The following is a 72,089-nucleotide window of genomic DNA, read 5'->3' as shown; positions in this document are numbered from 1 at the left end:
GGTTGAAAGTTAAGCATTTGCAAAAGATGAATGAGTATCAGTAACTCTTGATTTAATTGAGATATTTTTGTTCAATATTAGTTGACATTGTCTTAAAACAGATGAAAAGACTGATATAAGGAAAATGTAACCACATATTGTCCATTACAAAAAAGAATAGAAATGACTACAGCAATGTCAATTCATATTGCATAAAAATTAAGGTAGTTGAAACGCTCAAGTGGGTTATTGAGTGAGGTTATATAATTTTCTTCCCTTGAGATTTTATTATACAAGAAAAATAGCCATCTGGAGATTATGGAGTACAGAAGATTATGTTAAGAAACTTCTGAGTTTTTTTGCATTTTAATTTTATGAGACAAGTTGAAAGAGTGAAATGCCATAAAGAAAGCCACCACTGAAGAGAGAAAAAGAAGTTTTTGAAGTGATTTTTAGAAAATCACTCCAATCCAAGGGTATTTGTGAAGAGTTCGGTGTCACAGCTTGTTTACAGGTGCTCTTACCCCAGGAAACACGAGTCAGAGAAGTTTCCCTTTGGTGCCTCTTGTTCCAAGTACTATGATTCATTCAGTCTGGAGAAACAGACTAAAAAGACTCAACTCTTGCTTCCAAGGACTCACTGATCTAATGGAGAGAAGATATATGCAAATAAATAAAACACAAACAGCATGGTGACTATAGCATGGGAGCTAGCAAAAGGTCCATAACTAGTGTACAAGAGTGGGTTATTTTTTGGCTAAGAAAGGGGTCTAGAAAGGAAAACAAATAAACCTGCATTTGGTCAAACGACTAAGAATTTGGCAGGTGGAAGGAAGAATATTCAGAGCTAAGTGGCGAACAGAGAAGAAAACCACATGTATCAGATTAAGTGTGAGTCGTACCCTATTACTGAAGCACAGCTGCAGGTGGGCAACTTGGAGTGGCAGGAAGTAAACAGGAGCAGAAATACAGAAAGGAGGCTGGGAGAGTGAGGTACGTGGCTTGGTTTGTTCCCAGAAGGAAAAGGGGAGTCACTAAAGCATGGGACAGAACTAATCTCTAAAATTAATTTGGTGAGAGTATGGGACAAATGATTCATGGAGGCAAGGCTAGGTCCAGGGAGATGAGGTTGAAGGTTTTAAAAGAATACAGGCCAGGGCTTCCCTGGTGGCGCAGTGGTTAAGAATCTGCCTGCCAATGCAGGGGACATGGGTTAGAGGCCCTGGTCTGGGAAGATCCCACATGCCGCGGACACCTAAGCCCGTGCGCCACAACTACTGAGCCTGCGCTCTAGAGCCCGTGAGCCACAACTACTTAGCCCATGTGCCATAACTACTGAAGCCTGCGTGCCTAGAGCCCGTGCTCCGCAGCAAGAGAAGCCACCACAATGAGAAGTTCCCGCTCGTCACAACTAGAGAAAGCTGCACACGGCGAGGAAGAACCAAAGCAGCCGAAAATAAATAAATTTATTTTTTAAAAAAAAGAGAGAATCCAGGCCAGGCATACTGAGTTAAAGTAAGTTAATGGATGATCAGGAAAGTAGATTCAAGAGACCCATCAGACTGACTCAATTCGGCTGGGTATGGAGAAAAACTTTTTTAAATAAAGAACCTGGGAGGTACTCTGGCGGGATGTGGACTATAACAGGCTTAAACAGAGGAGAAAGAAGATGAATTTAATTATGAACCTGTTGACTGTGCCTGGGGGTCATTTATCTGTCCATATGGTGATCTCCAGGGTCTGTAGCTTAATGGCGAGGTTTGGGCTCGATATGCAGAAGACAGGGGAATTTTCCCAAGTGCAAGTCCCACTGGTGATACTCGACATGGCTTTACTTGTTCTAAGTCATGGCATTAAATAACACTGTGTCACATAGAGAGGAATCAATTCCCTTTTCAATTTTCTTTCCCTTTGGATTAACCCTTTGAGAGAGTTTCAGTTTAGTGAAAATTTGTTGTTAACTTTTGCTATCTCCCTTATATGCCTCAGGCTCAAGGCTCTTAGCTGGCAATAAATATCTGATTAAAATTTAATAACACATTTTTTGCTATACTCCTTTTTAATATCATTGTCTCTTACATGTAGTAGTAATATTGATTTTTCCACTAAAAACAGTGATAAGAATTTTATTTTTATTTATTTGTTTTAAAATGTGATTCAGGGCATCCCTGGTGGCACAGTGGTTGAGAATCCGCCTGCCGATGCAGGGGACACGGGTTCGTGCCCCGGTCCGGGAAGATCCCACATGCCGCGGAGCGGCTGGGCCCGTGAGCCATGGCCGCTGAGCCTGCGCGTCCGGAGCCTGTGCTCCGCAACGGGAGAGGCCACAGCAGTGAGAGGCCCACGTACCCCCCAAAAATAAATAAATAAATAATAAAATGTGATTCAATTTAAAGAGAAATTATTTAAAGAAGAAATAACGTGATGTGAAGGTATAGAAAAAATCATGAAGGTAGTATGTATTGTTAGGACTTGGATACAGCAAAAGAGGACTGTTAATGGGCAACACTAGAACTGAGATTCATCTTCACATTTGGGAAAACTAGGAACCATCATATCATTTGGAGGTAACTGAAACCATAGTAGCTAAGGAAATTATTTTATAAGAAGGTCCAGGAAGGATTCCTTATTCCCATGGATGGGCTTCAGTGAGTCTCTTAATTGACAAAAATTATCTGCAAACATTTGTACTTATGTTTTTTTTTTCTAGAAGCTGGCTGAGTAAAGCAGGAGTGAATAGGAGACTAGATGTAGGGGGTGCTCAGGAGCATGAGAGGACTTTCTGTTTGCTTGTTTTAAGTATGGGAATGATATGATCCCAATAATATACTCGAATGACGAAGTCATTAAAGAAGAGGTTAAAGTTGCAAGTGATATAAAGAATGGTTTATGAAGCCAGGTTCAGATTGGAGTGGGACAGTTGTGGGATCCAGAACAGAGAGGGAGGTCAGCTGGACTACAGAATTGGAAGGAAGGGGAGCAAGTGAGCAGATACATGCACAGGAGTTCGAAGTGGTGAGGGAGCTTCATTCCTGGGAGTCTCTGTATTCCCAGGAAAGAATTATCCTAAGAGTGAAGGGGGCAGAGACAGAGTTAATTTTGAGAAGGGTGGCAAGCTGTGCTCCAGCTGCTGGAGAGAACTACAGAGGATGCCCACCCCCCAAAAAAGGTTAAAAAAAAGATATGATGAGAGGTTGAGTGTCCAAATGACATTAGAACTAAGACTACATCAGTATCAATTAGAATAGTTTATATCAATGTCCCAGGCAGCGCTTTAGGAATGTAGAAGGCTGAACAGAGGACTGATCCACATCTGGGGGTCTGTGGGAAAAGGTCCTTTTCCCGGTCATGTTAGTACCATCGTTGACTAGTTTCTGGAATTCCATCTTTACCAGTTATTAAGGAGTTTTGCTCCCATAGTTGTCCTCTTTTTTAAAAACCAATGTTTTCTTCTGTCTAGTTCATTCTCATTTGTCTAATTCCAACATTAAAGCTTCCATATTAAGAACAAATCTCCATGTCCTGCTCCAGCTACTTTTAATCCTCTTCTTGAAGGACTTATTTTATACAGAGCATTCACTTCCTCACTTCCCATTACTTCTTTTATCATTATTATTTTAAATTATAAATATTCTTTTCAGATTTATGTATAGATTTTATTTAATATTTTAAATAGCTAATCTATGTGTGCATAACAAAGTATTAAAGTCTATATAAGACTTAGTCTATATAAGACAATCTCCCTCCCAATATTGTACCCTACCATTCACTTTCCCTCCCTGTAGGTAACCACTGTAATCCATTTTTATGGTATATACTTTCATAAATAGGCTCATTTTTTTGTTCCTTAATAAATGATAACTCATGCACACTGCATTGCAATTTTTTCTCCTTAATATACTTTGAAGATCTTTTCATATTAGTATACAGAATGCTGCCTTAATAATTTTAGCAGCTAGATAATATTCCATTGAATGGATGTACATGGTTTATTTTACTTGTTTTCTATTTACAAGCATTTATTGTTTTCAATTGTTTACTAATATAAAAAGCTTCAGGGAATAGGTGTGAACATATATTATTTTTCCAATGTAAAAATATATCTGTAAGATAAATTCCTAGGATTGGAATCACTAGGTCACCAATCTTTAGTCAGTCCTTATTGATCAATCTTTTGTCACCACCATTTCAACTGAAATAACTCTTATCAAGGTCAGATAAAATTCCAAGGTAATTCTTTGTCCTCACATAATTTAACTCTTCCATAGCATTGGATGTAGCTAATCATCGCTTCCTCCTTCTTAAATACTTTCTTCTCGCGGCTTCCATAATCTTATAACCTTCTGGATTTCCCCCTATTTCACTGATTGCTACTTCTGAGTTTCCTCTTCTGGCTCCTGTTCTCTTCAGTGTCCATATTTTGAGCTGTCTGATCCTTCTCAGTCTGATTCTTTAAATACATTCTCTCCTTAAATCATTTTGTAAAGTCCTATTGTTTTAAATACCACTTATGCACTAGTGCCTGCACCTGAATATCTAATAGGCTGCTCAAAACTTAACTGCTTCTCCTTAGTCTTCCCGTATCAGTTGGTGACAACTGCTTTCTTCCAGTTACTCTGGTCATAAATCTAGACATGAGCCTTGATTTCTTTCCTTCTGTCAGCAACCACATCTAATCCATCACCAAGTCTTGGCACCTTTACCTCTAAATATATCCAGAATCCTGCCACTTCTCATCATTTCCACGGCTATTACTCTGGTTAAAGACTAGGCTAAGAAATTCTAGTAGCCTCTTAACAGCCTCCTTGTTTCCCCCCTTGTCTTTCAGGAGTTGATCTTGACACAATAGCAAGAGGATTCTGGTAAAACAGTTTCCCACCAGAAATTCTTTAATGGCTTCCCATTGTACAGAGAAGAAAACAGATACTCCACACCATGGGCTAACAGGCCACATATTACTTCTGAGAGAAGGAAACACCACCGGGGAACTGAAGAAATTATCAGGTCAGTACAGTCATTCCTCTTTAATACTGATGTGTACTCATTAATATGATCTTTGCCTATTTATGTTCATTCCTAGGCTCTAAAACATTTCTCTTTATACTTTTTCAAGTGGAAGTAGTAATTTCTGTAACAGATGCCAAATCCAAGTTTCCCTACTGCACTTCATGGGTCTTCACTTTTAGCACAGAAATTAGTATTTCTCGCCTGTCTAATTTAAGGCGAGGGAGTGGAAAGCAAGGTTTCCCACTGTGGGGTACAGGACTGTGACTCTATATCAGATCACTACAGAAGCCTCCCTAGGGGTCTCAGGACTCCATCACCTAAGGATTATTAGTGTTTTCTGTTCATAGCAATCAGGAAGTAACATGCCACATCTTGTTTACATTGCCTCAAACAGCATCCTTCCCACCTCTTAAACTAATATTGAAAAAACAGAACCCTGCCATGGCCTTTCAAATCTTACCATGTCCATGTTGTTTTATATTAGCCATTTATTACTAATATACCAGAAAGTACTCTTCAAAAAATCTTTGAAATAATTTCAATATTAGTTAATCAAATTCAAAAGGACCACATTTACTAGATTAGAAAATTCAAACTATCACTCCTCTCATTTGGAATTAAGAATTAAGTTATAATTGTGCAAGCCTTTGAAAAGAGACATGCACCCAATTTTAAATTTAAAATTTCTTAAGAAATATGGGTATGTTGTATTATTTTTATTAGCATCTTTATGTAAGTCTTCATAAGAACAATATGCCTAAAAACTTTATAAAAGTAGCTCAGTCATATATTTATGTATTTGAAACAATGAAAAAGCTTCCTTTACAAATGTGCTACAATTGCTCAATCCCAGCCATCTATAAAACTTGCCTAACGAGGTAAAGTGGCAAAAACTGCATTATTCTTTAAATCTTCATTCCAACAGAGAACTTTATATATTGTTAAGCGAGAACAACCCCTTGATACACCTGAAGCTCATCAGCTTTGTAATAAACCTCAGTGGGTGAAGCTTGACAAATGATTCACACTGACTAAAGGAGGTGTGGGGAAATGTACTAAAATTTCTTGGACAAAATAAGTAAAATAAGTTATTTTTCATATCTGGGAACTCCTAAGCTAATACATGTAAGTAAAATATTTGTTCTACAAACATCTGAATTTAATGAACAATCTATCCAAAGCATAGAAAACCACTTTTCACAGATTAGAATGGGGTGGAGAGGCGCAAGAACTACACTTTCCTGGGAGGAGACACAAAGTGATAATACTTGAACCTGTTTATGAGTCTGAAGACGGAGAAAGGGAAAGAGAAGGAAGAGCATCTGTGAGCCCAGAGAGATGGCACAGTCTTCCTTAGGTTTGCTTTGGCTGTTAACACTCCCACTCCCTCAGTCTAGGCCACCTCCCTCAACTAACACATAGACATTGGGGCAACTCAGACTTAAAGGTCATTAGCTTGTTGATCAACAAATCAAATTTCAAAGACTTGTATGTAAATGGAACCAGGAGAAACCCATTTTGAATGTGTTCCATTTTACTGGCTTTTGGTACAGCACACCCCCTAAAATTTAATCAAACTGCAATGATAACAAAGGTATTCTAGAAAAATTGAGGGGAGGGGCGGGTGATGCTCCCTGCTATGTCATCTTAAATGTTCACTTAACAATCAGCTTCACTATATTACAGTCGTCAAGGTGCCTGGGAAGTACTTTACATGTAGAAAAAGAAGTCTTCTCAAGGTTTCTTCCAAAGGTCGTGGCAGCGCATCTTCTGTTTCCACCCAGTGCCTTATGAGGGGCTACCTCTTTCATACAAATGGAAATAACCCAAAACCCAAATCCAGCATTTGAGGCACCCAAAATGCTAATCTCCATATGTATTCTTCTTTCTCATCTCCTCAATTTTATTCTTTAATTTTCTGGGCACACAGATGCAGCTCTCCCAGCTCCCTGAGGAACAGGAACCTTGAGGATGAACCCTCACTCCAATCCCCTTTCCTTCTTTGCTCAACCACGCCTCTAAATAACAGGGCGCCTTTCCTTCGACGGTCAGGACCCACAGCAGCCCAGGCACTTTGCCAACGCGAGGTGGAAGCTCTCTCCTGCCCTTTTACCTCAGGGGTTCGTACCCTTGGGAAATCAAGTTAGAAAACTGCTCTTTTTTTCCCCGATCTACGCCTCTGCCTGGCTCCTCACATTTCTCTAATCCCTTTCCCCAGAGTCCTCCCCAGATCCCACCGAGGGTTGGAGTCAAGACTCTCCTGTGCTTCCAGGGCTGGATTCTGTCCTGAGCCCCTTCTCTCTCCACCACAGTAGCTCCTCAAGGCGTGAGCGCCGGGAGCCTACCCCCGAAGTAGGGTGTCTCCGGCTCGGACCGCCACCCCTCGCCCTAGAGACGGAGCCGGACCCCTGCCTCCCAGCCTGGACCACCTGCTCCGCCTTGGGCCACGCCTGCTTCCCGCAACTTCAGCCCTGGGGAGCAGAGGTTACGGACGAAGTGCGAAAGGGCGACTCTGGAATTCCAGAGCTGCACGTTCGCCGCCAAATAAGTGAAGGAAAGGAATTCGGCCCCAGCCCCGCAAGGCTTCCCGGCCCTCCTGCCCACTGCAGGCGCTGCCCGGGGCTCCCCCGCGCCCCTTCCCCACCTGTGCGCCTGCTGCGGGCACCGCGCGCTCTCCCTTGCCAGGCGCGGAGCCCCACACTCACCGCGAGCACTCCCCGCAGCAGTCCGCAGCAGGAAAGGTGGCTCCCCGGCCCGGGGGCGAACGGGAGGGCGGGCAGGCGCTGCGGTGCTGGGCGCCGGCCGCCGCCGGGCGGAGAGCAGCGCGTCCTGGCTGCTCTCGGGGCCGCGGAATTGGCTGCGCGCTGCGAGACGCGGGCGTCGCTCCCGGGCGGGTCCGGAGCGCAGGTGGGCAGACGCCCCGAGCTCCCTACCACTCCGACCACTCCTCTCTTCTTGCCCTCATCTCTTCCTTCAACACCCCTTTCTCATCTTGCTTCTCTCACTTTTCCCCCTCTTCCCTCTTCTCTCTCCCTTCTCCCTCCCCTTCCACTGATGCGTGGAGAAGGGAGTGGGAGGGAAAAAGTCCTGTGTCTTTAACTTGAGTGATACCTTGATGATCTGTTCATGGAATCTGGAAATGACGTGAACAACCTTTCTAAAAGCATCTAAAATGTTATAAAAACGACTTTAGTCTCCTTTTCCTTTTCTTCTTTACGTCTTCTTCCCAGTGGTTGCCTGGCTAGAGGTCAGATACGGAAAGGGAAGAGGGAGTAATAGGGAACGGTCCTCGGAAGTGGGACTGAAACCCATTTACTGAGAGGGCCCAGAGATCTCTTTATCCACAACTTCGCGAAGCAGGCATTTCCTGAAGAATAAATGAGGTTAGGGGCGAGAGGAGAAGGGAGATAGGCAGGGTAATGGGGCCAGGGTTTAGTTAAGGCTTTATTCCAAGCTATCTGTAGTGGTTTACTCCCTAGATGCATTAGAATACATCTCTAGTGTGTGTTTTTTTTCTTTTTCTTTTTTTCAATAAATTTATTTATTTATTTTTGGCTGCGTTGCGTCCTCGCTGCTGCGCGCGGGCTGTCTCTAGATGCGGCGAGTTGGGGCTACCTCTTCATTGCGGTTCGTGGGCTTCTCATTGTGGTGGCCTCTCTTGTTGCAGAGCACGGGCTCTTCATTGCGGTGCGCCAGCTTCAATAGTTGTGGCACGCGGGCTCTAGAGCGCAGGCTCAGTAGTTGTGGCACGCGGGCTTTGTTGCTCCGCGGCACCTGGGATCTTCCCGGACCAGGGATCGAACCCGTGTCGCCTGCATTGGCAGGCGGATTCTTAACCATTGCACCACCAGGGTAGCATCTCTAGTGTTTTGACCCGGATTTGACCTTGGGAAAATACTTGACCTTCCTGTTCCTGGCCTTAAATCTCTTTTTTATTTTTTTATTTTTTATTTTTTGTGGTACACGGGCCTCTCACTGTTGTGGCCTCTCCCGCTGCGGAGCACAGGCTCCGGATGCTCAGGCTCAGTGGCCATGGCTCACGGGCCCAGCCACCCAGCAGCATGTGGGATCTCCCAGGACCGGGGCATGAACCGGTGTCCCCTGCATCGGCAGGCGGACTCTCAACCACTGTGCCACCAGGGAAGCCCTTAAATCTCTTTTTTAAACCAATGTTTTTATAGCTCAGTAGACTGACCCCCTTCAGCTGCAGCCTACCAGAACTCCAAAGACCTGCTTTGACTGACCCTAGACACTTGAGTGCTTCTTGGTAGTGAACAGAGCAGGACACTATGGGGCCTTCCTGGGACAGACTCTCCTATGTCCTCCACCTGCCTCTTGTCTGTAGAAAAACTTTAGCCCCCTAGGCCTTCCTTGAGTTCCAAAGGCTAAATTTAATTGGAGAAGTGAGAAAATGCAGAAAGAAAGGAAAACAGTCAAGCAAAGCAAAGTAATAATAATTTAGCCATTAAACAAAGTTTCGGACCTTTAGTTCCTCCTCAAGGCTATAGACAATATTCTAAGCCATATCCTTTGAGCTGTCTGGCAGATACTGAAACCCTCACCAGGTAGAAGTAGTTAATTATATGCTGCACACAAGCAGGTAGACCCCAGACGAACTGGAACCAGAAGGTTGGTGATGTTGACTCCTGATTACCTCACCACCAACCAATCAGAAGAAAGTCCATGAGCTGATCACAGCACCCCACAACCCCTGCCTTCACCCTGTCTTTATGGAAAATCATCCTGATTTCCCTGGTGATCTAGTGGTTAGGACTTGGTGCTTTCACTGCTGTGGCCCCAGGTTCAATCCCTGGTCAGGGAACTAAGATCCTGCAAGCTGCAAGCTATGGCAAAGAAAAAAAAAGAAAAATAAGTAAAAAACCTTCCCCTGAAAGCCATCTAGGTGTTTGGGTCTCTTGAGCATTAGCGGGACTCCCTACTTGGTAACCTGCAATAAATGCTGCACTTTCCCTCACCACAACGCAGTGTAGTAGATTGGCTTCACTGCATGTGTGTGCATGGATCCACATTTGGTTCTAACAGAAGGTGGCAGTTTTCCAGCACTGGAACAGGTCTCCAATGCTGGGATGGTGGGACAGATATTTTGTACAGAGCACACATGGACTCACCCAGAACTGAGTTTACCCTGAGTCTGACTGTCCTAGGTCCTTTTCCCAGAAAGGAACTCCTGTCATTGAAAGCTCCTTTCTGCTCTATCACCACACAAAACTTTCTGCCATCGAAAGATGATCTTCTATAAATCTTTCTTTATAGGCTCAACTTGTATTTTCCAGCCCATTTTTCTTCTGTTGGTGAGCTCATCCTTGTTCTCTGGCATCATATATTTAAATGAGATCTTGTATATAAAATACTAAACATAATGCTTGGCATTTAGTACTCAAGAACTGTTAGCTGAACTATTATGGGTAATGACTTCAGATTATCATTAGCATTTACTTCATGTTTTTATTCTCCCACATAATTCTTACACCTCGATTCCCTGTGCCATGATTTGCATGGTTCCAGCCCTTATCTCTTATAAATATCTGACTATGTGGTTATGGCTACACATTTAGGAAAGTATAGGGAAAATAATCCCAGAGGAAGTCAAGATTTATAACTTTCTTAATAGAACACAGTAATTTCCCTAGAAGATATGACATTGACCACCAGGATTTTACCCTTGTTCCCAGAGTAATTTGTAACAAATCTTGTAGATGACAGCCACGGAGAGAGTCCAAGTTTATACCACCTCAAACAACAGATTAGGAACGTATCTACCCTCTACACAGAGGGATGTTTCCAGATGCCATGTTTGGACTTGTGCAATTGGAGCTAATAATTCTATAGTACATCTGGGAGAGTAGAATATATTAAGTGAAGATGTGTGAAAGATCTCACTTATGATGTGAAGGGGTTGTAAGTTTTCAGATGCTTCTGCTATTGCTACTGCAGCAAACAAATTTGCTTAGGTATCAGTGCTGAAAATGCACCTTGCATGATGCAACACGACATTGTGCCCTAGAGATACTCCATTTGCTATTCAGTACACAGATACTTAACCCAGAAGTTACGACAGAGTCACAGCATTCAGCCAGGGCTACTCTGAGTAAGCAGAGGATGAGTAACTAGGCTGCTTCTTTTGAAATCTTACTACATTTTGAAAGCCTGATTCTCAGAGAGAAAGAGGCCAGATTCTCAGTCAGTTTTTAAGTTCACAGATTTTAAGTTGTTTTGAATGAATTAAGCCATCACAGACAAGTTCTTTCAAAAGCTTAGATGAAAGATCCAGAAAGTGTCAGTGCTTAAAGGTTTAGTTTATTTTTAATCTTAAATATGCAGGGATATTTATATGTATTAATAGACAAGACACTAATAGTCTATTTCTTGATCTTTTGCCAGAAAGGCATTTTCATTAAACTGAAATATTTTGATAATAATATTGATCTTAGTGAAGACGAAGTTGAAGTTCTCTTGTTTCTTTCAATTAAACTGACTGCACTAAGATCATTGTAAAAGTCAGGTGCAAAATTAACAAAAAAGCTGGGAAGTTGTAAAAGAATGTAAGTAATGTAGAAGTACACAAGTAGGGCAGACCTAAATAATGTAACCTTTCCTTAATGGCTATGTTTTCCTTGAGTTATTTGGCTAACTACAGAAGATTAACCTGACCTCATAAACCTCACAGGTAAGATCCACTGACTCATTCCATGACATTAAAATGTCACTTTTTAAGAGCATTATTTTAAGTACCTTTTTTTTTTACTTTGGAAAAAATACTTCAGAGTAAAAACTCCTAATGCCAATTAAATCAATAAAATAAGTCACCTCTCCCTAAGTTTATGGGGAAGCACTTTTCTTTTTTGTAATCATTCGGATTGACTTTATTCATTCATTAAATTCATCAGATGATTGCTCAGTTCTTTTGGAAGAAAGTCAAATAGAAAGGTACGAAGAGGTTGAATAAATATCATTTAATAATTCCATAATATGTGGGGGAAGACTGGATTGGGAAATAATCCCTGTTATAAAGTAGCAATTATTTCCTTGTAGGTAGAAGATATGCCTAGGCTAGTCTCTAGAGAATACTATCATAACTAAAATACCAACGGAAAAATTGGTTCCCTAATTTAGATACGTTCTTCTATGTAAATCATTAAAATTCCCATTCTAGCCAGCAAAATCCATGAGTTATTTCCAAACATGTGCAAAATGATGGAGTGGATAGACCACTTAACTACAATGTTCTAGGTCTGTCACTATGGGATTGTGAATTGGGACACAGTTCATCTCTAAAATTGGACTGAAGAGTAGTGAACAAAATACACGCAAACACTTAAATGATTTTCTTATCTGTTGCCATATTGTTCTTTGTTCCCACAACTGAAAGAATGGCAGCATGGTGTTTTGCACACTATAATGTGTAATATAGCTGAGCAAAAATGTTGAAGAATATGTGATGTGTAAAACTGGTAGTTACTAAGTTTACTATGATGGTATGAAAGGAAAATATCAGTTGATCGGATTCAGTTAAAGAGATATTAACAACATTAAACTACTATATAATCAAACTCTAGCTAAAAACTTGAGTTATCTCAAGAGATAATACCGATAAGTTCATGTTTCTTAATAATTTAGATGCTATTTTGTTCATGTTTTACCTACAGCCGTTGTTTATATTACTCTTAATATTTTCAATACAATTTCACAATTTCTCATTTTTTCTGTATTTGTTAAGGCAACAGGAAAATTGCAGTTATCTTTTTGCATTCATGAGAAAACTAGGCATAAAGATCAGGAAGGAGCTTTGCATTAGAATTCAACTAACAACTCTTAATTTCATCTAGCCATCAACCAGTTTGGTGACCTAAAAGAAGGCATCTAATTTCTTCAAATTTCATCCTCCTAAAATTTCATATGGGAATAATGCCAAATCTTTCTCCAGCAGTTACCCTGAGTATATTGGGGTATATATTATATGAACTTCCATAGAGAGGGTAAACAAATACACAATATAAGATCAAATTTATATGAAGAAAGTTAGAAAGGAAATCAGAACAAAACCATTAGATTTTGACACAATAATGTATCATCAAGTTTGCTAACCATTTGATCAGAATCTTGTCAACACATACAAACTAAATTTTAAAGTAAAGATATTTCATAGAAATGTAATTTGCAACTAAACAACTTCAGAACATCCAGATAGGGTGCATTGCATGCCTTTGTACCAGTGAGTACTCAAGCAATTGTAGTATCAAATGGGAACATAAAAAAAGTCAGTATGTACTTAAGATAAACAGGTCTTTGTTTTTTGCCCTATGTCATGTGGTTATTTCTACATAGATGTAGTTATAGAGATAATGTCAATGAAAAGAAGGATGCTTTTGAAAAATCAGCTTAAGACCCTATACCTGGATCATTGCCAGTTCTTAATAATATACATAAAACAGGCTGTAGTTAATGGAAATTTACTAGGATAAAATAGTAGACTCCAAGTGTTACAATGGAACAAAATTATCCCAAAACATTAATATTTAAAAGATTGATTAATTTGTGTCCTTGACGGAGAACAAATTGTGATTATTTATAAAATGATATGTTTATTATATCTTTATACATATGTTTCTTCTTATGAATGTAAAATGAGACTAACAGCTTAGTAAAGCTTTTGATAAATTATTATTGCTTAAGTGCAATTCCCACAGGAATTTTTTTTAAAATAAATTTATTTATTTAACTTATTTTTGAATGTGTTGGGTCTTTGTTACTGCACGGGGGCTTTCCCTAGTTGCGGCGAGGGGGGGCTACTCTTCCTCGCAGTGTGCGGGCTTCTCATTGTGGTGGCTTCTCTTGTTGCGGAGCATGGGCTCTAGGCACGCGGGCTTCAGTAGTTGTGGCATGCAGGTTTAGTAGTTGTGGCTCACTGGCTCTAGAGTGCAGGCTCAGTAGTGGTGGCGCACGGGCTTAGTTGCTCCACAGCATGTGGGATCTTCCCGGACCAGGGCTCGAACCTGTGTCCCCTGCATTGGCAGTCGGATTCTTAACCACTGCACCACCAGGGAAGTCCCTCCCACAGGATTTTAATACAATTTGTCCAAAGCTCCATGCCAATTCTGTAACCATTTAAAGTGCCGTCATAGTCAGAGTCCAGAGTTGAAAATAGAGAGCACAGTGCAGTGCTTGATTAATTTGAGTAGGCCCACTATTGTAAGTGGAGTCCTACTGAGCACATTGGATGAAGTTGACAGTTTCTTTGAAATATGGTTCACCCATAAAGTTTTCAGTTTTTAAAGAGAAAACAGTTTCTCAACATTTTTTAATTATAAATTTTTCCTTATATTACGTAAGCACATATTTACACATGTAATAGGATTGGTGGGTTTGTTTTAAAGTATAACTTAATGATACTTCCAGAAGCATACTCTCCCAAACATTTAATTATTGTTCCTATATGATACCTCACACTGTATTCATCCTATTATTTTATCATTTATCACATTTTGTTGTAATTATTTCATGTCTGTGTATTTCTCTTCTCTTTTCTTCTTTGAGCTACTTCAAGAAGAAACTGTTTTATTCATCTTTTCTTATCCTTGGTAATTTGCTTCATGCCTAGAAATTGGAAGATGCTCAGTAATTTTTTAAACATATGCATGAAAAATATATTAGGTACATATCTTTAACTTCTATATTAAATAAAACCTATTAACTTCTGTCTTTCAAAAATGGTATTTATTGGGCTTTCCTGGTGGCGCAGTGGTTGAGAATCTGCCTGTTAATGCAGGGGACACGGGTTCAAGCCCTGGTCTGGGAAGATCCCACATGCCGTGGAGCAACTAGGCCTGTGAGCCACAACTACTGAGCCTGCACGTCTGGAGCCTGTGCTACGCAACAAGAGAGGCTGCGATAGTGAGAGGCCCACGCACCGCGATGAAGAGTGGCCCCCGCTTGCCACAACTAGAGACAGTCCTCGCACAGAAACGAAGACCCCACACAGAAAAAATAAATTAATTAATAAACTCCTACCCCCAACATCATCTTAAAAAAAAAGGTATTTATTAAATTATTCCATGTCTTTTACAGAGTCATCTGATGATGCTGTATAAAATACACCTCCTTTCTCTTTCCTCACTGTTACTCTCTGCTTTTCATGTTGGAGGTACCTTCAAATGTCTGGTGTTCTTTGGATGTTCATTAACATTTAAAAGTGGAGTACAGAAGCTGTGTGTGCCAAGTTGTACCTACCTAAGAGTGGGCTGCATTAAAATTGATGGGTCAGTGAACTGCAGATTCCTTGGAATGTATCTATTATCTGGGACTGTTCAATTACTACAGAGAAGAATCTTCCAGTCTCTTTTATGGAGGCATTCTGGGAGTAGTACGGGATAAGGTAACAGAGGATTCCACTCTTTATTATGCAAAATTTCACTTAATCTTTCTGTGCTGTGCCTCTGTGCCTGGTGTTTTCTGTGCAGAAAATCTCTGGTGCAATTTTCCTAGAGAATAAATTTCCAGTCTTTTTCATGGGGTGAGGATAGAGAAATTACTGCCTGGCTACGATGCATAGTCACAGGACCTAGGCATAGTTTTCCATTATACACACAAGACTTCTAACCCATACACCTGTTTTCAGCATTGTGTTACACTCAGCACTTAAGATGCCTTGTGCCAGTTCTGAGCCTCTCATGGGTGTAGTGGGGCCAGCTACCACTCACCTATCTGCTTTCAGTTTTCCCATCTCCTAGTAAAATATGGAAATCTCATGTCTGCTCTCCTGTTGTTTCATTCCTTGTGGCTTAATGCCATTGTATTTTTAAACTACCATTTTAGCAGGGGTGTTATGGATAAATGCACAAATACATGTTTACCTAATCTTTCAAAGTTAAAGGAGGATCTCTGTAGAATAGATAAATGTTTGGCCCTAATTATTATACATTATTATATACTATGCTATGTTACAATATGATATTACAACATACAAAATTTATAGGTCATTTTTCCTTTTCTATGTTGTTGTCAAAACTGTTGTCATTTTTCCTTTTCTATGTTGTTGTCAAAACTGAAACTGTCCATTTAAGTTGATAGAATAATAATAATAAAGAATTATTTGCCCTCAGTTGCATATGTATACTTTTCTTGCTCTTTCCCTTCTTTTTGAGACTCCAATTTCTATTAGTCTCCTATTTTCTATACATATAGCTCTGTTTTCCTTTTACTTTAATTTTCTTTTCTAAGTGGTGATACCACAGTGAGAGGGTTATGTTATTGTGTAATAACATACTGTTGGGCTTCAGGTCAGCTATTTATGCTTATCGTTTTTTCTTATGTTTTCTTCTATATAATGAAAAATATTTACTATTCTATAGCTGTTTGCTATAAATGAAATAGAAAGATTTTTTTTAGCTACCTGTTGTAGAATCTAGAGCCAAAACTTTATTAAGTAACAAAATTTGGATTATTCTGTTGGCAAAACTTTCAGTAGAATATGGCAAATTGGTAGTAATCATCACTGAATGATAATGATTTTTACTATTACTTCTACTAACAGCTACCATGTTTTGAGTCCAACACCATGTCGGGCACAAGCACCTCACATGTATTGTGAGACTAAGAGAAATATATCAGCGTCCCTATTTCACAAATAGAGAAAGCCTCAGAGCTTAGGGAAGCTAAATAACTTTTATAGGGTTAACCAGCTAGTAAGTGGCATATATTGGATTGAATTCATGTTATGACCAATTCCAAAGTATGCTTTTCCTCCCAAAACACCATTAATAAAAAACAGTTGTGTATATTGATTTTAATTTTAAAATCAAATGTATTATTAATAGTAGTTGTGTGGTCCTGTATAGTATGTATTTTAAAGTTTGAGTTTGTGTTTTTATAAAATCTCTAGGATAAGCCTACCAACTCCAATTCTAGCCTGTACCTTGTTATTCAGCCCTGTCCCTAGGCCTCTTCTCTCCTTTCTACCCTTTCCCTGCTTCTTTGCTCTTTCACTAACAATCTTATACCCTAGTTATAGGCTTTTTTGTTTAACAGCTTCCTTGAGATGCAATTCATATACCATAAAATTCACCCATTTAAAGTTTACAATATTCAGTTTTTAGTATATTTAGAGTTGTGCAACAGCCATCATAATCAATCTTAGAACGTATTTTATCATCCCCCCAAAGAAACCCCATGCCCATTAGCACTCACTCCCATTTCCCCCCACCCCATCCCCTTGTCCTAGGTAAGCACTAACCTACTTCCTAGCTCAATAGATTTGCCTATTCTAGACATTTAATGTAAATGGAACATAATGTAGTCTTTTGTGGCTGGCTTCTTTCACTTAGCATGTTTTCAAGGTTCATCCAGGTTACAGCATATATCAATACTTCATTCCTTTTCACTGCAGAATTAAATATACCACATTTTATCTATTCATCAGGTGAAGGACATTTGGGTTGTTTCCAGTTTTTGACTTTTATGAATAATGATGCCATGCACTAATGTATAAGTTTTTGCATAGTCATGTGTTTACTTCATTTCTCTGTACCTAGGAGTAGAATTGCTGGTCATATGATAATTCTGTATTTAACTTTTTCAGGAACTGGCAGGTTGTTTTTCTAAGTGTCTGCAGCATTTACATTCAATACAATGGTTCCAATTTCTTCATATCCTTGTCAACCCTTGTGATTATCTGTCTTTTTGATTATAGCCATTCTACTGGGTGTGACATGGGACCTCACTGGTGTTTTGATTTGCGTTTTCCTAGCAACTAATGGTGCTGAGCATATTTTCATGTGCTTATTGGCCATTTGTATATTTTTGGATAAGTATCCATTTGTATCCTTTGCCCATTTTTAATTGCATTATTTGTTCTTTTATAATTGAGTTGTAAGAGTTTTTATATATTTTAGATACAAGTCCCTTATTTGATATATTATCTCCAATATTTTTCTCCCGTTCTATTTTTTTTTTAACTTTCTTGCTTAGTGTTCTGGGAAGTTTTTAATTTTGATAAAATTTAAATTATCTATTTTTTATTTTGTCTCTTGTGCTGTTGGTGTCATATCTAAGAAGACCTTATTTAATCCATGATCATTAAGACTTACTTTTTTATCTTCTTCTAAGAGTTTTAGCTCTTAAAAAATGCCATAGTCACGTTTCAGTTAAAGTATCTTATGATTTTCATAGGGGAGAGATTTCTTGGATTTGAAACTTGCCACCACAACTTATTACCTACCTATATTTGGGGTATTTATTCAATTTCTTCATTTCTTGGTGTTTGCCTCTATACAGTGGAGACAGAATTTCCTCCCACTGTACAGATTTAATGTAATTAATTATTACATTAATTATTATATAAGGGAGAAATTAGTTAAGTCATATAAACACCCAACAACTGCGCCACCAGGGAAGCCCTATGTACCAATTTTAACTCAATTAAAAATGCATAGGGGGCTTCCCTGGTGGCGCAGTGGTTAAGAGTCCGCCTGCCAATGAAGGGGACACAGGTTCGTGCCCCGATCCGGGAAGATCCCACGTGCCGCGGAGTGGCTGGGCCCGTGAGCCATGGCCTCTGGGCCTGCGCGTCCGGAGCCTGTGCTCCGCGGCGGGAGAGGCCACGACAGTGAGAGGCCCGCGTACCGCAAAAAAAAAAAAAAAAAAAAAATGCATAGGAATCATTTGGGGATCTTGTTAAAATGTAGATTTTGATTCAGTCAGTTTTGCATAGGGTTTGAGACCATGAATTTCTACTAAGCAGTAAGCATGGCAAAGTTGCTGTTGGTCGCAGGACCACATTTTGTGTAACAAGGTGGTCCTTTTCCTCAGTGATTAACACTCACTCTTGCACTTTCTTATTCATCCATAAAATATTTATTGAGGACCAGCTCTTTGCCAGTCATTGCACAAGTGACTGGAATGCAATGGTAAATAGAGTCTGAGGAATCGGAAATTAGTCCAGTAATTTAAAAATATGAGTAAAATTACAACAGAAACAGTGTGTCTCTTCTAGGACAGTTTTGTTTTTCAACATTTTTAATATTATTTTATTTTTATTTTTTAATTGAAGTATAGTAAACCTATATTACTATATTAGTTTCGGGTATATAATATAGTGATTTGACATTTGTATCATTACAAATTGATCACTACAATAATGTAGTAACTATCTGTCACCATGCAAGTCATTATAATACTACTGACTATATTTCTTATGCTGTACATTACATCACCATGACTTATTTACTTGGTAATGGGAAGATTCAACCTTTAATCCCTTTCCCTATTTTGCTCAAACCCCATCCCCCTCCTCTGTGGCAACCACGAGTTTGTTCTCTGTATCTATGAGTCTGTTTCTGTTTTGTTTGTTCATTTGTTTTGCTTTCTGGATTCCACATATAAGTGAAATCATACAATATTTGTATTCCTCTGACTTATTTCACTTAGCATAATGCCCTACAGGTCCACCCATGTTGTTGAAAATGGCAAGATTTCATTTTTTATGGCTCAGTAATGTTCCACTGTATATACATTCCACATCTTCTTATCCATTTACTCATCAATGGACACTTAGTTTGCTTCCATATTTTGGCTACTGTAAATAATGCTGTAATGAACATTTGTGGACATGGTGTTTCAATTTTCTTTGGATAAATATCCAGAAGTGGAATTGCTGGATTGTATGGTAGTTCTATTTAAAAATTTTTGGGGAACCTCAATATATTTTCATAGTGGCTGCACCAATTTACATTCCCACCAACAATGTAGGAAGGTTCCCTTTTTCTCCACATCCTCGAAAACACTTGTTATTTGTTGTCTTTTTGGTAATATCCATCCTAACAGGTGTGAGGTGATATCTCATTGTGGTTTTGATTTGCATTTCCCTGCAAATATCTTCTCCATTCAGTAGGGTGCCTTTTCTTTTTGTTGATGGTTCTTTTTGCTGTGCAAAAGCTTTTTGATTGATGTAGTCTCATTTGTTTATTTTTGTTTTGTTGCCCTTACCTGAAGAGACAGATCCCAAACAATATTGCTAGAACCAGTGTCAAAGAGTGTACTGCCTATGTTTTCTTTTAGGTGTTTAATGGGTTAAGTTCTTACATTTAACTCTTTAATCCACTTTGAATTTACTTTTGTATATGGTGTAAGAAAAAGTCCAGTTTCATCATTTTGCATGTAGCTGTTCAGTTTTCTCAACACCATTTATTGAACAGACTGTTTTTTCCCATGGTAAATTCTTGGCTTCTTTGTCACAAATTAATTGACCATAGTAAAATGGGTTTATTTCTGGGCTTTCTATTCAGTTCCATTGATCTGTGTGTCTGTTTTTGTGCCAGTGCACACTGGCTTGATTACTATAGCTTTGTGGTATAATTTGAAATAAAAGGGCATGATACCTCTAGCTTTGTTCTTCATTCTCAGGACTGCTTTGGGTATTCAAGGTCTTTTGTGGTTCCAAAAATATTTTAGGATTGTTTGTTTTAGTTCTGTGGGAAATGCCATGAGTATTATGATAGAGATTGTACTGAATCTGTAAATTGCTTTGGGTAGTATGGACATTTTAACAATATTAATTCTTCCAATCCATGAGCATGAACTATATTTCCATTTATTTGTGCCTTTTTCAGTTTCTTTCATCAATGTCATAGTTTTCAGAGTACAAGGTCACCTCCTTCGTTAAATTTATTTCTAGGTATTTTATTCTTTTTGATTCAGTTGTAGATAGGATTGCTTTCTTAATTTCTCTTTCTGACAATTTGTTATTAGTGTAGAGAAATGCTGCAGATTTCTGTATATTAATTTTGTATCCTGCAACTTTACTGAATTCAATTAATAATTCTAACAGGTTTTTTGGTGAAGTATTTAGGGTTTTCTATTCTATATATAGTATGTTGTCATCTGCAAATAGTGACAGTTTTACTCCTTTTTTTCCCAATTTGGATGCCTTTTATCTCTTTTTTGTCTGATTGCTTAAGTTAGGACTTTCAATACTATGTTGAATAAAAATGGCAAGAGTGGGCATTCTTGCCTTGTTCCTGATCTTAGAGGAAATCTTTTAGCTTTTCACCTTTGAGTGTGATATTACCTGTGGGTTCTCATATATGGCTTTTATTACTTTGAGGTTTGTTTCCTCTATACCCACTTTGTTGAGAGTATTTATCATGAAAGAATGTAGAATTTTGTTAAATGCTTTTTCAGCATCCATTGAGATGATCATATGATTTTTATGCTTCCGTTCATTATTGTGGTGTATCATGTTAATTGATTTGTGAATATTGAACTTTCCTTGCATCCCTGGAATAAATCTCACTTGATCATGGTGTGTGATCCTTTTAATGTACTGTGGAATTTGGTTTGCTAATATTTTTTTGAGGATTTTTGCATCTATGTTCATCAAAGATATTGGCCTGTAATTTTTTTTGTAGTGTCTTTGTTGATTTTGAGATCAGGGTGATGTCGTCCTCCTAAAATGAGTTTGGAAGTGTTCCTTCCTCTTAAATTTTTTAGAATAGTTTGAGAAGGATGCTTTGGATGCTTGGTGAAGCTCTGTGGTCCTGGACTTTTATTGCTTGGGAGTTTTTTGATTACTGATTCAATTTTATTACTAGTAATTTGTCAGTTCATATTTTCTATTTATTCCTGATTCAGTCTTGGAAGATTTGTGTTTCCAGGAATTTATCCATTTCTTCCAGGTCGTCCAATTTGTTGGTGTATAATTGTTCACAGCAGCCTCTTATAATTTTTTGTATTTCTGTGGGTATTGGTTGTAACTTAATTCATTTCTGATTTGATTTATTTGGGTCCTTTCTTTATTTTCATGGTCCTTTTTTTTCATGGTGAAAAAGTTTATTAATTTTGTCTTTTCAAAGCACCAGCTTTAGCTTTATTGATCTTTTCTATTTTTTTTTAGTCTCTATTTCATTTATTTCTGCTCTGATCTTTATTTTTTTCCTTCTACTAACTGGGTTTTGTTTTTTCTTTTTTTCTGGTTCCTTTAGGTGTTAGGTTAAATTGTTTATTTCAGATTTTTCTTGTTTCCTGAAGTAAGCTTGAATTGCTATAAACTTTCCTGTTAGAACTGCTTTGGTTGCATTCCATAGATTTTGGATAATTGTGTTTCCATTTTCATTTGTCTCATTTATTTTTTAATTTCCTCTTTGATTTTGTTGTTGACCCACTGGCTGTTTAGAAACATGTTGTTTAGCCTCCATGTGTTTGTAATTTTTCCAGTTTTCTTCTTGTAATTGATTTCTAGCTTCATACTCTTGTGGTCAGTAAAGATGCATGATATGATTTCAATCTTCTTAAATTTATTGGGAACTGCTTTGTGGCCTTAACATATGGTTTATGTTTATCTGAGAGAATATCCATGTGTACTTTAAAAGAATGTGTATACTCCTCTTTTGGGGGTGGAATGCTTTATATATATATATTTCCTTATTGATTTTCCATCTAGATGATCTATCTATTGATGTAAGTGGGGTGTTAAAGTCCTCTACTACTATTGCATTACTGCCAATTTTTTCTTTATTCCTGTTAATATTTGCTTTATGTATTTAGGTGCTACTATCTTGGGAGCATAGATATTTATAAGCGTTATATCCCATTGTTGTATTGATTCCTTTATCATTATGTAAATCCCTTCTTTGTCTTTTGTTCCAGTCTTTGTTTTAAAGTCTGTTTCATCTGATATAAGTATTGCTAGGCTGGCTTTTCATTTCTATTTGAATTAAGTAGTTTTTTTCATCTCTTCACCTTAAGTCTGTGTGTGTTCTTAGATCTGAAGTAAGTCACTTGTAGGTAGCATATAGATGAGCTTTTTTTTTTTTTGTCCATTCAGCCACCCCATGCCTTTTGATTGGGACATTTAGTACATTAACATTTAAAGTAATTGTTGGGAGGTATGTACCTATGGCCATTTTGTTAATCATTTTCTGGTTGTTTTTATAGCTTTCTTTTTTTCTTTCCTTTTCTCTTATTCCCCTCCATTGTTATTTGATGACTTTTTTTAGTGTTATGTTTGTATTCCTTTATTTTTATTTTTTGTGTATCTGTAATAATTTTCTGGCCTGTGATTACCATGAGGTTCATACATAATATACTATGTATAGAGCAGTCTATTTTAGGTTGATGATTGCTTAAATTCAAGTTCATTCTAAAAACACTGCATTTTTATTCCCCTCCATTCTATATTTTTGACCTCATATTTTATATCTTTTTATTTTGTGTATTGCCTAACTAATTATTTTAAGATACAGATGGTTCTACTATTTTTGTCTTTCAATTTCTTACTAGATTTATAGGTGGTTGATCCACTATATTTACTGTATTTTTGATTTAACCAGTGAGGTTTAAAAAAATAATTTCCTTGTTTCTTGATTTAACCTTTTTTTTTCATTAAAAAAATCCCTTTAACATTTTTTGTAAGGTTAGTTTAGTGGTGATGAACTCCTTTAGGATTTGCTTGTCTGGGAAAGTCTTTATCTTTACTTCAATTCTGAATGATAACTTTGTAGGGTAGAGTATTCTTGGTTGTAAGTTTCTTTCAGCATTTTTTTTTTTTTTTTTTTTTGCGGTACACAGGCCTCCCACCACTGTGGCCCCTCCCGTTGCGGAGCACAGGCTCTGGACGCACAGGCCCAGCGGCCATGGCTCACGGGCCCAGCCACTCCGTGGCATGCGGGATCTTCCCAGACCGGGGCACGAACCCCCGTCTCCTGCATTGGCAGGCGGACTCTCAACCATTGCACCACCAGGGAAGCCCTCTTTCAGCATTTTAAATATATCATGCCAGTCCCTTTTGGCCTGTAAAATTTCTGCTGAAAAGTTAGCTGATAGTCTTATAGGTGCTCCCCTGTCTGTAACTAGTTATTTTTGTCTTGCTGCTTTTAAGATTCTCTCTTACCTTCAACTTTTGACATTTTAATTATAATGTGTCTTGGTGTGGGTCTCTTTGGATTCATCTTGTTTGGGATTCAGAATCCTAGACTTGGATGTCTGTTTCCTTCATCAGGTTAGTGAAGTTTTCAGCCACTATTTTTTCTAGTAACTTTCCTGTACCTTTTTCCCATTCTCCTCCCTCTGTGACCCATTAATATGAATGATAGTTTACTTGTTGTTGTCCCAGAGGTCTCTTAAACTATTCTCATTTTTTAAAATTCTTCTTTCTGTTTGCTTTTCTGATTGAATGATTTCTACTACTCTGTCTTTTAGATCACTGATTCATTTTTCCACATCTTTAATCTGTTGATTCCCTCTACAGGAATTTTCATTTCAATTATCATATTCTTCATTTCTTATTGGTTCTTTTTTTTTTTTTTGACATTCTGACTGAATTCATTCATTCTTCTCCAGAGTTTGTCAAGTATCTTTATGAGTGTTATTTTAAACTGTTTACCTGGTAAATTGCTTATCTCCATTTCATTTAGTTACTTTCCTAAGTTTTGTCTTATTCTTTCATTTGGAAGGTATTCCTTTGTCTTCTCATTTTGCCTAAGTCTCTGTGTTTGTTTTTATGTCTAGGTTTATCTGTTACATCCTCTAGTCTTGAAAGAATGACCTTATGTAAAAATTGTCCTGTGGAGCCCAATGGCACAATGTCCCCTGGTCACCAGAGCTAGATGCTCCAGTAGTATTTCCTGCATGGGCTGCATGCATCTTCCTATTGTGGTTGGGCTGTGATTGCTGCAGGTACACAGGTAGGCAGAGTTGGTTCCCAGGCTGGCTGGCTGTAAGGCTCAGCCACAACAGCTGTCAGAATCCTAGTAAGCTCCACTGGCTCCTGGCGCAGCTAGTACATGGCTCAGCCATGACTGCTGCAGGTGCCCTGATGGGCAGGGCTGGCCACACCATAGTGGGGGCCACCTTGGAGAGGCACTGGTGCTAGCTGGGGTGGCCTGCCAGATGGGGCAGGTAGGAACTGCTTTGGAAAGGCCAGCTGCTGTGGGCAAGTTGGGCAGGGTGGGTCCCCAGCTGGGGTGGGGTGCATTGTATTAGCTTAGTTGAGGGGGAGTGACAGGAACAGTATCAGCCAACACCAGCTAGCTAGGTGGAAGGAGAGTAAGAAGGTGCCACCAGTGCTTCCATCCTCAGAGGAAGTTCCAGCAGGTCCCTGTCCCTCTGCACAAGCCCTAAAATTAGTGGGTCAGTCTTCTCATATGATCCAGGCACTTTTCAAGCTGTTGCCTCTGAGCTGGACCATGGAGTGAGTGAGTTTGTGCATGAGTCCTTCAAGAGCCATGTCTCAGTTTCCCACAACAATCTGGCTCTCCTGGGTGTAAGCCCCACTAGTTTTCAAATCCAAACCTTATGAGAGCTTATCTTCCTGGTGCAGGTCTCCCAGTCTGGGGAACTGATGTGGGCCTCACATTCCTCGCTCCTCAGGGGAAACCTCCACCGTTGTGATATCTCTCCCGCTTATGGGTTGCCAGACTGGAGGTGTGAGTTCTGACTAGACCACATCTCTGCCCCTCCCACATGTCTCAGATTGGTCTTTTCTTTATATCTTTAGTTGTAGAATATCTGTTTTACTAGTCTTCAGGTCACTCTCAGAGACAGTTGTCCTATATGTAGTTGTAGTTTTGGTGTGTCTGTGGGATGAGGTGAGCGCAAGACTTTCCTACTCTGCTCCCTTGCTCTGGCTAGTTCTAGGACACTTGTCATTCCTTGTCTTCCTGTCCTTCCCTGCACACAATGCTGAGGGCTAAAATTTGTTTTCCTTTGTCATAAAACTGACCCTCGACTTAAAAATCTAACCCTGTTTGCTACGTGTATGCCACTGTCTGCAGTTACTTTGCTTCTTTCTTTTTTCCATCATGTTCTCTCATTTTCCTCACTTTGTATGTGGTCTCTGTTCTCCTCCCTGCTAACCATGATCTAGGTCTGCTTGATGCATCTCTAGGTTGTACCTTCCTCTACCAGATGCAACCACCATGTATTTTTCTCTTTGTACAGTGAAGGCAGCTAAGTATAGAGCATATCTTCCTATCTCCTCATTCAAAATAAATATTTAATTAATTTTTGAAGCAGAAAAGGATTTAAAATAAGTATATTTCTATTGTTTAAGAAACTAATTACTTAAGAAATTTTAGAATGGCGTATATGATAATATAAAAGTATTTGATGTTAAATTTTTAGAAAACATGATAACTTCACAAAAAATAGCTGTAGTTTTGTTAGAATAAAATATATCAGTCTTGCTTTGATATTTCAATAAGATAATGTTCAGCCAATCTTCTGAATAAAGTGTTCAGAAATACCCTTAAAATGAACCAAAACAACCCTAATTTCCAGTAAATTGAATATTACTAATTAAATAAAAGCATGGCCATGATATTTATTTTGTCATGCTTCATATAATAACTTGTAATTAAGAAAACGTTTGATACACAAATAGTAAAGCTGGCATGATAGGACAATATTTGTGATTAGCACGTACCATGTCAGACGGTTAACACATATTTCTAGTCTGTGGCAACAACATATGCAGTTTCCACTAATTTTAAGTGAATGTAAAACTGCAATACTTTTCTATTTCAGGTAAAATTATTTGCAATTAACTTGAAAACAGATAGGCTAATCACTGGTATTCACGAGCTGCAGCATAGCTTTGCCAGACTTCCCCCCGTTTAATGTCTGCATTATGTATATTAGAATTTAATAGGCCAGTATATACATAAACTTCCATAATTTTATATGCATAATAATCTATGCATAGTAAAAGCCAAGAACACCCACTTAATATGGACAATTTAAAAATTAATAATCTTCCTAGCCACTGGGCAAATCAAGGTAGTCAATGAAAATCTGTCAGACTGGTTTTTGGATTAACTTAAACTATTTACATATTAATTTGCTTGCATATCTGATGATCATAATGATAAACTTAATCAAAAGACAGCCATATTCTTTCCAAAAGTGTACATCATGGGTTAATCACATGCCATTGGATACCTGGGTTTAGTTCAACCTCTGTCATCCAGTTATATAGCTTTAAATATTAATATGAAGAGGTTGGATTCATTGTTTTCTAAGGTCTTATTCTGGTTTAAATTTTTATGATTTCATTGAATTTACCATTATTTGACTGGTTTGTATTTGCACAGAATTATGATATTTATGGTGCTGTTTGTTTCCTCCTACATATTTTAATTTCATTAACATAACTCTCACTGGGAGGGCACAGTCCCATCAGCTTAACGAGTCTTTTCATGTGTAGTTAAGTGTAATAGATTATTGGATACTTTTTAATTCTATTTTTTTGTGCGTAAAAGTTAAAATCTCATAAATATAACTGCAAAAAAGGTAGCTTCTCATTTGCACCATCTACAATGTTGTGTAAGTAGTTTGTTTCCAGAAGGAAAACATGCTTATTATTACCTATTACAGGCTCATATGGAGTCCAGAAAATGATGTGAAACTTTCTTTACCTTTCCTATTGATTTTCTTCATTTGGTACTGGGCAATCTAGGAGGCTCTTCTCTATCTAACCAATGACTCCTTTTTGCCAAAAGTAGAAAGTTGAGGAGAGGGTTGGACAATAGAGAAAGGATTTACAGGGAAAAGAAAATCCTTGCTTTCCTCATTACTATTTAATTCTGTTGAAAAAGATAGAAGCATCACTCTGAGTACAGCAAGTCCCCTACATACAAACGTTCAAGCTGCAAACTTTCAAAGATGTGAACATGCATTCGCGTGTCCAATCGCATAAGTTAGTTCATCTGTCTGGTGTACGCTGTCACGTGCATGCATCCTCTACAAGTGGTTGTGCTTTTGTGTACCTTACTGTATAGTACTCTGTAGAGTATCATAGCACAGTATCTTTATTTCAAGCCCAAGATGTCCAGAAGGAAGCGTAAAAGCAGCAGTATATAGCCGATTGTGTTAGGTGCGTACCTAGGCTAACTGCAGGACTTTCGAACAAATTGGACTTACAGACGTGCTCTTGGAATGGAATGGAACTCGTTCGTATGTAGGGGACTTTCGTGTTATTTAAAGAGCTTCTAATGCGCCAGTATAATTAAGAGTCTTTTTCATTATTTTTTTTATCAAAGATAATTTAATCTAATTCTGGTTTTCATTTTAGACTTGAGAAGACACAGCTACATCAACCTATACTTTTTTGCCTTTTCCAGGACTTTGAATGATGTTGCATTTTACTCTTGGACCTCTAACTGCTATCCAAACCTTCACAATCACTTGATAGCTTGAGTGTTTCTTCCATTTCCTTTCCTTTCCTTTTTCTTTTTTTACTGTTGCCTTCCTTGCCTCCTTCCATCCCTCTCACTTCCTTCCTTCTTCCCCATTACTGTGGACATTTACTCTATTATCCTTAATAGGCTTAATAGCTAGATAATTTAGCATCTCCCTTTGGAGAAAGGAAACTGCCTTTAAATTTCATATGGTTTTGCAAAACTTAAAAACATATAAGAAGAACCAACTAAGCCCAAAGTTAGCAAAAGAAAGAAATGACAAAGATCAGATTAATTTATGACAAAGGAGCCAAGGGTAAACAATGGGAGAAAAGGTAGGCTCTTCAATAAATGGTGTTGGAAAAACTGGATAGCCACATGCAAAACAATGATAACTGGACCCCTATCTTACACCATATACAAAAATCAACTCAAAATGGATTGAAGACTTGAAAGTAAAATGTGAAACCATGAAACTCCTAGAAGAAAACAAGGGAGTAAATTCCTTGACTTTGGTCTTGACAATGATTTTTCAGATTTGACACCAAAAGCAAAGGCAAAAAACCAAATATCAACAAGTGGGACTACAGCACTAAAAAACTTCTGTACAGCAAAGAAAACCATCAACAAAATAAAAAGGAATTTACAGAATGGGAAAAAATATTCGTAAATTATATATCTGATAAGGTGTTAATATCCAAAGTATATATCCAAAGTATCCAAATATCCAATATATCCAAAATAATATCCAAATATATCCAAAGTATATAAAGTACTCATAAAAATCAATAGCATATTTGGTAGTGTATATATGTCCATGTCCACTCTCTCACTTTGTCCTAGCTTACCCTTTCCCCTCCCCGTGTCCTCAAGTCCATTCCTGTCCTGCACCTAGGTTCTTCAGAACATTTTTTTTTTTTTTAGATAACTAGTGAAAAGCAGCCACATAGCACAGGGAGATCAGCTTGGTGCTTTGTGACCACCTAGAGGGGCAGGATAGGGAGGGTGGGAGGGAGACGCAAGAGGGAGGAGATATGGGGATATATGTATGTGTATAGCTGATTCACTTTGTTATAAAGCAGAAACTAACACACCATTGTAAAGCATTTATATTCCAATAAAGATGTTAACAAAAAAATCAATAGTAAAAATCCAAACAATCTGATTAAAAAATGGGCAGGGGAGCTGAAGAGACATTTTTCCAAAGAAGATATACAAATGGCTAACAGGTACATGAAAAGGTGCTCAACATCACTAAGCACCAGGAAAATGCTAATCAAAACCACCTCACAGCTGTTAGAATGGTTATTATCAAAAAGATGAGAAATAACAAGAGAATGTTGGTGAGAATGTGGAGAAAAGGGAATCTGCACTGTTGTTGGGAATGTAAATTGGTGCAGCCACTATGGAAAACAGTATGGAGGTTCCTCAAAAAATTAAAAATAGGGGCTTCCCTGGTGGCACAGTGGTTGAGAATCTGCCTGCCAATGCAGGGGACACAGTTTCGAGCCCTGGTCTGGGAAGATCCCACATGCCGTGGAGCAACTAGGCCTGTGAGCCACAACTACTGAGCCTGTGCGTCTGGAACCTGTGCTCCGCAACAAGAGAGGCCACGATAGTGAGAGGCCCGCGCACCACGATGAAGAGTGGCCCCCTCCTGCCGCAACTAGAGAAAGCCCTCGCATAGAAACGAAGACCCGACACAGCCATAAATAAATTTTTTTTAAAAAGAAAAAATAATTAAAAATAGAACTACCAGATGATCTATTCTCACATCTGGGTATATGTCTAATGAAAATAGGATCCCAAAGAGATATTTGCACTCCTGTGTTCACTGCAGCATCATTCACAATAGCCAAGATATGGAAACAAAATAAACGTTCATCAACAGATGAATGGGTAAAGAAGACATGGTATATATACACAGTGTAGTTTTATTCAGCCATTAAAAAAAAAGAAATCCTGTCATTTGTGACAATGTGAGTGGACCTTGAGGGCATTATGGTAAGTGAAATAAGTCAGGCAGAGATACACCGTAATATCAAAGCTGAACTCACAGAAACAGAGTCAAATGGTGGTTACCAGTGGCTGGGGTCGGGGAAATGAGGAGATGTTGGTCAAAGAGCAAAAATTCCAGTTATAAGATGAATATGTTCTGGGGATTTAATATACAGCCTGGTTACTGTGGTTAATAATACAAATTATCGACTTGAGTGTTGCTAGGAGAGTAGATCTTTAAATATTCTCCCCACAAAAAAGAAATGGTAGTTACGTGACATGATGGAGGTGTGAGCTAACACTATAGTGGTAAACACTTTGCCATATATAAGTGTATCAAATCAACATGTTGCATACCTTAAGCTTACACAATGTTTTATGTCAACTCAATAAAGCTGGAAAAAATAATAAAATTATAAAAGAAAAGAAGTTAAAAACATGAGAGGATCACAACTATATGATATATCATAAAACATCTATTATTCAATATAATTTTAGTACTGAATGATGTTATGGCATTCAAGTTTTTGAAAATCAGTAATTGACCTATGTATTCACTCATGCATTTATTTATTTATACATCTACCCACAAATGTTTATTGGATATCTGCTATATGTCAGTTATTGTATTTGCTGTAACACAGTAATGAAAAATCATAGTCACTGCTCTTGAGGAGTTTATAATAGAGCTATTAATACCTTTTTTTAAAACTAGAATAAGTAAGAAAAAGTACAATTGTATTCTGTGAACAATCTAGATAAGAGAGATTTTATTACGTACACTGGCAGACATTGTTAGTTGTCTACCAAAATCTATCTCCTCCCTTTTTTGCTATTATTGTTCTCTTATTTTGTTAGGAGCAACAAGTAGCACAGTCCTGGGCCATGCATACTGTTTGTTTTAATCCAATCTCTAGAATCCTGTCCTCTGCTTTTCTGATCTCTCTTGCATCTAAGAGTGGCCAGTGAGACCGAAATTATAGTATATGGAGGGGTTTCTGTGAAGGCTTTTCCTTTCTTGAAATAGGGAACAATGGTGGCCAGCAGCATTTGTTCCCATTTTTTTCTGCATTGAAAAAAGACAGGTATCTGGACCTACAGTAGACATATTGCGAGCATAATTTGGTTTTCATGAGAAACAAATTAATACACTAAAGATGGTGCAGCAGAAAGACAGAAAGAGCTATTCCTTGACGATGTATTGAGCAACTGAACTGACTATAGCCACCTCCTACCTTCAAACCTCTCATTATGTGAGAAAAATAAATCCCTATTAGTGTAAGTCATTATAAATTGGGTTATCTGTCACTTACAGTGGAACAAATTCCTAGTAGATACACATACACAAAAGAATCAATAGAGATGTAACAGAGTAACATAAATTGAAGCTAACACTTACAGAACAAATTTTGTACTCCTAACATTCATGCGAATTAAGTGGGTCATTGGTAAGAGCTTGGAAACCATTATCGCATTAATTTTTGGTTATAATTGGGTTTGAAATATGGTACAAAATGTCAAGAATTTATTTTTAATAGAGGGCATAATCTCTTCTGTAGAGATCAATGATAGTGGCTACACATTAACATTTTATTTCCTACTATCCCTTCCTCCAGAACTAAAAACAAGTTTATCAACTAGGGATAAAGAAAGTTTACTTGAACTTTGAAGGTATTGAAGGATTCTTTGAAATAGGATTTTCAAAAGTAAGGCATTTTATTCTTGTTTACTGAATCATGAACTATGATACTTTGTTTATAAGATTAGAGACATTTTGGGAAGAAAGAGACAGGCCAAGCATAGTGATTGCAATTATATGCTGTCATATAAAAGGAAAGTTCCAATTTGTGTTTTCAATCCCATTTCTTCATAGAGAACATTGGGTATGTGAGTTATTAGGGAATCTTGCTTAACTAAAAACCAGTTTTGGTTTTATTATCAATACAAAGAACTCTATGAGATGTCTATATTTATTTATGCTTTAGAGGTACTAGTAGTATACAACATTAAGTAGTAGTGTTAATTATGAGGTCTCATAACATGAGCATTTTCCACATTTTTGAAAGAGTTACCTGCAAATAAGCTGCTATCATTTGGAGGGCCTTTATTCAGTGAAAGTAGATGACAATTGTCATGGGTGTAGGTTGAAGGCATATGGAGATGTCTGTTATAGCTATGATGGTAAGAAAATCCAATAACAGCTGTAAAGAAAACCCCACTTTAACTTTGAAGTGTTTTATGTTACTGATGCCTGAGGACTCATGGAAATAAAGTGAGAGCTAATTGAAGTTACTTGGAAGTTCATTTACCTTTAGAATATAGTCCTTTAAGTTGGGAATGCTCAGTTCTACTCTGGTAGCATTCTGTTATTAACACACACGTGTTAAGCATGTGATATGTTCTAGGCACTGCTGTCCTCACTGAACAAACAGATGATATACACCACTGCTGGTTGCACGGAACTCATAGTGTATTGGGGAGAAAAACACTTAAAAATAATCACACCAGGAAAATAGATGTATGTGGGTGGCTCTGCAAGATCACGGAGCAGAGTCCCTCAATCTGTCGGGGGAGTTGTGGGTGGAAGGATGGCCAACCACCTTCCTGCTTTCACATCTTCTATCTTATTCAAGGCTCACGTCTCCATTTGAGCTCTTGATTCAAACTTACCCCACCTCTTCTAGGACCTTTCGAGCAACATTTATTGTTCCCTTTCTTATCTATATATTCAAATGTTTCTTTCTATGTTCTTTCTCTCACAGTCTAAACATGCTCATCCGCATCTTAAAAATAAAAGATGGCTTGTCATGGGCCACTCCACAACTATTCCCAGTTTCACTACCATGAAGTGAACACTTAGGCCTACAGTTGAGGACTTTACTTCCTTTCATTCCACTCGTTTCTCCACACTTGTAATTTGGGTTTTATTCTGAGCGCTGCACTGAAACTGCCTTGTCTACAGTGGGAAATGGCCCATGTAGATTGCAAGCTCCATGAGATATGCACTCTTTCTGCCTCCTGCATTGTCTGTCGCAACCTGTACAACCTCACCTGGCACAAAGTCAGAGCGGTGATAAATGCCTGTGAATGAGAGTGATATCTTTTCTTACTTCCTGTGGTATTTTCAACTTCTTCCTCATTTTCTTCAGATCATTCTTGCCCTCCTTGGTTTCTGATACACCATTGTCTCCATTCTCATATTACTTTCCTAGGCATTTCCTGTACTTCCTTTATTGGATCACATATTAAATATTAGTCTTCTTTCTGAATTTTATCTTTTATTATTTCTTCTTCTCACTCAATGTATTCCCCTATAGCTGTTGTGGTTCTCAAATTTATATTGCTATCAAAAAAGTTACTTTGAGAATATCCAAGGCTTACTTGACACATCCGTTTATATTTCCTACATTTGCTCCAATCAACATGTTCAGATCTTCTTGAAGAATTATTCCACCTCCAGAATTTCCTGTATAATAAGAGTTGGTGTATCCAAAACCCAGAAACCTAGTAATCACTGTGAATAATCATCTTCTTTCCTGACCCCTCTCCCCAGGCCAAAAATCACTAAGTCTTATGGATTCTATCTTCTTATTATGTCTGATATCTGACTCTTGAATCCATCATAGCTTCTCATATGGCTACCAAAGTAGATTTTTAAGAGTCCCCTGACCTCAATCATGTGCTTCTTGAATTCTTTCTACACCTGTATCTTGCATGGACTTTCTAAAGCATAAAACTGGTAATGTTGTATCTCTAACTAAAATAGTTCAATGACTCCTTTAGGATGCTGTATCAGAAAATGTAACACTATGAAAAGATGCTCAATGTCACTAATCATCAGGGAAATGCAAATCAAAACCATAATGAGATAACACTTGACACCTGTCAGAATGGCTATCAACAAAAAGAACACAAATAACAAATGTTGGCGAGGATATGTAGAAAAGGGAACCCTTGGGCACTGTTGATGGGAATGTAAATTGGTGCAGCCACTGTGGAAAACAGTATGGAAGTTTCTCAAAAAACTAAAAATAGAATTACCATGTGACCCAGCAATTCCACTCCTGGGTATATATTTGAGAAAAACCAAAAACACTAATTCAAAAAGATACATGCACCCCAATGTTCATAGCAGCATAATTTACAACTGCCAAGATATGGAACAACCTAAGTGTCCATCAACAGATGAATGGATAAAGAAGTGGTATATGTATATATATATACAATGGAATACTACTCAGCTGTAAAAAGAAAGAAATTTTACCATTAGCAATAACATGGATGGACTTGGGAGGCATTATGCTAAGTGAAATAATTCAGACAGAGAAGAACAAAAACTATGATATCACTTATATGTGGAATCTAAAAAATACAACAAACTAGTGAGTATAACAAAAAAGAAGTGGACTCACAGATATAGAGAACTAGTAGTTACCAGTGGGGAGAGGGGTGGGGGAGAGGGGCAATGTAGGCATAGGGGATTAAGAGGTACAAACTATTAGATATAAAATAAGCTACATAAAAAAAAAAATTTAATTAAAAAAAATTAAAAACATAAGCTACAAGGATATATTGTACAACACAGGAAATATAGCCAATATTTTATAATAACTGTAAATGGAGTGTAATCTTTAAAAATTGTGAATCTCTATATAATATACTTGTAATATATAGTATTATACATCAACTATATCAACTTCAATAAAAATAATAATAATGCTGCTATTTAAAAAAAAAGAAAATTTAACACTATGTCTGAATGGTAAAGTAAATTAACTGGATCATCCCATTAAAATACAGGGTGAGCCTTATGCATATTTTCGTGCTTTTCTTTTAACTCTCCCTACCACTTCATTAGCTTCATTCTCTTTGTTCAGTTGCAAATGGGATAAGGATCTTCCTTCCTCAGAAGGGCACCTCCAATCAGTTCTCACAACCATTTAAAAAAGGCCTGTAGCTTCATGCTAATTGGGTCTTCTTTGAACAAATACTTTTGGATAAGGAATTGCAGTGCATTGATTCATTTAGGCCTTGGTTATTGTCTCTTACTGAATCAACCACTGTGGCAAGGGGAGTGGGAATACCTTGATGGTTGAGACCAATCATGGTCCACCCCTGAACTTGGGGTGGAGTGATCTTACTCACATAGCGGCCATATAATGGAGATAGAGTGGGTGGGTGTAGGACAGACAATCACTATGTCCCAGAGATGTCACAGGTCTTCTGTAAAGTGACCTGCTGGCCTATCTGTTTTTATCTTTTGTGGAATGCTTGTCTTCACTGTGGTTTTATGCATAAGGTTTTATGCATTCTCTGAACACAGCAGTCTGTTTACTGCATCTGTGTCTATACTCATCTGCTCTCTCTGCATGAAGGGCAAACTCTTATTCCTTGTTTAAAGGTGAGTAGAGACATCCCCTTTATGAAGCTATTTGTGATGCCTCGTTCCCTAGGTAGAATGTGTTAATTCCCCTGGACTTCTCCTCCCTTCCCTTTTATAATACACTGGCCATATTGTATGGCATTTATTTATTTTCAACACGCTTGAATTTTAAGCCTTTTGAATCGGAGAAGTTTCCTCAGTTGCCTTGTAATCCTTAATACGAATACAATGTCTGGCATCATAGTACATAAGGCTCATTAGAGTCAGGGACAAGAAATGCCACTTTCTCTAACACTTCAGGCATAAGCACATTTCAAAGGGAAATATACTTTCCAGTGAAAAGTTTTCAAGTTTCCAGTTTCAAATGTATAGTCAAGATCTGGAAGAAAAGAACTACTTTCAGGTAAGGCAGCACAGAGAGAGAAAAAATCTACACTGTTTTGGCAAATAGAGACAAGAAGCACTCTAAAATAGATGAAAACTTGGAATGGATGGTTAAGAAAGTTCTGATTTCTCACTCTCAGTTTCTTGATTGTTGGGGGAAAGTAGCATAAACCTTGGTAAATGTCCCAGATCCCAAGCTGGCAGCAAACATTTCAGTAAAGGGGTAGTATAGCTAATGATTCTCACTTGTGAGAATAAATAAATATCTTACCTCCATTTCTGCTGGTAATCAAAGTCTTCAGATCCTCCTTATCAAAATGCCATCATCTCCCTTGTCCTCAATATCAAATAAGTCATTAGATCCTATTGATTCTTCCCTAGAAATGTCTCTCATGTTTGCACTTGACAAACAAGGCTCTATGAAGGAATAGCGAAGGTAGAAAGTAGTTGTTCTGCAGAGAAAGTAAATTATGAAAGGGGAGATGATTTCAGAAATGTCTTAGGAGCCACAAGTAGAGAAAGTAGCCAGGACTGTGAGGTAGTGGATAGACTTTAAAGGAAGAAATGTAATAAATGCCTCATCAATAACTTCCTCAATTCACTGAAACCCTTCCATTATTTATATAAAGAGAATACTACTTTAGAATTTTTCCTAGAGAAAGTAATTTTCTAGGGTATTTAAGAATTTTGGAAAGCTAGGAAGTCTAGACTGCTTCCTTCATGTTCTTATTGATGTCCTGTTCCTTATTGAAATGCAGTTTCTATGCAAAACAAATAAAACTGCCACTACCAACACAATTGTCATATACATAATCACTCTCCAAATGGCCTTTAGTGAGTGTTCATATATAAAACAAAGAAGGTAAAATGTTGATCAGTTCTTTTTAAAATGTTTTTGATTACATGCCTGCTTTGATATTTTAGGTGGATATCTTTCAGCAAAACAATAAAAATACCTTGAGCTTCTGGAATTAAATAAGGTATTCTTTGAAGACATAAGGAAAAAGTGGTAAAATAATTTCAATACTTTCCCTGAGACAAAGAAATAGTTCTATTTCATACAGATGGGGAACTGGGAAGACACAATTATAGTTCTCATAAAGAAGACCAAATAATCTATTCAAACAGATGATTCCTTCAGTGACTCTATCTGACTGAGGAGGTGTGAGCAGCAGAATGCTTTGAGCTCTGTAAAAAAAGACATTGCATACATGAAAAGATGCTCAACATTGCTAATTATTAGAGAAATGCAAATCTAAACTACAATGAGGTATCACTTCAAACCAGACAGAACGGCCATCATCAAAAGATCTACAAACAATAAATGCTAGAGAGGATGTGGAGAAAAAGGAAACTCTTACACTGTTGGTGGGAATGCAAGTTGATATAGCTACTATGGAGAGCAGTATGGATGTTCCTTAAAAAATTAAAAATAGAGCTACCAAATGCTACAGCAATCCCACCCCTGGGCACATATCCAGAGAAAACCGTACTTTGAAAAGATACATGCACCACCCCCCAATGTTCATAGCAGCACTATTTATAATAGCCAAGACATGGAAGCAACCTAAATGTCCATTGACGGATGAATGGATAAAAAAGATGTGGTATACATATACGATGGAATATTACTAAGCCATAAAAAAGAATGAAATAACACCAGTTGCAGCAACATGGATGGACCTAGAGATAATCATACTAAGTGAAGTAAGCCAGACAGAGAAAGACAAATATATGATACAACTTATATGTGGAAGCTAAAAAAAATGATACAAATGAACTTATATATAAAACAGAAATAGACCCACAGACATAGAAAACAAACTGATGGTTACCAAAGGGGAAGAGGGGGAGAGGGATAAATTAGGAGTTTGGGATTAACATATACACACTACTATGTATATAAAATAGATAACCAACAAGGACCTAATGTATAGCACAGGAAACCCTACTCAATATTTTGTAATAACCTATAAAGGAAAAAAATTTGAAAAAAGAATATCTATATATAACTGAATCGCTGTGTTGTACACCTGTAACTAACACAAAATTGTAAATCAACTATACTTCAATTTTTTTTTTATTTTTTTTTTTTTGCGGTATGCGGGCCTCTCACTGCTGTGGCCTCTCCCGTTGCGGAGCACAGGCTCCGGACGCGCAGGCTCAGCGGCCATGGTTCACAGGCCTAGCCACTCCGCGGCATGTGGGATCTTCCTGGACCGGGGCACGAACCTGTGTCCCCTGCATTGGCCTAATGCATTTTTATACTATGTCCAACATGTAGATTATTTTTTTTATCCTCCAGGACCCGGGCACCAACCTGTGTCCTCTGCATCGGCAGGCGGACTCTCAACCACTGCGCCACCAGGGAAGCCCTATACTTCAATTTTTAAGAAAGACACTGCATAGAGAATGTTAATAAGCACCTATCTTGCGTCAAACAATAATATTTAACGTATTGATTAATTTTCAACATTTAAATTTTCTATCTAAAACAAGCCCACCTTGTGCTAATAGGACAATATCCAAGTAGAGAGCACCATTCATATCATTTTGTCTCCTATTACATGCCCTTGAAATAGGAGTTAAAGCAGACTTCAGATCACTGTGATCTGGAAAAGGTTTTGCCATCCTGAACAGTCTCTCAAATGTCACACTCATGGCAATTAGATGTTTTAAGAAACATGATTATCTGCTTCTGAATGAATCTGAATAATAAATAAGTAAACAATGAGATAATGGGCTCAAATGATGTAGCACACAATATTCATCTTTTTTTCCAAAGCTCCAACACAGCCCCTAGACACTAATTTCATTCCTTGGCTGTGTATCTGAAAATAACTACCAGAATACACTTCATGCTTGAAAGAATTAATTTGTGAAAATCTGTGCATGGGGCCTGAGCTGGCAGTGAGCTGGAATAGTACTTAGAGCACTTTCACTTCACTGACAGGGACCTAACGCCTTTCAGAATGTCACATGGTCCGTATATCTTAGAGCTCTGGCAACTAGAATCCCATTGTTCCCTGTATATATTTAAAAATACTAGGTTAGTGTTTAATAAAGATGTGAAATGTGAATTGTTTCTATAAATAAATTTAATAAGACAGGAAGTCTTATTAAAGATATATTTAGATAGAGCCTTTCACTTAGGATAAACAAATTCCCTGTCTTATTTAATTTGCCCTTGAAAAGAAAAGAAAATTTGACCAACTATTTTCTGATTTTTTTTCTTTAAAGAGTTTATGTTTCTCAGATTTTGGAAGGGTGTTGCCCACATATCTGAAGCTCTAAATCTAAAAATCATGAGGCATGAATATTTTGACTCTTCAGTATTTACAGCACATAATTATATTTAATGACGATAATAATCTTGATTTATCAATAAATGGTTAAGTGTATTCTGAGTACTTTTTTAAAGAAAGTAAGAACATATGTAATGCATTTTTAAATATGGCACTGTAAAATTCTTTAAAATAGATCCCAATGCTTTGAAAAATATACTTTAGTAACCTTACACCATGTTCAAAAAGACATTTATTCTCTCAGAACTTTGTAGCACAGTAATGATCATTTAGTTCAAACCCCTAAATTTTTTCGAGTCCAGGAGTTTAAGTAAATTGCTTAAGATTACACTGATAAAGAGTGATGGGACCTCAATTTGTATCTAGATTTGTAGATTTTGAAGTTCAATTATTTTTCAGCACATCACATAGTATAGGCAAGATTTTTTTCTCTTTAAGAAAGTCAGTAGCTTAAAGTCTCAGATAATAAAATGACTAAAGAAAAATAGTGAAAAAATATTTCGGTTGAAGCAAGGAAAAGAAGGGAAACTTCAATTATTTGAGCCAGTAACTGTGCCAGAAAAATTCATGTAATTTGTCAATTTTGGTAATATTATCCACATTTTCAGAAGTAAAAAAAAAATCCAAAAGACTGAAGTGGTCTGATTTTCTCAAGGTCATTTTTTCTTAAGTGGCACGTCTGGAATATGAACCCATGTCTTTCAGAGAGACTATCTGATTGCCATGCCTATACTCATGAAAAGGACACAGTCAGTGGTGAGTTGTATTAGACCTTGATGACTGGTTATGAGGGGATGTGAACAAGCCTACATGCAGCAGTTTAATCTTACAATTCTGTACCATCTTTCCTAAAGGAATGACTCCCATTGGAGGTAAAACTGTCAACTTAGTACTCATGAATCATGTGTCAGTTACCTCTCTGGGAAGCTCCCCTAAGGAATTGAGGGTAGCCATTTTGGGGATATCTTCACAGTCATCCGAAGGCTATATCAATTACAGGTTGAGTTCCCTTAGGCACTTGAAGGAGAGAAGAAAGTTAATGGTGGCTTCTGCATAAGAAATACCATGGGAGGATGAGGTAAAATAAACTTCGAAAGAAAGTGTCGTTTATTTTTTTAAATTATTTTTTTAATATCTTTATTGGAGTATAATTGCTTTACAATGTTATGTTAGTTTCTGCTGTACAACAAAGTGAATCAGCTATACCTGTACATATATCCCCATATCCCCTCCCTCTTAAGCCTCCCTCCCACCCCCCCATCCCACCCCTCTAGGTCGTCAAAAAACATTGAGCTGATCTCCCTGTGCTATGCAGCAGCTTCCAACTAGCCATCCATTTTGCATTTGGTAGTATTCATAATTATAAGAATTTCCCCAAGTAAGACCTACATTGGCCAGGGGACACAAGTTGACAGTGTCTCTCAGAGCATCTCTCAGCCATCTGGTGTAGTTCCCAGTTCATTCTGAATAAGTTGAGTCTAATTCTTATTTTTGGAGGGACTTCCTAGAGGCAGTCTGGCTGATCTGTTTGGTTCTTGCATGCCACCAGCTGGGGGATATTTGTCTGTCCTGTAGAGCAGTAGAGCAATAGCTATAAGAATAAGGGTGGGAAAGACATCCAGAAGTATTAAGTGTTTTATGAGGGAGATGTCAGAGACAGGGCCTTTCCCTGCTATTTCCAATTGACTTCTTGGATGGTTAAGTGGAATGGTGATCAAAGCATCATCAAAGATCTCTGGTATGGATAGAAAACCCAGCAGTCAGTTAAATTCAAGGTGTTTGTAACCATTTGGGAGAGTTATGGCAGGGCATTGTCTTTTACAGAGAAGCCTTCCAGGGCAATTCTGAAATGTAAAAGATCATTAAGATCCCTCCCTCTCTCACACCTCCTGGGTCTAAGGTGCTCCCTCCTAAGGTGCCAGGTTTGTGGCACTCTCTCCACTACTATAAAATCTGTACGTCCTATCACAGTAGCTATAATGTCACCTTTTTTCAACCATCTTCTACTATTATCCAGAGGGATCTGGTACAAGAGGGATAAGACATTTTTATAAAACCTTCAGAGACCCAGTATATTCCCTATTTTGGCCATGTGGGTTTACAGTAAGGGGTTTGTTGTATAGTGTGTTCAACCAAAGAGACATTATTATTATGTTCTAAAACCATGTACATGCAATAAGAGAATCCAGGTGGCTGGGCCAGAATTAAGTCTGAATCCTCTAAGACCTTTTTTGGTTCAGTTGCTACTTGAGGAATACATTAACTCATCCAGCCTGATGTTGCTGTTAAGGGAAAAAAAAGAAACATAATGATCAAGATTGGTCTGGTTGGAGTCCCAAATTTCCAAAATAGGTCTACATATTCCCCCACCACTTTCATCCTGACCATCAGATGCTCCTTTAGTGACCAAACTGCCCTATTCAGGTGTGCGTGGATTAGGAGGCAGTGAGGGAAGTAGACTCAGAAAACTTTTTGACCTGGGTTTTAGAAGACATTTCCAATACTCAAAAATACTGGATGCCTGGGGATGGTAGGCGTGTGGAAGATCCATCAGATACCTATCAGGGCATTGTGGACACTGTCTAATGACTTTTGTGATTAAAGGAGCATCATTGTCAGACTGCAAATGGTCCAGAAAGTCAAACACATAATTGAGATTAAATTTTGAGTCACAACGGTATGACTGGAATCAGCTGTCTGGAGTGGGACAGCAATTCCATAACCTGAAAATGTGTTGACAACACTGAGGCACCATTACTAGCCTGGGTAAGGAGATCAGGGAGCTAATATAATCAATCTTTAAGCACTGGGTGGGGGGCAAGTCCCAAGCAATTTGGTTCCTCCCCCCTTGAGATAACAGGCCCACCTTTGGCAAGAGTCTGGCATGTGGTATTAGCCTCTTCATCAGAAACAGAATCCTTTCCCCTGTATCCAGGATATGACAGTGGATGGACTGCTATATCCCATATAGTGATGAATCTATGCAGTGATTATGACAATCTGGGTAGTACAGGCTTAATCGGCAGTATGAGTCCAGTTGGCCTCATCAGAGAATGAATCCTTTTCACAGCCATCTGTACAAGTGGCCCAGATAGTTTGATTTTAAGCCTCATTGTCATACTTCATGGCCCCAAAGAAAGATGTCTTTAACCTGACAGTCTGTAGTTTTCCATGTGGCTGACCAAACCTCTAGGCCTCTTGCAACAGCTTAAAATCATTGAAAATAAAACAAAGTTCATCACAGGGAGCGTTCATCTGAGTTAGGAGAACAGTTTGAGATCTGCCCTAGTGTAGAATAAACATAGTCCCTTTTCAGTTTGGCTCAGCTGGTCTGAGGCTGAGCCTGCAGAAGTCCTGTGCGCACCATCAGTTTTCAGTTTAACAGAGCTGTCAGTAAATCGGAGCCACACATTTTGGGGAATCTCAGTGACAAGAGGACTCATTGAGCAGGTAGCTTCTCATCAGGCAGTGGAGTGGGAAACAAAGTGCCCCTCACAGGTACAGCTGCCACTTTCTCATACAAAGCTAAGATGCCGCTGGGGCTGGATGAATATGCCATTTCCACTTGGCAAGTAAGGCTTGTTTAGCAAGCTTTATCATGTTAGTCAAGGACTCTGAATATTTTAAATTTTTATTTTATATTGGTGAACTCTGAGTTGACTCCAAAATAGGGATGTTATGCCAGAGACTCATGAGGCCTTTCTGGGAAAGGTGTTTGGTTTCAAACCAAGCCCAATAGTATGCTGATAGCTGTTTAACAAAAATGCTATATTTGGGCTTCCCTGGTGGCACAGTGGTTGAGAGTCCGCCTGCCGATGCAGGGGACACGGGTTCGTGCCCCAGTCCGGGAAGATCCCACATGCCACGGAGTGGCTGAGACCGTGAGCCATGGCCACTGAGCCTGCGCGTCCGGAGCCTGTGCTCCGCAAAGGGAGAGGCCACAACAGTGAGAGGCCCACGTACAGCAAAAAACCAAAAAAATCAACAACAAAAAAGGTAGTCTGTTTATATTTTTTTAGCTTTTAAAAAATATAAACAAACTACCACTACGAAGGTTTTTCACATTTTTTTCAGCTTTCTTTTTGAGCTCCACTTTTGTGTATCTTATCATGACTCCAACTTGAACTCATGTTTAATTATCTAATAAAATGCACTTGTTTTCAAAGTGTAAGAAATTAAGTCTATTTTAAGCAAAATCTATTAAAGTAACAATAAAAAATAAAATTATTTTCACATTTGTTTTCAAAAACTTTTTTCTTGAAATTAAAATGTGAAATATCATTTATAAATAACTAAAAAGTTAGCTCAAAATTATTTTAATAAGACTGAAATTCTTAATTTAGTGGTTTTTATAAAATAAAACTTTTTGCAACTGTAGCATTCAATTCACACCTGATACTAAAGTGCATCAAAATCATGTTAAGTGTATACCCACATACATACAAATTTATGAGTAATAAAAATTGTTTAATATAGTAAATTTATCTCAGCTACCTTCTGCAACTGTTGAGGTTTTATGTATCAGTGGGAAATTCTTTGCTGGGTAAGAATTTTTCCATTCATATTGACAGGAAGGAGTTGACTAGTATTTATATTGTCTTTTTTTCCTGCTTAGGTATTTCTGCCACTCACATCCTCTTCTCACTATTTCCATGTCCAGTGAAGCAGTCAGACACACAATCCACAAACCTTCCTAGCATTTAGATGTAATCACCTTTCCTTTTGGAGGACATGGGGCCAAAGATGGTTAGAAGCCATTTCCTGGGGCCCAAAGAGTTGTTAGTTGTGAGAACTGGTGTTTAGTGTTACAGGTCTTATCAGCAGTGAGTGTTAAATTCTGTGAGGCAGAATCCATGTTTTCTTTAATAAATGATATGTATGATATGTGGGACTCTTAAAAGCCAAAGGACCCAAGCCAAGAATCTCTCTTGCTTAATTCTAATGGCAGTACTGAGGAAAATAATTGATTTTATTTTTTCTGATAGATAGATGAATAAATTGATCTTTTCATTTGCCATTCTATTTCTTTAATAGTTCAATATTAACTGTACCAAAGAGAACATCTTCATACTTTTCAAAACTTATTTTGGAGAAATAGTTTAAAAAGTCATTTCAAAGAGTGTGAAGTTAGGCAGCAATAGGTTGATTATCAAATGTGGTTTTTCCCTCCTCATTTCCAAGATCATTCTTGAAAATTTTGGCAGACATAAAATATTTTAGATATATTTTACTAAGTTCAATTGAATTACTATATTCAATTCGGTTGAATAAATGTTCAATAAAAATTTAGTCAGAAACACTATTCTGGGATGTGATTGTTCTTTTCTGCTTGGTAGTGGTTGTGCAACTGCAAATCAACTTTGACATGAATGGTAATAAAGAAATTCTGTAAAAGCAAAATATTTTTAGTTTTAATTGGAAGCTCTTATTCAAATTGGTTGAATAACCTGGCAAGTTGTGTGTATGGAAATTAGACTATATGGAAATATGACTGGCCAAACTATAAAGGGAAGTTTTACTGATTACTTGAATAAAAGATGGTCATTAAAAATTCTTCAAGAAACAGAAGGAAAATATATAGACAAGGCATAATAAGGTAATACTGTAGAAATAAAGATCGCATTTAAGAAAATTGTGAGAAAAGAGACCAGGGTCAAGGCTAGTATTGCTGTCAAACTATGAGTATCAAATGATGAGACCACCATTCAATGACCAATACAAAAACACGAAGATGAATTTATTGCGTATTAATTAAGGGTTGCTATGGGAGGTTGGCACAGTCTTCCCAAGCAGAGCAAGGAATTGATCTTACATATGGTTTTGAGGGAAGCATGGTATTCAGGAATTGGTAAACTTTAGAAGTATGGAAACTCCGAAGAGAATGTTGTTAATTGACTGCTTTCAGATTCAGGTTTACTGGAGTATGCCTGCTGCTGATTTGTTAGATGGAGTTAAGATTTAAGATGTGTTCTGATGGTTATTTGTCATCCTAGAAAAAAACTGATTGTTATATACCCGTGTTAACAAATAACTATCAGAAACAGTCTTAAACCTAGTTTATTATTATTTTTTCTTAAGAAATGACTTATCAGTGGCTGGGGAAACTTCTGGGCTAAATAATCTTTTCAGGATAAAGATTTTTGCTTAGAGATGCATTCCAAATATTTTATAATAACAAACAACCAACGTTTTAAGTTTTTGATTAGAGTTGAGTAAATGCAGTAAAAATTCACAGATCTAAGGACTTGTAACATTGAGATGAGACTATGGAAGAAATTAATAAATACACTCTTAGTTGAAATGAGAGGAGAAATTGTGTTGTTTGTTTTTAATCTGCCCTCAAATGCATTTTTATCACAAAGAAGTGAGTTCATGGAGATATCACTGATTTCCCTTTCAGAACTAAAACTTTCAAGGCTGTTCTAAGAAATAAAAAACAGTTTTAAGAAGTGTAAATTGGGGACATTATTAATGCAAAAACCACAGGATGATGACCTTTATTGCTCTTACAGTATCTTAAGGTCCTTTTAAAAGAAATCTTCTGATGAGATCATTTTGAGTTGAGATTTAGTATACATATAATGATGTATTCAAAACTAGAAGTTTCTCTAGCTATCTGAAAGTAGAACGTTTCTATGAAAACTTCTGTAAGCCAAAATGATTTAAAGCAAAGAAGCAATTACCTTAGGAGACATCTTGCTAACAGATGCAAGATAAAGCACAGATGCTCACAGATACAGTTTGAAGCTATGGTGGCTTGAGGCTGAGATGCTGAGTGTAGTTCCCAGAGAAGGAGCTGGCGGTGCCACTCTTGCTGCTGGGTGCACACTGCCTCTATCAGGCTCCCTGCAAAACAAACGCTGAATGTTATTTTCACATTTTGCCTTTTTTCTGAAAAATGAAAATCCTACTCGAATTTCTTTTGGTTAGTAAAAACAGGTACTAATGTAGGTCTTTCATAAAAGCAAAGTGGTATAAAGTGAACTTTCAAAAAGCAGGGGATACCTGTATTTATGGAAAGAATATAATGTGTTCCTTCTTAGCCTGTCTTCTGCTTATTCTGTTTGCAGAAATGATTTGTTCTGTTTTATTCTATCTTTATCTTGTGTCTTTTTATTAATGTGTGCCATTCTAAAGTAATTTATGTTAGTATTAATATTTAACCATTTACTAATTTATTTATAAAACCTGGTGAAGTAGGTCAGTATCATTTTTGCAAGAATTTACTTTAGAATTTACTTAAGGATTCACTTAATAATTTGTTTTGATTTGAGAAATTTGAATACATAATTCAGATAACTTCCCTAAGATGCAAATAAGACAATAAAATGCTTTGACATTTTACTCCTAAGTCCCCAAAAGGTTTTCAAATATAATATACTCTAAAATTTCCTAGTTTACATTTCTTATATAAAATGAGCTATGAAATTACTGTATATCAGAAATTGATCTCTTACAATAAAAAAATTTATTAATATTGTATTTTTTAGTCATTTAACTCAAATTTCTCTTTTTCAGTCATCAAGTCTGTGTGATCCACACTTTGCACATTAAAAGTTTGGCCATTACCCCTGGTTGCTGAAAGGTATCTTCTAAGCCCTTGGAATACCCTGCCTGATAAGAGTGTCTTTATTGAGTTGGGGTCTTGGGCCATGACAGATACTCTGTTTACAATGTAATTATTGGGGAGGCTTTGGACCATGCAGTGGTAGATTGACCTCTGGAGGGGCTGAAGACTTAGGACAAATCTATGGGCAGTCATTGATGCCTATATGACAGCCCCCAATAAAATCCCTGGACACCAATGCTCAGGTGAGTTTCTCCAGCTGACAATACTCCATATGTGTTACCACACATTGCTGGGAGAAGTAAGCACTGTCCACATGACTCCACTGGGAAAGACAATGGGAAGCTCATGCCTGAAACTCTCTGAGACACTGCCTTATACACCTCTTCTCTTTACTGATTTTGATCTGAATTCTTTCACTGTAACAAACAATAACTATGTGTATAATGGCCTTTCTCAATTCTGTGAGTTTTTCTAGCAAATCAGTGAACCAATGAGGACTCCTAAACTACATGGTCTGTTCCCAGCCTGTGATATTTTTCTTAAGTGAGTTTTCTCCTAAAAGGAGTAACGGTTTAAAAAAAAAGTCCTAAAGCTATCATTACTCATAAAAACCAGTCAGTCAACCAACCAATCAATCAACCAACCAATCACTTCTTTCAAAGATTTTCAGGTTAAAGAGAAACTTATTACTGGAAATTTTATTCCTATTTCTCTGAAATTATAGATCACTGAAACTAGATCTTACATTTCATATGAAATTTACAAGTAACACAAAAATATTTAATACCTTTATTCCATTTCAGAATAGAATTGGAGAAAAATCATCCTAAATATTGATTCCTTGGAAATTTTGCAGCTGGAATTTATGTTTTCTTATAAATATTTTTGCCTTCTATTACATTTTATTTCTCAGGCATGTAAAGTAACTGAAATGTAATAGTTCCAGTTTTACATATATTGAAAGTAATTTTCTTTGTGAAAGATGTTTCTAAAATATCTAATACTTGCAGATTTTTATTTGCTTTTTTAAAAATAGATCTTTATTGGAGTAAAATTGCTTCACAATACTGTTAGTTTCTGTTGTACAACAAAGTGAATCAGCCATATGCATACATATGTCCCCATATCCCCTCCCTCTTTAGCCTCCCTCCCATCCTCCCTATCCCACCCCTCTAGGTCATTGCAAAGCACTGAGCTGATCTTCCTGTGCTATGCTGCTGCTTCCCACCAGCCAATTATTTTACATTCGGTAGTGTATATATGTCAATGCTACTCTCACTTCGCCCAAGCTTCCCCCTCCCACCCCATGTCCTCAAGTTCATTCTCTATGTCTACATCTTTATTCCTGCCCTGCAACTAGGTTCATAAGTACCATTTTTTTTTTTTTTTTTAGATTCCATATATATGCATTAGCATACGGTATTTGTTTTTCTCTTTCTGACTTCACTCTGTATGACAGATTCTAGGTCCATCCACTTCACTACAAATAACTCAATTTTGTTTCTTTTTATGGCTGAGTAATATTCCATTGTATATATGTGCCACATCTTTACCCATTCATCTGTCGATGGACATTTAGGTTGGTTCCATGTCCTGGCTATTGTAAATAGTGCTCCAATTTTACATTGCGGTACCTGTCTCTTTTTGAATTATACTTTTCTCAGGGTATATGCCCAGTAGTGGGATTGCTGGGTCATATGGTAGTTCTCTTTTTAGTTTTTAAAGTAAGCTCCATACTGTTTTCCACAGTGGTTGTACCAATTTACATTCCCACCAACAGTGCAGGAGGGTACCCTTTTCACCACACCCTTTCCAGCATTTATTGTTTCTAGAATTTTTGATAATGGCCATTCTGATTGGCATGGGGTGATACCTCATTGTAGCTTTGATTTCAATTTCTCTAATAATTAGTGAGGTTGAGCAGCTTTTCATGTGCCTCTTGGCCACCTGTATGTCTTCCTTGGTGAAATGTCTATTTAGGTCTTCCACCCATTTTTTAACTGGATTGTTTGGTTTTTTTTGATATTGAGCTCCATGAGCTGTTTGTATATTTTGGATATTAATATCTTTGTTGTTTCATTTGCAAATATTTTCTCCCATTCCGAGGGTTGTCTTTTTGTCTTGTTTATGGCTTCCTTTGCTATGCAAAAGCTTTTAAGTTTACTTAAAGTCCCATTTGTTTATTTTTATTTCCATTACTCTAGGAGGTGGGTCAAAAAAGATCTTGCTGTGGTTTATGTCAAAGAGTGTTTTTCCTATGTTTTCCTCTAATAGTTTTATAGTGTCTGGTCTTACATTTAGATCTTTGATTCATTTGGAGTTTATTTTTGTATTTGGTGTTAGGTAGTGTTTTAATTTCATTCTTTTACATGTAGCTGTCCAGTTTTCCCAGCACCACTTATTGAAGAGGCTGTCTTTTCTCCATTGTAGGTTCTTGCCTCCTTTGTTGTAAATTAGGTGCCCATATGTGTGTGGGTTTATCTCTGGGCATTCTCTCATGTACCATTGATCAATATTTCTGTTTTTGTGCCAGTACCATACTGTCTTGATTACTGTAGCTTTGTGGTATAGTTTGAAGTCAGGGAGCCTGATTCCTCCAACTCCATTTTTCTTTCTCAAGATTGCTTTGGCTATTCAGGGTCTTTTGTGGTTCCATACAAATTGTAAAATTTTTTGTTCTAATTCTGTGAAGAATGTCATTGGTAGTTTCATAGGGATTACACTGAATCTGTAGATTGCTTTGGGTAGTATAGACATTTTCACAGTATTCTTCCAATCCAAGAACATATATATTGGATTCTTCCAATCTTCTTCTTGGATTGATCCTTTGATCATTATGTAGTGTCCCTCCTTATCTCTTGTAACAGTCTTTATTTGAAAGTCTGTTTTATCTGGTACGAGTATTGCTACTCCAGCTTTCTTTTGATTTCCATTTGCATGGAATATCTTTTTCCACCCCTTCACTTTCAGTTTGTATGTGTCTCTAGGTCTGAAGTGGGTCTCTTGTAGACAGCATATATATGGGTCTTGTTTTTGTATCCATTCAGCCAGTCTGTGTTGTGGTTGAGGCATTTAATCCATTTACATTCAAGGTTATTATCAATATATATGTTCCTATTATCATTTTCTTAATTGTTCTGGGTTTGTTTTTGTAGGTCTTTTTCTTTTCTTGTGTTTCCTGCCTAGAGAAGTTTCTTTAGCTTGTGTTGTAAAGCTGGTTTGGTGGTGCCAAATTCTCTTAGCTTTTTCTTATCTGGGAAGCTTTTGATTTCTACATTGACTCTGAATGAGCTCCTTGCTGGTAGAGTAATCTTGGTTGTAGGTTTTTCTCTTTCAATACTTTAAGTATATACTCCCACTCCCTTCTGGCCTGCAGAGTTTCTGCTGAAAAATCAGCTGATACCCTATGGGGATTCCTTTGTATGCTATTTTTTGTTTTGTCCTTGCTGCTTTTAATATTTTTTCTTTGAGTTTAATTTTTGTTAATTTGATTAATATGTGTCTTGGTGTGTTTCTCCTAGAGTTTATCCTGTATGGGACTCTCTGAGCTTCCTGGACTTGATGACTATTATTTCCTTTCCCATGTTACGGAAGTTTTCCACTATAATCTCTTCAAATATCTTTTCAGACACCTTCTTTTTCTCTTCTTCTTCTGGGACCCCTATAATTCGAATGTTGGTGCATTTAGTGTTGTCCCAGGGGTCTCTGAGATTGTCTTCAATTCTTTTCATTCTTTTTTCTTTATTCTGCTCCTCGGCAGTTATTTCCACCATTCCACCATTCCTCCAGCTCACTTATTCATTCTCCTGCATCAGTTATTCTGTTATTGATTCCTTCTAGTGTATTTTTCATTTCAGTTATTGCGTTGTTCATCTGTTTGTTTGTTCTTTAATTCTTCTAGATGTTTGTTAAACATTTTTTGTATTTTCTCAGTCCATGCCTCCATTCTATTTCTGAGATTCTAGATCATCTTTACTATCATTACTCTGAATGCTTTTTCAGGTAAATGGCCTATTTCCTCTCCATTTATTTGGTCTTGTAGGTTTTTACCTTGCTCCTTCATCTGTGATATATTTTTTTGCTGTCTCATTTTTTTTTCTTTCTTTCTTTTTTTGATGAATGGGGTTGTGTACCTGTCTTACTGGTTGTTTGGCCTGAGGCTTCCAACACTGCAGTTGTAGGCTGTTGGGTAGAGCTGGGTCTTGGTGCTGAGATGAGGACCTCCATGAGACCTCACTCCAATGAATATTCCCTGGGGTCTGAGGCTCTCTGTTAGTCCAGTGGTTCAGACTCGGAGCTCCCACCACAGGAGCTTTGGCCCAACCCCTGGCTTGTGAACCAACATCCCATAAGCCATGTGGAGTGGCAAAAAAAAAGAAAAAAAAGAGAACAATAACAAAGTAAAAAATAAAATTAGACTAGGAAACTAACAGACATGTAAGAAAGAATATAAAAATAAAAATATAGATGAATAAACAACCAGAAGGTACATCAGTACCACAATAGTAAAAAAGAGGAGGAGGGAAAAGAAAAAAAAAAGAAAGAATGAAAGAAAAAAAAAAGGATGAAAAGGCCTTAGCTGTGGTGGACAGGGCCTAAGCAAGGGCGAGGTTTGAGCAGTGGGCGGGGCCTATGCTCAGGACTCCAACGGATGGAAAAGGCCCTGGGGGCTGTGGGGGGTGGGGCTGAGGCTCAAGGAACAGAAGGGGCTCAGGCATGCCCTCCACGCTGGTCTCAGAGGGCAGGGGACCTCACCTGGGAGCCCAGCAGGCTTCCTAGGCTCGAGTGGGTGGGGCAAACGCCCTCCTCTCCTCACCGGTCCCGGAGGCCCCTCCTGGCCCCTCTCCTGATCTTCCCGGCCTCCCTTCTATGCGACCAGGATCAATGCAGCTGCGGGGGAGAGGGGGGCCTTGGAGGGCACCTGTCTGGGAACTCAGCAGCCTCCCCAGCCTGAGTGGGCCAGCGATCGCCCTCCACTTCTCTCCCACTCTTCCCATCCTGTCTGGCCTCCACTTCCCCCCCCCCCCCCGCATCAGTACCCCTATGTACTACCGGTTCACTTGGGGGTTCCTCCCATCTCCTTGGGCATCAGGGTCCCCCACCAGCAGCCAGCAGGCGCTCTAGTTGTGGGGAGATGCTAACTCGACATCTTCACACACTGCCATCTTGACTCCACACCCTCTATTTGCTTTTTAAAAGTACTTTTCTACTATGTTTCTCTAGAAGTTAAGGGTAATATTTTTGTGGAATAAGTATAGAAAGAAACTTACTTTTTCTGATTATTTTGTTAGACTTTAAATCTGACAGAGTTTTTTTCTTAGCCCTTTGACAGATACAGAGCACATGCTGGTATTAAGTTACTCATAGGTGACTGTAAATCCTTCCTGATACAAATTTTAAAACAAAAGGAAAAAAATGTTAATGTAGTTAAATTCATGGGTTGTGAATTTAAGACATATAAACCTATAAAGAATAACCCATGTGGGGCTTCCTTGGTGGCACAGTGGTTGAGAGTCCACCTGCCGATGCAGGGGACACGAGTTTGTGCCCCGGTCCGGGAAGATCCCACATGCCGCGGAGCGGCTGGGCCCGTGAGCCATGGCCGCTGAGCCTGTGCGTCCGGAGCCTGTGCTCCGCAACAGGAGAGGCCACAACAGTGACAGGCCCACGTACCGCAAAAACAAAAAACAAACAATAACCCATGTGAAAGAAAGATAAGAACTATGTCTCATATTTCTGTTCTGTGAACATTGACATCACTGAGAATGGTGGTAGTTTTTGATGTCACCTACCTTCCTACAAATATGGCTTTCCCTGTGTTTACCAAATTTAGTGGATTAAATAATATCACAAATATCATAATATATTTTATGATTGCATTAAATATTTATTTTCTCAAATAGATAATCTAAGTGTATTTTTGTTTTTGTTTCTTTTTGCTAAATTTCTAACACCTCGAATATTTTACAAAAGAGTCAGCTAGACGGTTTCTGGCTAAGAGTACTTTTGCTGTATTTCTATGATGTAAACAATGAAATAAGGCATGTTTCATATTTTACTTTTTGCAAAATAATTTTAAGTTCAAAACAAAATTTCAGAACTCTAAGTCTTTTCACAAAGTGCAGGAAAATTTAATCTAGTCAATTTAAATTTATCAAATAACATTAGAAAACTCTCTTTGGAGGAGGAGATGAAGAACTGTAAAGAAAACTTTTGATTTGATAAAATACCACGGTAAGATTTTTATATAGGTCAATACCATCACATTATTATATACTTTCTGTGTTTTTTTTCTTTTTTATAAGTAAAGAGAGAGAGAGAGAGAGAGAGAGAGAGAGACAAAGGGGAATTAGAAAGGTAAATAGGTCTTTTTCTCTGAGAAGTAAATAGAGAAAAGTGAATCTGAAATTAAAAGTGAAGGTCCCTGCAATTCTGTGTATCAAAACTACGTTATCTATCCTATATTAATTTCCTAGGGCTGCCATAATGAAGTATCACAAACAGCTGGCTTAAAACAATAGATATTTATTCCAGTTCTCCAGGCTAGAAGTTCAAAACCACGTTTTCAGTTATTGATTCCTTCTCATGGCTCTGAGGGAGAATCTGTTCCAAGCCTCTCTCCCAGTTTCGGGTGGTTGCTGGCAATCTTGGCATGTCTTCGCTGTAGATGCATTATTCCACTCTGTGGCTCCATCTTCATATAGTGTTCTCCCTCTGTCTGTCTCTGTACCCAAATTTCCCTCTTCTTATTAGAACATAAATCATTGGGTTAGGACCTATCCTAATCCAGTATGATCTCATTTTAACTTGATTATATTATCTGCAAAGCCCCTGTTGCCAAATAAGGTCACATTTACAGGTTTCTGATAGACATGGATTTTTGGAGGTCACTATTCACTCCAGAACCTCTCCCAAAGTCTTGTGATTTCAATAATGAGTTTAGTATGAATTATCTGTGAATAAATCAGTCCTGAAGGAAAGCCATAGTTGAAGCAGCCGTGAGTCACTGGACATTAATGACAGCTTTTAGACAGTTACTCAGGTTTATCCTTTTCTTCGTTTTCTCTTTAATTGCCTTAGAAACAGCAAAAAAGTCTAATTCAATGGAAAATATGTTGCTTCTTAACACAGTTCACTACATATTTATAAAGCCCAACTTTTAAATCAGGTGCAAACCTGTTCAGTTTGGAAGAACTTATTTCAATATCAGATATGGCCTAGAAAAGGACTAAAAAAATTGTTCTCAGTGGCAAACTTACAAATCTCAGTTTCTGAAGTTATTACAAATGGTGTGCTAAAACTACATTTGGCATTTACCCCAAATTGTAGAGTGTTACCGTATCTACTTCCAGGGACAATCTATAGTTTGAATAAACTTGAATAGGTGTTTACAACTATTTGAATAATGCTACAATTGTGCATTGATTACTTATTTTCACTGTACTTTTGAGAGTACTTAAAATGCATTTTTCACTGAGCTACTAGAAGATATAGTTATCACTCTAAGGATGAACCTCAGTATTGGTTGGTGGAGAGATATAAATTAAATATAAACTGCCAGTGAAAAAAGACCTTTGAAGAGTTGCCTTGGCCTTACCAAAACTGCCTTAGTAGTATTATGTAATATTCCTGGTCCAGTCTGATTCTAAGAAGGAATATTGCTAAGACACATTAGCATAAAAGTATTTTGAAAGTGTAAAGCAATTAGAGAAATAATATGAGACATACATCAAAAAAAGAAAGTAAAAAGTAGACCTGAACTGTGCTTTAGACACAAGCCCCTAATGGACTGAGTATTTAAAAACACTTAGAAAAGTAACAATTTTTAAGGTAACAAAATTTTTATATATATCTTTTAATAGTATGGCTTCTTTTCTGTATTGTATTATACATTCATAAACAAACACCATGGCCTATCTCCTTTTCTTGAATTATGCTTGTTCATGAGTCTTAAGTCTTTTAGAAGGGACAGGTTTGATCATTCTGTATATCAACAGATAATTCCCTACATCATAACTATCACCAAGAAAAATTAAATGCAGTATCTTAGAGAGAGATGGAGTTTGCCAGTCCAAATGTCCAAAGAAATGAGTTATACTAAATCTCAACGTGCTCAAAAGCAAACTTTAACTAAATTGAATAGGTTAAGATATGAATGTGGATGTGTTGATTAATATTAATAAAATAGTTATCTTACTTCACCACTTAAATTTTTGTTTGAGGTAAATACTTAACGCTAAGCATACAACCAAATTGAAAGTGTGACCTATTAAAATTCCCAAATAAGAGAAATAGAATTTTAAAAATGGTTATTTATCAAACTTTTACATAATGAATACTAAGGAAGAAGCTGTACTCCAGAGAATTACTTCTCTCATGTTCTCTGTATAGTTTTAAGATTTTTTTCAAATCTTACTTCTCACCACTGTTTCAAAAGATATTAGTTTCATGATGGGGTAACCAGTCCTGAATCCTGAACCCCTGGGTTGTTTCTTGATTTCCCCAGGATGGCTGCCCCAACTTCTGAACTTACCCATCCCAGGAGGTAACAGTGGGAAAGGCAGGTGATCTGAGTTCTATTCCTAGATATATCACTATTTGCTGTATGAACTTGAGAACTACCTTTGCCCTCTCTGGGCCTAAATCTCCCCAGTGACATTAAGAGGGCAATAAAGGGGCCATACAGTCTGCCTGTTCCAAGCCGTGCTCACTCATGTTCTTCAGAATCCCAAGACACTAGCAACATGTGGCTATTGGAGGAGGTCACTGAGAGGATGCGACCTCCAGTTGACCCATGAGCTGGAACTGGGCAGTTAGAAGATCCTCACCCCCTCCCTGTCCTTGGAATATATGCTTTACCCATAGTGGGAACTATTCCAAGGATGTAGCCTTGATAGAATAAGGTGTCGTTGAGACCAGCTGCATGGTATATATGACTGAACCCAGTTGAGGCTTCTCTATAAACTTTAAGATTCTGATGGGCAAGTGCAGAGATCTACTTGTCTTGTGGCTGCCCAAGACAGGCCTTGTAAGTACTATAGGTTCTCTTACTTATTAAACCTGCCACCTACCAATCTTGAGTGTCCTGCCTCTTTTTTTGGTCTCTCCTTGCTCCCTGTCTACAGGGGGACCAGGTTGCCAACCAACAGTGGCATATATGAATGAGCCAACATGTATCTGGTGACCCAGGATCACATTAAAGTGTAGATTTATTTTAAAAATTACACTTGCAGGGCTTCCCTGGTGGCACAGTGGTTGAGAGTCTGCCTGCCGATGCAGGGGACACAGGTTCGTGCCCCGGTCCGCGAAGATCCCACATGCCATGGAGCGGCTAGGCCCGTGAGCCATGGCCACTGAGCCTGCGCGTCCGGAGCCTGTGCTCCGCAATGGGAGAGGCCACAACAGTGAGAGGCCCGCGTACGGCAAAAAAAAAAAAAATAAAAAATTACACTTTCAGTACAAATTACAAGCAACATTTATAACGGAATATGCTTAAAAATCCTTCTCTCATATTGACTAGCAATTTAGCTTCTAAATGTCTGAAAATCAAGTATTTCTGAGCCCATGATCAATGTTTGGCCAGACAAATTAGATATACTGTTCCTTGCCACTGATTTTCACTATAAGCCTATCATAAAGGTTTATTTTTTTGATGTGCTCTGAGGCTCTGGTTCTACAGGTATGATGCGTTCATATTATTCTATAATGACTAAAACTTAAAATAGGACTCTTAACTTAGATATGTGGTGTTACAATTCCACATTTGGAATTTTGTAGTTAAAACAAATGATTCAGGTTCACCACAACTGAAAATGTGTATGATTCTGATATTTGATTCAGGTATTTCCAACTTCTATGAAGAGGGGACAATGCCTACTTTCTCATCATATATTGAGTTATTCTCAATACCCACTAGCTTGAAGTCTGGCTTTAGCTATTTATGGATGTCACAGCTTCCAGGAGGAAAAACAAATCTTTTAAGAGAGAGAGAGAAAATATTTTTTCCAGAAAGACCTCCAAAGATGATGGTAAGGGGGATCTTCTGATATTATATCCCTAAATATGTATGCTCCTTCTATTATGATACTCTTGGAGCTGTGGCACAGTTGTCGTTATATATATCTGGCACATAAATCGTACTCATAAATTGTGCACATATGCCATATATGTATATGTGTATGCATATATGACATGTGTATATATGTGACATAAGTGTATATATGTCACACATATGTGATAACTGAGTCACAGCTCCATGAGTCATATATATACATACAGAACTTTTATTAAGATATAATTTACATAAAATAAATTGCACATATTTAAAGTGTACAAAGTAATAAGTTTTGTCATAGATATTATACCCATGAAACTCACAATCAAGGTGATGAATTCATCCCTAACTTCTAAATGTTTCCTTCTGGCCCTTGGTAATTTCTCCCTTATCCTCCTCTTCACTCCCTTCCCAGGCAACAATGGATCTGCTTTCTATCACTATAATTCACTTCCATTTCCTAGAAATTAATAGAATGTTTTGTCTGGCTTTTTTACTCAGTGTAATTATTTTAAGATGCATCATCCACGTTTTAGTGTGTATGAATAGTTCATTCATTATATCGCTGAGTAGGATTCTCTTGTATGACTATACTACAATTTGTTATCCTTTGCTTATTCAAATGTTGACAGACATTTGGATTGTTTCCAGTTTTTGGCTATCAAAAGTAAAGCTTCCGTGAACATTCCTGTAAAAGTCTTTGAATGGCCATATGATGTTTTCATTTCTCTTCTAGGATAAATACTTGGAAGTGGAGTGGCTGAATCATAAGTTAGGTGTATTTTTTTACCTTTTAAAGAAACTGCCATATTGTTTCAAAGTGGGTATACCATTTTATATTCCTAACATCAGTGTATGAAAGTTCCTGTTGCTCCACATCCTCATAAACAATTAATATACCAGCCTTCCTAATAGATTTATAGTGATATTTCAATGTAGTTTAATTTTACATTTATTTAATTGATGTAAGTCTAGTCAGTTTACCTATATCTTCATTGAGTTTTGTTAATTTTGTTTTTCAAGGAATTTGTTTCATCTAAGATGTCAAATTTATTGACATAAAGTTATTCATAATATTTCCTCTATCTCTTTAATCTTTGTGGATTCTGGAGTAATGACAAGTCTCCCATTTCTGGTATTGCTAGTCGTATCCTCTCTTTTTTTCCTAACAAGTCTGGTGAGTGTTTTATCCATTTTATTAAACTTCTCAAAGACCCAGAGTTTGGGATCATTTATTTCTCTATTGTTTTTCTGTTTACTATTTCATTGATTTTTGCTTTGGTCTTTATTATTTCTATTCTTCTGCTTATTTTAAGTTTTATTTGCTCTTCATTTTCTAGTTTTCTAAAGTGGTTGTTGAGGGCATTGATATGTGACCTTTCTTTTCTTCTTATATATCATTAAACTCCCCCTCCCCCAAGTATTGCTTTCATGGCATTTCACATATGTTGTTTTCATTTTCATTCAGTTCAACATACTTTCTAATTCAGCTTTTGATTTTTTATCTACTTATGGTTTATTTATAAGTGTATTATTTAGTTTTCAAATATTTGGGAATTTTCCAGAGATATTTGTGTTATCAACTTAAATTTAATTCCAGTTAATTTAAATTTAATGTAGGATAACATTCTTTGCATATTTTGAACCTCTTTAAATTTTTAAGACTAATTTATGGCTCAGAATATGGCCTATCTTGTTAAATGTTCCATATGCACTTGAAAAAAATGTATATTCTGTTATAGTTGAATGTCATATTCTATAGACATCATTAGGTTAAGTTTATTGTGAATATTGTTCAAGTCTCCTATAATATTGATTTTCTACTTGTCATTTCAATTATTGAGAAATGGTTACTCACATCTCTGAACAGTTATGGCTTTATCTATTTTTCCTTGAAATTTTATCAGTGTTTGCTTCATGTATTTTGAAGATTATTAGGCACATAAGTATTTAGAAATATTATCTACTATTGATAAATTGACTCCATGACATCCTTAACTCTGGTAATATTTGTTTCTCTGAATTTGCTCTGATATATAAAGCTAATCCAGCTTTTTTTAATTTGTTTTTTGTAAGGATCATATAGTTGGGTGTTATTTTTTTTTTCCAATCTGACCATCTCTGCCTGTTATTGGGATGCTTAGACCCCTGATTGTTTACATTTAATAATTATTGAAATTTACATTTATGTCTATCATATTGGTATTTCTCTTTCATTTCTCTGACCTGAAGTTTTGTTTCATTTTTCTGACAGTTTTATATTAATTATATATATTATTTATTTATATATAAATATTATTTATATATATAAATAATATTTATATATATATATATAAATAATTTCATTTCATCTGCTTTGTTGAATTGTCAGCTATATATCTTTGCCCTGTTTTAGAGTTTGCTTTTAGGACTTATAGTATACATAATTAACTCATAGCCTCAAATCTCAAGTGATATAGCTATTCACATATGGTCTCTCCCAGGCTTTATGCTCTGGTTGTCATATATTTACTTATTGTGTGTTGCAATCCACATGATACAGTGTCATTATTTTTGTTTAAACAATTATAGTTTAAAAAGATTCTAATGATAAGAAAAAAAAATCTTACATATTGACTCATTTAGGTACCATTTCTGTTTTTTTTTTTTTTTTTGTATTTTTGTGTATATAAGCATCTCCATCTTTTACCATTTTCCCATTGCCTGAAGAACTTCCTTAAATATTTCTTGTAGGGAAGGTTTGCTTTCAGATTTTGTGTATCTGCAAAGTATTTATTGAGCTTTTGTCTTAGAAAGACATTTTTATTGAAGAACTCTAGGTTGGCAATATTTTTTTCTTTCAGTACTTCAAAGATGTTACCCTAAAGCCTTCTTTCTTGCATTACTTCTGGTGAGAAATCTGCTGTCAACTTTACTTTTTCTTCTCTCTATGTAGCATGTCTTTTTTTCTCTGTCTGCCTTTGTTTTTCTCTGTCATACTGGTTTTCAGCAATTTGATTATGATATGCCTTGCTTTAGTTTGCTTCCTACTTATTTTCCTTAGGAGTTTATTGAACTTCTTGGATGTGAATTTTTAGTTTAAGCAAATTTGGAAAAATATTGTTCATTTCTCCCTTAAAATGTTTTTCATATCCCAGCCCCCTCCCCAATTTTTTGGAGACTTCAATTACACTCATAGTAGGCTTCTTGAAGTTGTCCTACATATCACTGATGCTCTCTGTTCATTTTCTTTGATTCTATTTTTTCCTCTCTAATTCTTTTTAGAAAGTTTCTATTGCTATATAATCAAATTCATTAATTTTTTTCCTTCTACAAAGTCTAATCAGCCATTAATCCCACCCAGTGTATTTTTCACCTCCAACATTATAGTTTTGAATGCTAGATTATATATATTCTAGATGATACACCTGTATATTCTATATTCTATACTTTAGATTTTATATTAATATTCTACGTTCTATCTTCCTTATCTCTATTTTTTGCGACAGATATATAGTTATTATAACTATTTTAATTTTCTTGTATGTTAATTCTAACATCTTTAATTTCTGGGTCAGTTTTGATTGGCTAGATTTCTTTTTTCTCATTATGGATCACATTTTCCTGCATACCTGGTAATTTTTGATTGGTTGCTAGACATTATAAATGTTCCCTTTTGAGTGCTAGATATTTTTGTATTTATATGACTATTCTTGAATTATGTGGGAACCCCTCCCCCCAATGGATTTTAAACTGTATTGTCCAATATGGTAGTCACAAGTCACAGAATGCATACTGAGTACTTGAAATTTGAGTAGTCTGAATTTGAAGTGGTGAGTAAAGTATACAATGTATTTCAAAAGTTTATTATAAAAAATGATGCAAAATATTTTGTTAATAATTTTTCACTGCATGTTGAAGTGATCATATTTTGGATAAATTAGGTTAATTCAAAACATGGATTAAAATTAATTTTACCTGTTTCTTTTTTACTTTTTTAAAATATGGCTACTAGAAAATTTAGAAATGCATATATGACTAATTTATGGCTCACATCCTATTTCTATTCATGAGCACTTGTTTTTAGAACTTGAGTTGACGGATATTTTCTGTAAAGCGTCAGACAGTAAATATATTAGGTCTGTGGGCCACATAGAGTCTCTGTCACACTTTTTTTCTTTTACTTTTTAAACAATATTTTAAATACAGTTGATCCTTGGACAACACAGGGGTTAATCTGAATATAATTTATAGTTGACCCCCTGTATCCACGATTTCTCAGCATCTGCAGATTCAACCAACCACAGATCATGTAGTACTGTAGTATTTACTGTTGAAGAAGATCCATATAAGTGGACACACACAATTCAATTTGCATTGTTCAAGGGTCACATGTACATAAAAACCATTTTAGCTGTGGGCCAGAAACAATACCTAAGTATTTTGTTAGTATTTTTCTATTTTTTCCATCAATGAATGAATGGGAAAAAAACCTGGTCCATCTACATACAATGGAATACTATTCTTTGGATAATAAAATACTCAGAAGTGGAATTGCCAGATCATGTGGTAATTCTATTTCTAATTTTTTAAGGAACTTCCATACTATTTTCCATAATGGCTACACCATTAACATTCCCACTATTAGTATACAGTGGTTCCAATTTCTCCATATTCTTACCAACACCTGCTATTTTATTTATTTATTTATTTATTTTTTAATAATGGCCACTATTGAGAAACCTTGTTTTAAGGCAATCTAGGTGAGAAACTTGGAAAGTCTCCATGTCTGTATTTTTAGGTCTTTTCTCTAAGGTTTGTCTGATTTCCCAGAGAAAAACTTTCTAATGCTCTGTGTGAAAACTAACAGTTTGGCCATCATCTCTCTGAGTGTCAAATTGTAGAAGGGATATGGGGTCCTCAGCATTTAGCATTCAGAATGCATATGTTCACTAATCCCCCTATTTTCAGTATAGAGCCAGATCCTCAACTGTATCTAGCATATTCTGCCACAAAGACTCTTCATTATATCCTCTTTAATAAATATATTTCTAGAAAACAAGTAGTAGGAGTAAAGGAATTGGTGGGGGAGGGCTTTATCCACGACTATAAGATGGCAATCTAAATGCAACTCAAACAACTTTCACCCGATCCTCCTGACATTCCTGCTTCCTTGCCACCCGTATAGAGGTATCTGGTGCTATAGATTCATGAAACATTTGAGCATTCTGTGGTGTTAAAAGGATTACTTCTCAGCTTTGCTTGCTGAATAAAGGCCTAGTTTTCTTGACATTCTGTATCCATCACCTGTTCTTTCCTTTGTCTTCTGTCGTATACTGTATACTTTGCTGTTCTCCCATGCTTATCAGGTTATGTCTTTAAAATCCCTTTACTATAGATTTATTGGATTTTCAGGAGGAAGTGACATTATATTGCCATTTAGTGCAAAAATTCAAAGTTCAGTTTAAATGCCAGAGTTTTATCTGAGGAAATCTAGAGAACATTTGTCCCCTCCAATTTACTCTGAAAAATGCCTGCCGCATGTTTCACAGAGTTGACTTTTATCTCCATTTATGTATATATAAAGAGTGCTGTCTTTTCATTTGATCTAAGCCCTGGGCCATCCCTGGTTGCTGCCTCTGCATTTTGCCCGTGCTGTGGCCTTAGATAGCATTGTGTTCTACCACCTTGCAGGGAGAATATCTTCTGACTCAGCTTTACAGAGCAGAAGAATCTCTCTTTGAGCTAACATATGGCTGATATCACTCTTCCTCTGTAAGTCTTTAAAATATTCTTCCTGGTCACAGTAGCTTAGGGTGCTCCTAATCAATCATTTCATATTCAATGCAACATGAGCTGTAAAAGCTTAGGACAAATGAATCTAAATGCTCGGACTTCCGACATCAGTTTGAGGGAAATTGTGAGATGAAAGTCATATCAATATCTTTCAACTATGGAATACAACTGACAACTGAATCTCTCTTTTCATAAGAACATCTGTTTTGTATGTGTGTGTATGTGCGTGTATTTAAATTTTTGCCTAAGTTGAAAACTTTTCTTTCTACTTATATGAACTTTTGGATAACAATACAAATTTGTTGTTTTTTAAAAAAAATCTGCTTATGTTGGTCTCATGAGATACCCTGTCTGATACACACACACACACACACACACACACACACACACACACATGCATGCACAGAGCTTGTATCATATCATACACATTTATGTAAAATCTGTCTATGCTATTGGAAAACTATAAGGGAAATTATAGGTAATTATTAAGATCTATCTTTATCAATAATAAATTGGGAATGTCGTAGTTTCTGTTATTTAGATTTGTCTTCTGACTCAACTCCAGTTGAGTCCTATAAAGTGCAGAAGAATTGTAACTAAAGCTTTCCAAAAATTTTGATGCGTAAGCATGAGTTTTGAGATCCTCTTAGCAGAGTGGAAAACACAAGTCAGAGAGGAGTTCTCCCAAGACTGAGCACATCATCTCCCTGCATACAAAATCTTCTGTGTCTCTGGTGGTATCTGGTGAGCAGCAGCTATCCTTGCAAGATTGTGGCACAACTTGCAAGAGTAATGGAAGCACCTAGCAGGAAACAGCTGTATTGTGTATTAATTGTGAGACTTTTTGGTCACCTCCAGAATAACTGAGCTGGGGGAGGGAACGTGGCATGACCCATTTTCAAGTTGCTGAAATTCTAATAGTATTAGGCAGGGGTAAGAACTAGAGAAATTTGAATTATTATTAGAAATGTGCTGTCATTTTTATGAATAGGTTGAGGAAGTCCAGTTATGCTAAAGGGGGATGTAGTTATTAGTTATGAGTATTTTTTCCTTGGTTGTTTAATAATTCTTTCAATAGGGAAACATTTACATGAAAAGTTATTGTTCTATAGGGCTTACAAATATTTTTTTCTTCTATTAGGAGGAGATCTGCTCTTTTACTTAAAATTCACCATTGCTTATGAATATTTATTAGAAGATTCTTTCTAGAATTATAGCAAGAGGAATAAAATATTGGGGTATGTAATCAAATTGAAAGTTGTTTTCCCAGCAAAAAAAAAGTTTAAGCATGAAATGTTAAAAGATAGTAACATAAGAAAAATACCAACTACTTAAGAGGAAACCTAAGGAAATATGTGCAAAAATTTTACAGAGAAAACATTGTTGGTAGAAATTAAAGTCCAACTCCTTATAGCAGAGAATATGAAAGATGTAAAATCAATGCTCTAAGCTTCTCTGTTGGCCAGAAAGAGAAGAGCCAAATAATCCCAAAGTAAGTAGAAGAAAAAAATTAGCAACTAATCCTTCAAGAATTTTCACTGAGCAGCTGCTTTGTGCTGCTATAGTATTTAAATGTTGAGCATATATTTGGATGCACACAGTATTCGTTTCCTTCCCTCTCCTCCCCAAGCAAATATAGAAGTCATGACACACTGGGGAAATCCTACTCCAAGTTTCTAAGTACTATATCAAAATCCAGGTACGTTAAGTTAGAGCAGAAACAGATAATAAAGACAAGAGAGAAGGTATTGAAGCATGACTTATCTTCTGCCCTGTATCTATCCTTTTTAACCTGTGTCAACTGCCATGGCATTCTTGATATACTTTCTCCAGAATGTAACTCAAAAACATTATCACACTTCTTGTGTGTGTACTAACACAGCTGCTTATGCTAGAACCATATTTGCTTGTGATCTTCTTTTTGAAATGGCCAATCTTTTAACTTTTATAAAATATAGTATAATTTAGAAATGAACAATTTGTAATGATTTATCTACCTAGGGTTCCCTGTTATCAGAAATTATAAACTCTACATCTGACTACTAATTTGTCTGGGAAACTTTGTAGATATTGTCTAATGCTGTATGACAATGCAAATAAGAGGACTTTGCAACCTATGCATTAAAGTTTGATTTTTAATAACCAGACACATTATCTGCTGTCCAACTCAGTTTTTCAGCCTAATAAACATATCCCTTCCCAGCAGTCTCCAAGCTAATCAGCAGTGAGTGCCAGGACAGAGGTGATTAAGCAAGTGTTTTCTCTCTATAAAGGACTATGAATATTTTATTCATTTTTCATTAAAATATTAACAGTTCATTTCTATATGCTTTGCCTATAAATTTCCAAAGAAGTATATACATTACTTTTGGGATAAGGAAAAAATTATCTAAAAAAGAAACAAAATGATGAAAAATTAGACTGACAAGTTCAAACTCAATTGCTTTGGATACTTAGGATCCCAGAAATTTTATTTATTTCAGGAATACTTTATCAACAATAAAGACAGTGTTATTCAAAAGTTTCTGGTTAATTGCTCAAGCTTGAAAGAGAAAGAACATTAGAGGAAGCAGGAAAAATGTTGTTCAATCATTATATCACTATAAAATTGTACTTAATTTTACTTGGTAAAGCAATACATATTCTTTTTTTTGTGTGTGTGGTATGCGGGCCTCTCACTGTTGTGGCCTCTCCCGTTGCGGAGCACAGGCTCCAGACGCGCAGGCTCAGCGTCCATGGGTCACGGGCCCAGCCACTCTGCGGCATGTGGGATCTTCCCGGACCGGGGCACGAACCCGTGTCCCCTGCATCGGCAGGCGGACTCTCAACCACTGCGCCACCAGGGAAGCCCAAGAAATACATATTCTTGTTAGTTCATTTAAATGACTAACCATGCCATACTGTTATGTTATTAGCATCAACGTCTGTGGCCATTGTAAGCCCACCAGACAAATGAAGCACTAGATCTTCCTTCTCTCTCCATCCTAGAATAGGCAAACAGAACTACATGTTTTCATAATAGTTATGGCTTTAACATGTGAAGAATGTCCTATAAAGGCAACAGAATATTAGCATTTAACACCAAGTTTTAGATGCTTTTAGTTTTTTGAGAGATTAATTTGAAGGGGTAGATGCTCTTTGAAGAAAACTATTCTGGAAAGGGAATTGCATATTTTTATTATAGATAGGTGTACTGATTAAAAAAATTTAGGGAGGAACCCCATTTTCTGTGGGTGTAGGACACAGAGCATTCTAAGTACATTGCAAACCTCATGGTTGGTGACAGTGATGAACAAATATTCATTTTAAAAAGTGTGGAATGCTTATATAGAATATATTGTTTTTCAGCCTACTACATAGCTAAATGATCTATCATAGATACAACATTGGTAGAATCATAAGGTTATAATCAATATCTATTAAACCTTCTAACAAAGGTATGCTAAAGCCAGGTTTATGTAGCAGACACCAGAGTACACAACAGTGCATCTTACATTTTTACGCCCTCTTCAGTTCAGGCCAGCATATTCTGAAGGCCTTATTGTTTTAAATTTTTTGACACATCCTAGACGACAATGGTACCGTCTCTGGTGAACTCAAATCCTCTCTTGTGAGAGTCAATCCGATTATCTCCAATCAAAGCATGAGGAAGTCATTCATTCCTCAAAGACAGAGACAGGAAGTCTCAGATACTTTGGATTGCTTAGTTTTTGTAAATCTGAGCTACTACAACTATAGATTTTTAGGAGCATATAATTTTGCCCATAAGCAAAGTTGACATAACAACCTGATTGAAAGTATCTAACTGTGAAACTAAATCAAACTATCTACTTGTCCCAACTATTTACACTAAATGAAGCTTTTTCTGTCAAGTTTTTGGCCAGTTATCTATGACCAGTCTATCTCCTTTAAGATCATTCATTAGAACAGTTACCTGTTTCTACCCCTATCTGACACTTCCAACCTCTAATCGCATCCCCCTAGTTATCTGCCTCAGTTATGTCACCAATTTAATTTTCAATTTGCTGCTCTCTCTGGATGTCTCCGCTAAGAGAATCCATTAGGGAATGCAGTTTGGCACTTGTTTATGGTTTGTCCCAATCAACCTGATGTGGCTGGCAGAGGCATTTCATCTGTGGTGGCAATGTAGATCATTTGGAAAGCTGTTAAGAATCTTAAACAGACATTTTTTTTTGGACAGCAAAGCCATACTTCATGGGCAGGGGAGCCTAATCAAACTTCCAATACTTGTTAGGTAAGGTCCTGGGAATGTATTTCTGATTTCCAGGTATTAGGTTGATATTTCTGTGCTCATTTAGTTCCATTTCTTCTTTTCTCATGGAACATTACAGGGTTTTTGTTCTGGTAATTTTCAATTGAAAAAATTAGAGACACTGCACAAATTTTCCTTGAAAAGAACCAGATAATATATAGAGATAAATGATGTCTGTGATAATTTTATCTCCATGCAAATACAGAAAAACGAGTTTAATTCAACTTCTCAGTTGTGAGTTCTTAGCTAATGGAGACAATGGCAATTTGCAGAGCAATGAATTATTTTGGACTAAAAAGAGCAGATTTGATGAAATTCCATTTTAAGGATTTATCTACAGTGGACTAAATGTAGAGTGAAAGGTTTGATAATCACTGACTTTCAAGATTGGGTCAATAACGATACGCTTTGAGCTCTACTTTATAGATGCGTGAATTCTGCCTTCAACAAAGTAAACAAATAGTCTTCTAGTTTTGTCCTGAGTACCTTCAGCAGAGGGAGAATTGTGAAATATATGCTTTGCATAGAATATTATTCCTGATCTATGTAAAACAATTTCTTTTAAGTGTAATTTTATCATTAGGCACTATCCTCACAGCTAAAGCCATGGTTCTCAAACTTTACCTTGCAGCGGATCACCTGCAAGGCTTGTTAAACTATATGGACCAGCAGTCCTCAGGTGCGGCTGATAATCTGAATTTCCAACAAGTGCCCAAGTTATGCTGATCTTGCTTGCTCTGGACTACACTTTGAGAACTACTGCTCTAAAAATAACTTCCATATCTGTACTCTTCTAGCATCTCTTATCTGATTGAATCTGCCCCATAAGCAGGCAATTCTATGATATATCTCTTATATTCTAAATATCCACTTTTTTTGCGTTAATTACACTCTCTACAACTCTCTAGTCCTGTGTTATCCCAATCTCCAACTTTTGAGAATGCTTTATTTCTCAGTTATGTGGCAAATTCATAAAATAACATTTATTCATTTAACAAGTGTTGCGTGTTTGGGCTCCTAGCATGTACCAAACATTGTTTTAGGCACTGAGGGTATGTTCTGGGAAAGATAGACAAAGTATCTACATTCCTGGATTATATAAATTAGTGATGGTGGAGAGATAGGACACAAACAAGTGAATAAACAAGATACTTTTAAATACAGAGTGTAATAAAACAGGGTGATGGAAAGCAGGGAGATGGGGTGATGGGTATGGAAATGTGGTATTTTAGAAGGTGATACTTTAATACTTGAATTATGAGAACACAATTTCTTGTTTGGAGTTAAAAAAACACACACACATAGCTAAGTTCTGGTTGGTCTCCTCTATTGGAAACATCTCTATTTTAAATTCTCTAAATTTCTCAATCTTTTAATCTTTACACTTCCCTCTTTATCCCTTCCAAATACCCCCCTGTTGTACTTTAAGAATAGGAGACCAGTTCAGATAAATAATCTTATTGCAAATCCTATGTACCTTTTTCACCTCTATCTGCTACATGGTAAAGATGACCTGTATCTTCCTGCATTGATTTCTGCTTTCCTGCCATTATAGTGAGAGAATAAGCTACCTCCTTTCCACAGCTCAGACAGCCACTAGCGCTGCTGACCTTCTTTCCTGCCTTTTTCAATACTACACCTCATCATGTTTCTCTCCTTATCTTTTCCTTTTCATTCTCTCCTTCTGTTAGAAACATACTTAATCTCCTGTATCTTCTTTATCTATCTATCTATCTATCTTTTTCTATCCATCCTGCCCTTGAACTTGCTACATTTAGTTATCATTTTACCACATTTTTTGCCTTTTCCCTAAAACTTTTGGAAAATAAGGGAATGGAAAGTGAAAATTTGGGGGTCAGAAAAACCAGTGTTTAGAATTCTACTTCTGGGACATATTAGCTGTAGGAATTAAGGCAAGTTTCTAGATTAAACTTCCTAAAACACAGAAATGATTATATTTCTATTCTTTTAAAATATTAACTATCACTCCATTTATTATAATAAACGTCCAGTGCACTTAGTTTCAACCTTCACTCTTCATAACCTATTTTTCCAATTTTATTTTCCTTTTTCCCATTCTCAAAAAATGTGATGGGGCTTCCCTGGCGGTGCAGTGGTTAAGAGTCCGCCTGCTGATGCAGGGGACACGGGTTTGTGCCCCGGTCCGGGAAGATCCCACATGCCGCGGAGCGGCTGGGCCCGTGAGCCATGGCCGCTGAGCCTGCACGTCCGGAGCCTGTGCTCCGCAACGGGAGAGGCCACAACAGGGAGAGGCCCGCGTACTGCACACACACAAAAACACAAAACAAAGCAAAACAAAAAACTGTGATGGATCAACCAACTATTCGCTCTATTATATCTTCTTATATTTTTCTATCTTAGTTTAGAATACTCAATAATTCTTTACCCCAAGAATATCTTTCCCATAACATTCTAGTAGAACAAATTCTACCACAGTTTTTTTGTAAGCACAACATCAACTTCTCCCCAAATTCCACTTCAGTCCTTCATCTGAAATAATGTATCCATCCATGGTTTGAATACTGGTAGTACTTATTTTGTAACTCCTTTTTGATTACCTTATTTGATTACCTTATTTTGTAACTCCTTTTTGATTACCATTACACATTTTTGTGTAGTCACTGTAGCTGCCCAACATGAGTGTAGATTTCTAGAGGAAAGAAATAGTATCTAATTCATTATAATCTTCCAAATACCTAGTACAATGCCTATCATCTTCAAAGTGTAGGCTCTGGACTAGCAGCATCAGCATCACCTGGGTACTTGTTAGACAGGTACTGAGTCAGAAACTCTGGGGGTGGGGCCTAGCAAGTTGCATTTTAACAAGCCCTCCAGGTGATTCTGATGCTAGCAAAATCTGGGACCCAGTCTTATATGCATTCAGCAAATATTTGTTGAATGGATGAATGGATAAACAAAAGATGAATAAATTTAGCTGATTTTTAAATAAAGCATATGGGGACTTCCCTGGTGGCCCAGTGGTTAAGAATCCGCCTGCCAATGCAGGAGACACGGGTTCAATCCCTGGTCCCGGAAGATCCCACATGCTGCGGAGCAACTAAGCTTGTGTGCCACAGCTACTGAGCCTGCACTCTAGAGCCGGCGAGCCACAACTACTGAGCCCTCACACCACCCCCACTGAAGCCCATGTGCCTAGAGCCCATGCTCCGCAACAAGAGAAGCCACTGCAGTGAGAAGACTTCGCACCACAACAAAGTGTAGCCCCTACTCACTGCAACTAGAGAAAGCCCGCGCACAGCAATGAAGATCCAACGCAGCCAAAAATAAATTAATTAATTTTAAAAAATAAATAAATAAAGTATATGACTGTTATTTCTGCTGGAAAATGCATACTGTTGAGATTTGGACATTAAATTATGAAACACCTTTGAGTTTAGATTAGAACAAATCTGATGTGCTGTACTTCCTAGCAATGTTCCCTAACATGCTTCTTTCCTCAAGCACTTTCCCTTAGTTTATACATTACTTATACACCTGAAAGTATGACTGCTGAGAACTTCTGTAAATGTTTACAAGTCACTGATTTTAATTCACTGGCAAGATAAATGATATCCATAAGGGTCTCTTGAATTTTTTTTCAATAAAATAGAGCATTGTGTAGTGCTTTGCGAATTGAAGGTGCATATGACTCATGTGAGGAACTTGTTAAAATGAAAGTTTGATACGGTAGATCTAATGTGGTATCCAAGATTTACAAGCTCCCTAGTCCTGCTGCTTGGTTCAGGGACCATCTTATGTGGAGAAGGATAATAGTGTAATGTGTTTTCCAATCTAACATGCCAACTAAAATCACTGTGTAGATGGGGAAGGGGCTTGAGGTTTTGGGCAGATGATTTATCTCCTGGAAGTTTCACTTTCTTCATCTGTGAGCTATAAATAATGTGTAAACCTTTATTATGATGCCTGACACACAGTAAGTACTCAATAAAAGGCAACTATTATTATTCAAATAAAAATTAACAACAAAATGTTAACGGAGTATCAAAATATTATGGCTCCATCTGTTAGTGGTGTTTACAGATTGGTATGCAATTGGTTAAACCTATTCCTGATGTGCTCACTCTGGAATGTGAGGGCAATAAAATTGATTTCTTCTGTCAACAGTTTTATAGCTTCTACAATTTCAGCTTGAGTATCCACCATTGACCCACAGCAGCTGAAATCACAGGTGCAACTTCCTGAAAATTGAGCCCTTCTTCTGGCATTCTGCTGATTATCAGTTATTCCTGACAGAAACAAAGAAAACTGCAACCCATTGAAAGAAAACATTTTGATATCTTTATTGTATATATAAGGGCATCTTTTCATACTGGAATCTATCTTGTTGCACACAAACTGAGATTTAAACAAACCTGTTGTTAGATTTCTCATTAATATCAGGCATTAGCTGAAGAATTTGGTGTACTTATCTTCCATACTAGTTAGCATACTATTGAAAAATGGTTATTTTAATTATGTAGCTTAAGACAGACTTTCTTTTCAGTTTATAAAATCAAAAGTAATGAACCCAATAGACTATTTTATTGTTCAGTGCAGGAGAGTTACCACTCATAAAGATGAATTTCTGAGTGACTGTCAAATTAGATCATATCCTAAGGAGTTCTGGGAACTTCTTTTGGGAATTATGGACACTTAAATATTACAGCTAATACTCAGTTTAAGCTACAATGATTCATCAGAAAAAATATGCTTCAGAATCAAGAAAAATAGATTTATCCCCAAAGACTACTTTGAAAGACATGGTATTAAATATTTAAGGAAAGATGCATTGTCTAATGTCATTATATTCCTTTATGAAAATTGAGAAAGAACAGAAAAGCAAATATAGTTTTCTGGATTTGGGGTGGGAGAAGGGTTTAGAAACATTTTTAAAACAATTTTTCAACTTGATATTCATAGTCCAAGACCTACTGATTATTGTGGAATGCTTTCGCTGTGTGTTGAATTTTCCAGAGTTTTATTGTGAGATTTAAATTTTTTAAATTAAAATATATCAGTAATTAAACCCTGGTGTTAGGTTTAATTAAAACATGTTCTCATAAGCATTTGGTTGAAGTTCAGCAACAATCCATAAACACTCAGTAACTACCATATCTAGATTAACAAGAGCTAATTTATCACACTGATGGCAGA

The sequence above is a fragment of the Delphinus delphis genome, chromosome 4 (genome assembly GCF_949987515.2).
Source record: "Delphinus delphis chromosome 4, mDelDel1.2, whole genome shotgun sequence".
NCBI classification, from domain to species: domain Eukaryota; kingdom Metazoa; phylum Chordata; class Mammalia; order Artiodactyla; family Delphinidae; genus Delphinus; species Delphinus delphis.
Note: the sequence above shows the minus strand (reverse complement) of the source record.